The 60,948-nt window shown below is 44.2% G+C and overlaps 3 protein-coding genes, 1 non-coding gene and 1 pseudogene across 8 annotated transcripts; 2 read left to right on the forward strand and 3 right to left on the reverse strand.

Annotated features, from left to right (window-relative positions):
- The first annotated feature begins 10,634 nt into the window (after positions 1-10,634).
- LOC139418631 (cell division cycle protein 23 homolog) lies at positions 10,635-17,076 on the forward strand. The gene is made up of 16 exons (XM_071168237.1): positions 10,635-10,760; positions 11,581-11,653; positions 11,807-11,944; positions 12,109-12,151; positions 12,257-12,362; positions 12,471-12,603; positions 12,750-12,927; positions 13,058-13,155; positions 13,246-13,327; positions 13,522-13,675; positions 13,963-14,082; positions 14,214-14,289; positions 14,404-14,465; positions 14,569-14,647; positions 16,382-16,501; positions 16,659-17,076. The coding sequence occupies exons 1-16, from the start codon at positions 10,654-10,656 to the stop codon at positions 16,809-16,811; spliced, it is 1,722 nt and encodes a 573-aa protein (XP_071024338.1). The 5' UTR covers positions 10,635-10,653; the 3' UTR covers positions 16,812-17,076.
- Positions 17,077-17,165: 89 nt separating this feature from the next.
- LOC139418629 (kinesin-like protein KIF20A) lies at positions 17,166-26,825 on the reverse strand. 4 transcript variants are annotated; one of them, XM_071168235.1, is made up of 17 exons: positions 26,650-26,795; positions 25,753-25,937; positions 24,960-25,085; positions 24,755-24,874; positions 24,529-24,667; positions 24,219-24,394; positions 24,010-24,109; positions 23,572-23,784; positions 23,252-23,438; positions 23,015-23,158; positions 20,463-20,631; positions 19,595-19,744; positions 19,237-19,479; positions 18,881-19,109; positions 18,677-18,768; positions 18,425-18,562; positions 17,166-18,133 (listed from the first exon to the last, which is right to left on the reverse strand). In XM_071168235.1, the coding sequence occupies exons 2-17, from the start codon at positions 25,918-25,920 to the stop codon at positions 18,128-18,130; spliced, it is 2,400 nt and encodes a 799-aa protein (XP_071024336.1). In that variant the 5' UTR covers positions 25,921-25,937; positions 26,650-26,795; the 3' UTR covers positions 17,166-18,127. The 4 variants fall into 4 exon arrangements, with proteins under 4 accessions (XP_071024336.1, XP_071024337.1, XP_071024334.1 ...); XM_071168236.1 differs by having other exon boundaries at positions 17,174-18,133; positions 25,753-25,926; positions 26,650-26,800; XM_071168233.1 differs by having other exon boundaries at positions 17,255-18,012; positions 26,650-26,825.
- A 677-nt stretch (positions 26,826-27,502) lies between these two features.
- On the reverse strand, positions 27,503-27,575 carry trnaa-agc (transfer RNA alanine (anticodon AGC)). Its single transcript has one exon. It is a non-coding gene; the product is annotated as a tRNA-Ala (tRNA).
- Positions 27,576-27,806: 231 nt separating this feature from the next.
- LOC139419597 (bromodomain-containing protein 8-like) lies at positions 27,807-41,893 on the forward strand (annotated as a pseudogene).
- Positions 41,894-45,800: 3,907 nt separating this feature from the next.
- Positions 45,801-56,919, reverse strand: LOC139418632 (dnaJ homolog subfamily C member 18-like). Of its 2 annotated transcripts, none has more exons than XM_071168238.1 (9): positions 56,184-56,919; positions 51,434-51,608; positions 51,136-51,281; positions 50,654-50,860; positions 49,019-49,131; positions 48,410-48,522; positions 47,850-48,022; positions 46,986-47,695; positions 45,801-46,766 (listed from the first exon to the last, which is right to left on the reverse strand). In XM_071168238.1, the coding sequence occupies exons 1-8, from the start codon at positions 56,308-56,310 to the stop codon at positions 47,571-47,573; spliced, it is 1,179 nt and encodes a 392-aa protein (XP_071024339.1). In that variant the 5' UTR covers positions 56,311-56,919; the 3' UTR covers positions 45,801-46,766; positions 46,986-47,570. The 2 variants fall into 2 exon arrangements, with proteins under 2 accessions (XP_071024339.1, XP_071024340.1); XM_071168239.1 differs by having other exon boundaries at positions 45,973-46,766; positions 48,410-48,519.
- Positions 56,920-60,948: the final 4,029 nt, after the last annotated feature.

The following is a 60,948-nucleotide window of genomic DNA, read 5'->3' on the forward strand; positions in this document are numbered from 1 at the left end:
CTGCAGCGTTTCAGAGCGGCGACGAATCGACACCGGATTTCTCTCCCACTCCTGCCCCAACGCCCCAATCGCCCTTTTACATGCAAACACATGCACACAACCTGCCGAACCTTACACCACGAAGTCATCAGCTGTTGCCTCCGCCGACAAGACTTGCCATCTCAAGTCACGGCTTGCCATCTCAACACTCAGCGCTAAACCTGAGAGTCCCGATGAATGAAAGGTGCATGCGTGCAGAGCATGCTTTCTGGTTCAATTTAGTGCACTCATGTTGTTACAGGTGTAGGGGAGCAGAGAAGGCTGTTGCTGAGATCTGCTTTCAGCCTTCCACTTATGGTCCCGATATCAGGGTGCTAAAATAAATGGAGGGGGACTGCAAGTTTTCTCTTCTGCCAGCAGCAGCAAGCTCCTATCTACAGCAATTAGGAGGAGATGAGGTTGACAGTAATGGATCATATCGGCTGGAACTGGGGGAGGGGGCCAGATTTAGAGATGGGACAGGGAGGCAGGTAGCAGCAGCACACGCTCCAGTGCAATAGAGTTAATGCTCCTAATGCACTGTCCGGGAGATAGCGTTCCAGATTAGCCAGGGGACGGTATCTCTGCTAATTCAATCAGCCAGCTCCGCCTGGCCAGTCTTTTATTAGTGCTCTCTTCTTACTAATTCACTCCACTGAGGCAGAAGGGACCCACTGGGCAAAAAACTGGTTGAGTCAATGTTGTTTGCACGTCATTTCAACCAAGCTATTCGACGTGATGACGTTGAATCGCCGTGGGAAACTGATTGGATTTGCAAAAAGTCATCACCGGAAGAGAATTGTGTCTTTTGTTTTCAGCCAACTTTCAACTTAATCCAATGGCAGGGTGATTGGGTGATTTCACATTGAATTCACGTTAGTTGACAACTCAACCTGATGGGCATCAAAACTAGACGTTGAACTGACATTTGAGCAAAGTGGGGAAGAATCCCAGGAAAAGACAAGAGAGGGAGGAGAGTGACGCAGACGGAAAAGGCATTTGGCAATCTCCTTAAGAACTGCCTGTGGTCATCCTGAAATATTTTTAAGGATGAAAAATAGATCCTCATATCCATTGGATCAAGGATCGACTCTTTCATGCCGCTTAGGCTGCAGACAAGAGCCACATAATAAATGGGCCACTGAATTTTTTCTGGAGCATTTTGACATATTGCGCCCTATTCATTTGTCACGTCAGGAGTCTCAGAGCTTCATTTGTCACCCCAGAAGGTCTCCCAGGATTCTATCACTTCCCATCTCTCCTTCTCCTTTACGTTTCACCAGCTTGGTTTAAATTGAGGCTTCCACGGCCTGGTGCATTGACCAGGCACAAACACATCCTCTTCAATATCAAACCGACAACTAAAGAGCTTTTGATTTGTGTTCATTGTTGAGCTATATTAGACTGTTAATTTGAAAAGCTACTGTTTCCATCTTGATTCCATTTCTCTTGACTCAACTGAACTCAATTCTCCTTGCCTCTCTGTCTCATTGACAGCAATTGCCAGTATGTATCATTGTCTTCTCTGACGTGTCTGCTGACCTGTTTTCATCACTCAGGAACATTTACTTGCTTCTTGATGTTTTTTGCAATCAGCTCCCATTGTGCTCTGTCATATAAATGTTTTTGTGGCTATTATGTTGTTTGAGGCCACAGTAAATGTGTTGTTATTTATTTTTCTCTTTTACAGAAAAACAGCCAAGACTTTCAAAGGAGATAATGATGTTTACTTGCAAAGCGAAAAACCTCAAAGCTGTCAGAAGATTGTATATAGGCAGTCATCTTTTGAAAGCTTTTCACATGCCTTTGTTTCCCACATTGATCTCAGGACTTTGGTAAATTCGTTTTTTCCACCGTTACAAACAGCTTGGAAATGTCAGAATTAGTTCATGCTCGTGTAAGATGTGAAAAAAAAATAGCAGTTCGTTCACTTAATTGAAGCATAACATTGAAGGGAAATCATATCCCTAAAGGAGGAGCAGTTGAATATCATGTTTTATAGGATTTTATTCCAAATTAAATGTATTTTAAACAAATCAAAATATATTTTATATTTGAGATTCTTCGAAGTAGCCACCCTTTGCCTTGATGAGAGCTTTGCACACTCTTGGCATTCTCTCAACCAGCTTCACCTGGAATGCTTTTCCAACAGTCTTGAAGGAGTTCCCATGTATGCTTGTTGGCTGCTTTTTCTTCACTCTGCGGTCCAACTCATCCCAAATCATCTCAATTGGGTTGAGGTCAGGTGATTGTGGAGGCCAGGTCATTTGATGCAACACTCCATCACTATTATTCTACAATGTAGAAAATAGTACAAATAAAGAAAAACCCTTGGATGAGTAGGTGTGGCCAAACTTTTGACTGGTACTGTATTTGTAAGAAATATATTTTTTAAATAAAAATGTATGGCAAATGTAAAAAATGTGCTAAATCATACTGTAACGAAATGGTGACTGTCAACAATTAAACTTTAGTGGGCTCTTTGGTATGACATGCATTTATGTCAATCTCACTAACATTTATGTCAGTCTGCACTAACAACAAGCTCACATTTGAAACACATGAAAGCCAATGAGAGCATTGGGAAAAACTGAGAGTTTTCTTAAATGTTTTTATTGTTTGGCTAAATAATTTAACAGTGTACCAGGGTACTTGCTACGGTGATTCCTGAAATGCAGAACCTATTGAGTATTTTTAATATACTTTTGTTACATTGTTCGCTAGCTCAGGTGGTTAGCTAGCTCTCAGTCTCATTGACCACCAAACATCGCAAACTCTAGCTAGATAGCTAGCTACTTAATATATCTTGTTTTCTGAAAATGTACATTAGTTAGCTAAATTAGCCAAACTCCTATTTGCTGTTGACATCGGGATATGATTTGAGCGCACCAGTGTGCTCCAAAAGTTGTTGTTGCTTTGACTGTATGCTCACAGTGAATTCAGAGCCATTCAGTGGGTTAGTAAGTATGATACTACAAACATAGCTAATTTTACCAGGTTCCTGAGAAGCAATTGTAATGACAGTCCACCACAAAATGCTTTCCTGATTAGCAACGTGTAGTCTGTGTTTAATTTCATTGTGCACCTCTATGGGATTGGTGTCCCTAAACCAGGACGGTTGTTGCTAACGTGCGCTAATGTGACTATAATGACATTGTAAGTAATAGCCAACTTCCCAGGATATAGACATGTCTTATATGGGCAGAAATCTGAAATTATTCTTAATCTAACTGCAATGTCCAATTTACAGTAGCTATTACAGTGAAAACATACCATACTATTTTTTGAGGAGAGTGCACAACAACAAAACACTTTTATCACGGCAACTGGTTTGATACATTCATCTCTGAAGGTAAATAATGTACTTACATTCAGGAATCTTGCTCTGATTTGTCATCCTGAGGGTCCCAGAGACTAAAAGTAGCATAGTTTTGTTTGATAAAATACAATTTTTTAAATTCAATTGTAGGAACTGGGTTCTACAGTTTGAATCCTTGCTATCTCTGGACCCACACCCACCCCGCCTGGCCATCTAAATGTGTAAAGGTAAGTGTTTTTTCTGTAGGGAAGATAATTATCCATCATCATGTATGACATTCCTGGATGAGTGTAAACTTGAATTTTTTATTACCATAGCATTTTTGTATGTTCTCTATAGTTGCGTACTTGAAAATGTATCAATTGACCAATTCGGCACTTTTGGGCAAACTCCTGGCAGACTTGATACAAAATGTAGTGTAGTAATGTAATGCTTCACTGGATCAGTCTGAATCGGTATAAAGAATATGCATATCCTTGCTTCAGGTCCTGAGCTACAGGCAGTTAGATTTGGGTATGTCCTTTTAGGCAGAATGTTTTTTTTTTTTAAGTGTCCGATCCTTAAAAGGTTAACACTTTTTTTGATTACTACATGATTCCATATGTTATTTCATAGTTTTGATGTCTTCAGTACAAATATATTTTCAAAAATATGTACCAGATATATTGATGAACACATGTGAAGATATATTATAAAATATGTCTGAATGTATTTTGAAATACATTTTGTTAATGCATTTAACATGTATACTGATGTACATTTGACATGTATTTACATACACATTTTAAATACATTCTGTAATATATGTTGGAATGTATTTCAAATGTATTACACCGATTGTTATTAAGTACATTATTTTTCAAATGTTTGCTATTTCACGTGCATCCACAATTTTTTTCAACAAAAAATATACAGTGCATTCGGAAAGTATTCAGTGTTACATTGCAGCCTTATTCTAAAATGGATTGCAATAATTTTTTCCCTCGTCAGTCTACACACAATACCCCATAATGACAAAGCGACAACAGGTTTTTAGAAATGTTAAACCATTTATTAAAAAGAAAAACAGAAATACCTTACTTACATAAGTATTCAGACCCTTTGCTATGAGACGCGGAATTGAGCTCAAGTGCATCCTGTTTCCATTGATCATTCTTGAGATGTTTCTACAACATGATTGGAGTCGACATGGGGTAAATTCAACTGATTAGACATGATTTGGAAAGGCACACTGTCTATATAAGGCCCCGCAGTTGACAGTGCATGTCAGAGCAAAAACCAAGCCATAAGGTCAAATTAATTGTAGGTAGAACTCAGAGACAGGATTGTGTTGAGCCACATATCTGTGGAATGATACTAAAACATTTCTGCAGCATTGAAGGTCCCCAAGAACACTCTGCCCTCATTCCTAAATGGAAGAAGTTTGGAACCACCAAGATCCTTCCTAGAGCTGGCCGCCCGGGCCAGACTGAGCAATCGGGGGAGAAGGGCCTTGGTCAAGGAGGTGACCAAGAACCCAATGGTCACTGACAGAGCTCCAGAGTTCCTCTATGGAGATGGAGAACCTTCCAGAAGGACAACCATCTCTGCAGCACTCCACCAATCAGGCCTTTATGGTAGAGTGGCCAGACGGAAGCTACTCCTCAGTAAAAGGCATATGAAAGCTCGCTAAGAGTTTGCCAAAAGGAACCTTAAGGGCTCTCAGACCATGAGAAACAAGATTCTCTGTTCTGATGAAACCAAGACTGAACTCTTTGGCCTGAATACCAAGTGTCACATCTGGAGGAAACCTGGCACCATCCCTACGGTGAAGCATGGTGGTGGCAGCATCATGCTGTGGGGATGTTTATCTGCGGCAGGGACTGAGAGACTAGTCAGGATCAAGGGAAAGATGAAAAAAGATTAACATAGAAAAGTACAGAGAGATCCTTGATGAAAACCTGCTCCAGAGCGGTCAGGTTCACCTTCCAACAGGACATCAACCCTAAGCACACAGCCAAGACAACACAGGAGTGGCTTCGGGACAAGTCTCTGAATGTCCTTGAGGGGCCCAGTCAGAGACCGGACTTGAACCCGATCTACCATCTCTGGAGAGACCTGAAAATAGCTGTGCAGCAACACTATCCAACCTGACAGAGCTTGAGAGGATCTGCATAGAAGAATGGGAGAAACTCCCCAAATACAGGTCTGCCAAGCTTATCATACCAAATAAGAGTTGAGGATGTAATCGCTGCCAAAGTTTCTTTAACAAAGTACTCAGTAAAGGGTCTGAATACTTATGTAAATTAGATATTTTAATAAATGTGTAAAAATGTCTAAAAACCTGTTTTTGCTTTATCATGCAATATTGTGTGTAGATTGATGAGGATGAAAAAAGAAAATCAATTTTAGAACAAGGCTGTAAAGTAACAAAATGTGAAAAAAGTCAAGGGGGCTGAATATTTCCGAATGTAACTCTTTCTGCTGAGCTGTGAATAAGCGGCTCTGCTGGATTTTGGTAATGCTAGGTCAGGGTTCTTTAAATGAGGAGAAATCCTAAGACTTGCTCCGGAAAACTATTAGCATACATTATGGATGTTGACACAGCCTTTAATGTCCTAGATGATTCAACAATCGTTGTGATTCGGTAACATGAGCATTTTGTGCCAAACCTCCACCTGTTTCAGTGGAACATACAGACAGCCATCCAATAATCTCTTTCTATCTCCCCTTTTCTCTCTCTCCCCTCAATTTTTTTCCTTCTCGTCCCCCCCTCGCCCCCCCCTCCCCCCTCTCTTTCTAGATCTATGTTCATGCTGACATAATGGAGGAGGGGACAGAGCTAAATAACGGCAGGACAGGGGGACAGAAGTTCAAGGATGATGACTCCTCTCTCACCCTGCTCTGCTGTCTCTCTCTCTCTCTCTCTCTCTCTCTGCTCTCTCTCTCTTTGTCTCGCTCTCTCTCTTTCTCTCGCTGTGCGGCTTGCCTCCTTGGACTCCTCGGTACACCCGATGGTTTACATCTGTCGGGAATTAAGTAAAAGTGGGCTGTCCAAACTGCTAGACTTTCACACACTCATACACACAAGACACCCAGTGAGTTACGTACAATATGAAATAACCAAAGGCTGGGTTTAATCAAATCTGAGGGGAAAAGTTTCACGTAAATTGTGACGAGCTGACTGATTTAATGTGATGTATAGCCAGGAATGTCTTCCTTGGTTCCTTATTTTCACCACCAGACAACCTCTAAGCTGCACGGCCATCTGGGAGCAGCATTTCCTAGCTCCGTAACCAAAACCCACAGTCCTCAACAAGGGACCAAAACAAGGGAGTGTATCACATTACAATAAATAATAACCTTGGGGTCAAACAGGGTGTTGACTGAGCTATTGCGTATGAATGAGATGCAGCTCTTCATATTTACAGGACTGTCAGTGACATACTTCATCGATAGCTGACCCCCATCAGATGCTCATGTTAGGCTTGCCGTTATGATTTCCCCCTGTTAACTGAGGTTACCACTCAAACACACTTCTCCTCCAACTCCACCCCCACCCCCAACTGTCCCAGGGGGCATATTAATCACAAGCCCTAAATACGGCCCCCTTCCCTCTCTGGTTGCTTCGATGCACAGACTTTAGACTTCTGTCTCAATCATTATCCACAGCCTGACACCTCTCTGGAAGACACCATACAGCACCTTGTTATAAAGGATGTGTCCACTACCTCTCACCGTGTGTGTGTGTGTGTGTGTGTGCGTGCGTGCGTGCGTGCGTGCGGGCGTGCGCGGGCGTGTGGGCGTGCGTGCGTACGTATGTGTGCAGTTTACTATACTTGTGAATACCAAAAGTCCTCACAATGATAGTAAACCAACAAATATTCAGAGAAGTTAGGACATTTGCATTTCCTCACTTGTAAAAAGGCATAGGCATAGGTTTTAGGTTTATAATTAGGGCGAGGGTTAGAATTAGGGTTAGGAGTTAAGGTTAGGGTTAGGGTAAGGATTAGAGTTGTGTTAGGGGTTAAGGAGTAGTATAGCAAGACATGTTTCAGTTGATATCTGAAATGTATGTCGTTCACATTTTTTGTATGTTAAATATAAAATGTGACCATAAGTACAGTAGAACCCATCTCTGGGCTGCAGTCAGGAAGTCAGTATGCTGGCCAGACTCTGGCTGTGTCTGTGGTGTAGCCAGGGGCTCAGGTGGTGGCTGCCCTAATGAGGCCGAGCTGCTGGCTGCTGTCCTCAATCCAATGTGACGGCATCATCACAACCTCATCACAGAGTCTCTGTGATGGCCTCCGAGTACTGAGGTCTGGCTTAGACGGACTGTGCCAGTACAGCAGGAACACATTCACAACGCTCAGAGATGAGATGGCATAGAATATACTGCATACATTGTGCCCTCAGCCCACACACACAACCCAAAGAGAAGAAGGGGTGAGGATACAGAGCTGCATGAGATGAAGACAAATTTGATCTGACGCGAAAGAGAATAGGGATGTGTCATGAAAGAGAGTGTGACTGAGAGAGGTGGAGGTGGCAGGGGAGGCTATCTCTGTGTACACGGCTTTGGGTCCCATGGTGTAGTGCTCTGTGGAGCACAGAAATAGAGCCAGGCACACCAGTGGGATATTGTCCCTTTTAATTACACAGCATTCTCAAAAGTCTCCGAGCAACTTCCTCACGCAGTTCACTGCTCTACCTGCAGGGTGTGTGTGTGTGTGTGTGTGTGTGTGTGTGTGTGTGTGTGTGTGTGTGTGTGTGTGTGTGTGTGTGTGTGTGTGTGTGTGTGTGTGTGTGTGTGTGTGTGTGTGTGTGTGTATGTGTGTGTGTGTGTGTGTGTGTGAGATAGAAGCAGAGATAGAGATAGAAATAGAGAAAGAAAGAGAGAGAGAGGAGGAGGAGGATGGGGAGCGGGTGTATAACCTGTCTTATTGTGAATCTTTCAACCTGCTCAGTGAGCCATGTGTTTGCAGTTGTAAACTCTCTGACAATACTTTATTACCTTGTCAGTCTATTCAAGCGGCTTCTACACAAGAGGAGATATAGGGAAATGGAGAGAGAGAGAGAGAGAGAGGAGATATAGGGAAATGGAGAGAAAGAGAGAGAGAGAGAGAGAGAGAGAGAGAGAGAGAGAGAGAGAGAGAGGGGAGCAACTGAGGGGAGGTGGACTTAGAGGAGGCAGGGAAAATAAATTGCCCACGCTGAAGGTCTATATCGGTCCGCTAATACAGGACTAGTAAAGGCCCTGTGCACTACTTTTGTGAAAAATATTAAACTAAATGTATTCGAGTGTTTACCGGCATTTGTAAATTGAGTCTGATAATTATCTGTACAAAACAGTTAATCTGATAATACTTGTGGAATATAAAAATGCTTGATGCGTTTTCCAGTTTCTTGAAATGCAACGTATCTCTATGTGAAAACTGAAATGGTCTATTCAGTCCTTTTTAGTAGACACTTTTATCCAGAGGAACTTACTGAGTGAGTGCACACATTTTCATACTGGTCCCCAGTGGGAATCAATCCCCCAACCCTAGCATTGCAAGCTCCATGCTCTACCAACTGAGCCACATCATCACATCACATCATCACAAACCACTTGATGTCTCAATGTACTCAGTTACTGTATTGTGCATTGTTTTTCTTCATGGTGATAGAAAGTCTGCAGGTACAAACCTGTCATGTACATTTACAAATACAGTCATGTACATTTACATTAAGTGGTTTGTAAGGATGGTAAATTAATACTGCACTACAAAATGTGGTTGTTTTCCATGTTATTTGATCAAGAAAAATATTTAATTTGATGTGGATGTTTTGTGTCTTTTCCCATAACTTTGTGCATTTTGATGTAAATGTTTGAGGACAGGATTTAGTTATTTCTGGATTCCATTCTAATGACAAGAAAGGGACAGGGCAACAACTCTTACAATTCCAACTTTTGAATCCTGCAAGAAACTGTTCTTAATGACACAACTACCTTTTTTTGCCAAAGCCGGAGACACTGACAATTTTTTTTTGCCTGTGCCACAGGGGTCTATATTGGTCAGCTAATACTAGTAAAGGCCCAGTGCACTACTTTTGTCAAAACATACATTTTTCTATATATTTTTTGTATTATTATTTTCAGCGCCCCTACTTCCCTCGGCTATGGTTGCAGATATAAATATTACAAATAGAGCTTACATTCCTTATTCTACATGTCAGAGATGCATGTTTGTTCCACCTAGCATATTTATGTCTGAATGTTCCAAAACCATGCGTCCTGCTAAAAGCGCTTAAGGTCTTCCAGAGGAGGCTTCTAGGGAGAATCATGTCGCTGTAGCATGCCACAAACCCAAGACTGTGCTCCACATAGCAAACTACAGATTAGCAGCATCAAACAGTGTTATCAAAGCAACATTCTGTTCAGAAAGCAACAACGGCAAAGATGCTTTGCGTCGTGTTTAAACATGAAATGCATTAGGATCTTGCTTTCAACCTGTCAGCCATGTTTGTGAAGGGCCAATTCATATGTAAAGTTCAGAGGGCACAGCATGAGCAGACACAACAGGGGTGCATTCAGTAAGACAAAACTGTGTGTTCAACATTTAATTAAACGGAAACGGTACTGTACTGAACGACCAGTTGATGAATGTTGTGATTATGGTGGCCCAGAGGGACTCGTGTGCTGCACGAGTTTTGCAATTTCAAATGGTCACACCCATATTGATCAGGCCACATCTTACCAACACATCAAACGGGAGTAAACGGACCTCAAAGGTTGTGGAAGAACTGTGCGCACCGTTTAGGGGAAACGTGTCGTTTAAATCGTCACGCAACGTAGCAAATTGAACGCACCAAAAATTTACCTTGATTGGATTTTAAACTCACTGTCCTCAATGCAAGAGCCAATCAATGTGCCAGGTTCTGGCACAGGTACGGGCACATTGATTGTACCTTGAATCGAGGACAGTAAGTATTTAGAGGGGGAATTGGGATTTTGTGATTGCTTGCTTTCTCTCATTTTATCACAAGGGTACACAGTTTAGCTGTCTTTCAAAGCAGCATTCTGTAAACGTTAAATGTGTTCTGTGGTATATGCTGCCACCCCCTGAATAAATTCTGAACTGCATTGTAGTTGATTTCCATCTTATTATTTAGGTAGCCTACTCTTAAAATACTTCCAGCAAATGTCTAAAACTGTTTTACATTGTTAAAAATAAAAACGATGTAAAGAATCCCTTCAGATAAAATGCAGAAAAGCTAGAGCTAAAATGTGATTGGTCAAAACGCTGTCCAATCACAACTTGTGTTTTCATGACGTACCAATCATGGTATGAAAAATGGCGGCCTTGTGTAGTGAGTTTGGTGATTTAGTTCAAATAAAAAAACAACTGATATCTGTAATATCGCTTTGTAAAGAAAGAGGACTTGTACATAGCGTGAAATGGTAAGTAAGCGCTCTTCGTTACGTTATTATGATCACTGTTCCTTTCAGTATACAATAGCTAGATTTGGTGATTTCACAGTTGTTAGCCAGCTAGCCAAAATGATTCAACATTCTCGTTAATGTTATCGCTTGTCTCGTCTTAATTCATCGGAACGGTGCTGTCTGAATGTGGACAGCCAGAGCTGTAAATTATATGGCTGTGAAAACGTACCTCAATCCAGGGAAGGAATATGTTTTTCTACTCCTAATCATCTTGAAATTATGAAAGGTGAATCGAGAATATTGAAGTACTGCTAGTTTTGAATTAAACTGCCGTTTTCGTAAGCATACTAGGCTAGTTAATGCTAAGCAACCCAGTGGATTTAACAACACTTCTGGAACCTACTCACTCCGACACTACGCGTCACATTCTCATTGAATCCAATGGGCTGTTCTAGCATTAGCTACCCTAGCATGCTAGTGAAAACGGCAGTTTAATTAAAAACTAACCGTATTTCAGTCTTCTCAATGAACTTTTAATCATTTAGGGATGATTATGATGAGTATAACGACATTCCATCCCTGGATTGAGGTGCGTTTTTTTCCCAGCCATATACCACTCCGGGCTCTGACTGTCCACATTCCGGTATAGCACCATTCCGACTAAAAAAAAGAGAAGGGGAAATAGTCTGATCCTTTTTTCATGATAGCTTGCAAGTTTAGTCAAATCTGTTGGTTTTTTTCAGTCAAACATGAAGCCTTTATATTTTCTGAATACAGTAGGTAACACATAGAATGAACCACGTCAGTGATACCACCGATGTTTGTGTGACTATTTCAGGGCATCAGAGTTGGCATTTTCCCTGGACCCCCTGCCCAAGAATGAACTACCCCCACCCACATTTTTTACTGAGGTTTGTGTCCAGTAATGGCTAGTTCACGATAATATTGTCCTCAAAAATGCATGAACAAGCTGCTGATCTTTTTGAATTGATGGCCTTTGAATTGAAGGTCATTTGAATGTTTGTTACTGTCTCTCTTTATTCTGTCTGACCTCCTGGTTGTAGGAGGATGCTCAGGACCTGGATGCTCTCGGCCTGGCCAAGTCCTACTTTGACCTGAAAGAGTATGACCGAGCTGCCTACTTCCTTCGGGGCTGCTGCAGTCAGAAAGCATACTTCCTGTACATGTACTCCCGCTATCTGGTGAGATGAGGTTTCAGCATTCACAGTAACATCGTCTCTAGACATCTACTTACAAAAAATGAGAATAGAGATTTTTGCCTGAATCCTTGCAACTCCTCCATGATGGCCATCCTGTGTGTAGCCTGTCAATTCTGACAGGCTCTTATTTTTCCTTTGTTTTCCAGTCTGGGGAAAAGAAAAAAGACGATGAGACAGTGGACAGCCTGGGTGAGGAGCTAAGCTTTCTCTGCCGCCTCAATCAAAGCTTTGTCTCTAGGCAGAGTTCAATGTCTTGATTGGTTCTATTTGTTTTGGTCTGTGATTGCCTTGCAGGGCCTCTGGAAAAAGGTCAGGTGCGGAACGAGGCTCTGCGGGAGCTGAGGGTGGAGCTGAGTAAGAAACACAATGCTGGAGAGCTGGACGGATTCGCTCTGTACCTGTAAGACCCTCCCACAATATCACACGCGCCCACTCAGTGGACTTGGACACGCCTAGTGAGTCTTTAACCTCTTAAAACTGTACTGTCTTTGCACGTGTGTGTTTACAGGTATGGGGTGGTGCTGCGGAAGCTGGATCTGCTGAAGGAGGCGGTGGATGTGTTTGTGGAGGCGACCCATGCCTTACCTCTACACTGGGGAGCGTGGCTGGAGCTCTGTAACCTCGTCACCAACATTGAAATGGTAGCGCACACGTACTCACAACTTGAACAGATTCTCTTTTGTACCCAACTACAGTAGTTCCCAGATCTACTAGACTACAAAACATGTCCATGGGCTTCTATGGAATATTCCACTGATATACTTGTGCCTCCTCTCCATTTCGTCAGTTGAAGTCCCTGTCTCTGCCAGACTGTTGGATCAGAGACTTCTTCATGGCCCACATGTACACAGAGCTGCAGATGATCAAAGAGGCGCTGCAGAAATACCAGAGCCTGATAGAGGCAGGTTTCTCCAAGAGCACGTATATCATGTCACAGATCGCTGTGGCCTACCACAACATCCGCGGTGGGTTTATTTCACGCTTTGCTTTATCAATTTAAATGAGCACTATGAACAAACTTATTATTAACCTTGTCAAGCAGTTCCCGACGCATTTGATCCATCTTCGAGTCTGTGCTTTTCTTTTGTCATTTAGATATTGACCAGGCTCTGGCTCTGTTCAATGAGTTGCGGGAGCAGGATCCCTTTCGCGTTGAGAACATGGACACATTCTCCAACCTGCTCTATGTCAGGGTGAGACCCCACTGCTGCACCACAGTAATGCCTGTCTCCATCTGGAAGTCTCTCTGTCTTTTTATTAACCTGTGTCTGTTGTTTCCACAGAGCATGAAGCCAGAGCTCAGCTACCTGGCCCACAACCTGGTGGAGATAGACAAGTACAGGGTAGAGACCTGCTGTGTCATCGGTAAGGGTCCCGTCACCACACAGCGGACCGAAAGCCACACCTCAACTCCAGACATGAACCCATATCAAAACTCTTACTACATTCAGTGCAAGACCCAGACCAAACAATGAGACTGAAACGAGACCTTCCAACAGTCTTAAGAGTGCAAGTGTTGTCTCTAACCAGCGCTCAAGTGTTGTCTGTCCTGTGTGTAGGGAACTACTACAGCCTGCGGTCGCAGCACGAAAAGGCAGCCCTGTACTTCCAGAGGGCTCTGAAGCTGAACCCTCGCTGCCTGGGGGCCTGGACTCTGATGGGCCACGAGTACATGGAGATGAAGAACACCTCCGCTGCCATCCAGGCCTACAGGTCAGACTGACACTCCACTATGGCCCGCTGCCATCCAGGCCTACAGGTCAGACTGACACTCCACTATGGCCCGCTGCCATCCAGGCCTACAGGTCAGGCTGACAGTCCACTATGGCCCACTGCCACCCAGGCCTACAGGTCAGACTGACAGTCCATTATGGCCTGCTGCCATCCAGGCCTACAGGTCAGACTGACAGTCCACTATGGCATGGCTCATCCTATGGGTCCCGGGGGAGTTGATCCCCATGGGGTTTTTAATAGTTCTGTGTATGTTTTTCTTTGTTCAGGCACGCTATAGAAGTGAACAAGCGAGACTACCGTGCCTGGTATGGCCTGGGACAGACTTATGAGATCCTCAAGATGCCCTTCTACTGCCTGTACTACTATCGAAAGGCCCACCAGCTCAGGTGTGCATTTGTGTAAAAAAAAAAAACCAAGGGAGAGGGTTTTTCTTGTTGGTGCTTTTTATCATGTAGTTAAGTGTATTGCCAAATGGTCACATACTGTAGTGTGAATGACGTGTCACTGTGGCCCTCAGGCCCAATGACTCTCGTATGCTGGTTGCTCTGGGAGAGAGCTACGAGAAACTCTCACAGCACGTCGAGGCCAAGAAGGTTAGCAACAGCACCATCTCCGTCACTAGTTTTCCTTTTCCTGTATATTTCAATGTTCTCTTTTTGTCATTCCTGTAAGTTGTCATTTAAGTTCTATTCTTCCTTTTTGGCCAGTGTTACTGGAGGGCGTACTCTGTGGGGGACGTGGAGAGGATGGCCCTACTGAAGCTGGCAAAGTAAGGATCTTGGCGTGTACTTGTGTGTACCCGCTTAATGATGTGTTTTTGAGACTTGGTGCCGGGATTCAATCCAGTTGTGCTTGTTTATTTTTGTTGACAGACTTCACGAGCAGCTTAACGAATCTGACGACGCGGCCCAGTGTTATATCATATACATCCAAGACATCTTCTCCTGTGGGGTGAGCAACCTAACTGTCCTCTGTGTGTGCATATACAGTCAGGTCCTTAATTCCTGACACCCTTGATAAAGAAGAGGGGGAAAATACTGTAGGAATACAAATACTGAGCAAAATTTGATGCATGTTTTTTCCCTGAAATATGGCCCCCTGAAATGTTATAGTAATACAAATGCTCAGAGAAAGAGACTTTGTTTTACAGGTAATAAAACAAATCTATTTTCTGTGTAGGGACGGCCAACTTTGAGGGTGGGGGCCATATAAAATCTGAACTCCTCATGAGGGGCTGCAGTTGCTCATGCATCTGCGTACCCACATCGCGAGCAAAACATTTTAGTGGTCCCCCTCTCGACAGCAAAGATAACGTTTTGGAGTTTATTTTGTGCAGCTCTACACATTTTTTGCCATGGTTGTAGAGAATGTTGCAGTTTTAAAGCAAGTATATTCTACTATGCCAACTCACAACAGTAAATTGAGACCCCCTCCCCTTTCGAGGATAACGACACTGCGCCTTTTTCTAAAATGGAAAGAAGGTATACCCAAATGCGCTTCAGCCCAGCTTAAACAAAAAGATGGGCTGTTGTAGTACAATACATGCTCAAATGCCCATGTGGGCTTGTTTACATTGGTCAGCCGAAACGCGCGCACAAATGAGCAATAGCTGAAGACGACCTCTATCCGCACCAAAATATGGACCACGTCATCGCGTGACATTACGTTAATTAATGCTAATCATGCCTAAGCCTCAACTTTGAAATTCTGGTGAATTGAGAAAGTTGTTTCAGAGAGGCACTTTGGATCGACTGCTTAGATTGGGTCGAGCCAAAGTTGTCTGAATGAACAGCTCTCTTTCTCATCTTTTTTTTGTAATGACTTTGTTTATTTCTGTCTTTTTTTTTTTTTTTTGCTATTCAAGTGGAATGGATGTGTAGGAATCTTGAATGATGGTCATTACTCTTGCTTGAATAACCTGTGTAGTTGCTACTAGCGACTGTGTTGACATGAGTGGGACAGTCCCCTGCGAGGGTATGTACTGTAGGTGCTTCCTTTTTCCCCCTACTTAAAGCTCTGATGAAGGCGATTCATGACGAAACGTAAGATGACTTTTGTGTCCCGTCCAATAAACCTGTCAAATTTACACAGCATTTGAGTGCACCTTTATTTTCTCTTCTTTGTTCTCCCGGATGGTCACCAAGGTTAAATGTCCTTGGGTAAGGAATAGATTTTGGGATTTCCTTTTTCTAAAATGTTTTATGAGATTGGAGAACACTTTGGGAGGGATCTTAGACCATTCCTCCGTACAGAATCTTTCCAGATCCTTGATATCCTTTGTCTGTTTTACAGACTGCCCTCTTTGATTCAAACCACAGGTTTTCAATGGGCTTCAAGGCCAGAGACTGAGATGGCCATTGCAAAATGTTGATTTTTGAATAGTGCTTGGGGTTGTCTTGCTGGAAGATCCACTTGCGTTTTTGTCTAAAATGTCCTGATACTTGGTAGAGTTCATGTTGACCTTAACAATGCCACCTTTTTTAGAGATTACTTGTTTAATAAAATCTTCCTCTGAGCAATTGTATAAAATCAATCATGTTTTGCTCATCTTTATCAAGGGTGCCAATAATTGACCTGACTGTATATAGGTATGTTTTGACCATCGAGTCAGTCTCTATGGCGAGCCCCCCCACCCCCTGTGTTTGCACAGTTGGAGTTGGTGTGAAAGAGGTTTTGTGCCAACAGGAGCAGCTGGAGCATGCGGAGGTGAGCACGGCCCTGCGTTACCTGGGCCAGTACTACTTCAAAAACAAGCTCTATGACGAGGCGTCACTCTGTGCACAACGCTGCTGTGACTACAACGACGTAAGCGCTCCCTCTACAACCTCTCTTCAAATTGAACCGGCAGTGTTCGTTACCTGTAACGTATTTTAGTTTTGATATAATTAGATACACGCATACTGCTTGCCCTGTATAGGTAAAGTGTCAGTCTTGTCTGAGGTACGGTGCGTTCTTCCACCAGGCTCGTGAGGAAGGCAAGGCTCTGCTCCGACAGATCTCCCAGGTCAGAGACCAGACGGAGTCCTCAACCACAGACCTGTTTGGACCGCTCTCCTCCAACAACACTCCCATCAGGAGGGTGTCCCCTCTCGACTTGTCCTCCTTCACCCCCTGAGACGACACCTTCTCTATCCCACTGGCTAGCAAAAAGCCCCGCTTCACTTTGACTCAATGGGGACAACCTCATCTCTGCATTGTCATTGAAGAGATTGTTTGTAAATGACTACCCCTTTTATCTCTCAAAATAAATGTACATATTATCTGTGTAAGTTTACGTAGTGAAGTGCAGGAGTGGCCACTTTTGAATATGAAAATGTGATGAACTAACGGTCTGAAGTGTCAGTGGAAACGGCGTGGAGAATAAATTCATTTCTTTCCAAGATTGGTGCAGTAGTAACTAGATTATACCCCCAACAAAATAACTTGTTGACTGAGGAACAAAGACATTTTTGAAAATGGACAAAAGACATTGAGAAGTGAGAATGTGATTTAAAATTGATTGTGTAACGTGCAAAAAGACCAGTTGTATGCAATCAATCATACAACTAGAAGCTCCAATGTTATCCTGCATTTTGACAAACATTGCTCATTTATTCAGACCGTAAATGTGTTTACTCAAACAAGATATTTGAAGTCCTCTACAACCTCTCTTCGGGGAGCCCCAGCTGTTCCATGTATATGATCTATACCAGAGTTAACACACCTGATTCCACTTGTCAACTAATCATTAAGAGACACTTGAAGCAGGTGTGCTAGTTCAGGTTTGAACTGTCTAGGGGTCCACGACGAGAGTTGAAGCTCTACAAAAACACGTTCTATAGGAAGACACCTTTGTGTGTATATACAGTAACATTTGGAATAAAGTGACATTTGAAACGTGCCATTACAAGTAAACAAAACAGTACACATTTAAAATTTGGTTTGCATAATGGTATAAGAATATAAATACAGACTCTTGATTTTCAGCTCTCAAGTTAGCACTTTGTGACCCTGTACCTGCCAGAGGGGCAGGGACTAGAGGGAGGAGTCAGGTGGGAGCGCAGAACCCGTGAGTAGCGTGTGGTTTGATCCTCACGGCGTCCCTGTTTGTTTCGTGACGGGGTGCGTTGTGGGAAAAGGGAGAGGAAGAAGGGTCTTTTCTCTGGGGGCTGGTTCTCCGCGTTGCCTGCTGCTGCCCCTGCCCCACAGCCCCTCTTCTTACAGGAGCCGGGCGTAGCAGAGGGGGGCATCTGCATCTGGGCCAGGCACTCTGCCTTCCTCCTCAGGTCAGCCTTGACCAGCAGCAGGCCGTTCTGCAGCTCCACCAAGGTCTGGTCCTGAGGGGAGGGACAGGAGGGGACGGACAGGAGTGGACAGGGTTAGAGGATGGCGGGACGGGTGAGTGGAAGGAGAAACGCCACCTGGTGCAGTTGTTAAGTCTTTAGTTTAGTGTTAAACCTGACAGTGGGTTGAGTAACAGGTAGTAAGAGGAAAGAAGAGGGGGAGAAACAATGAAAAGGTATTGGTCTAGGGAAGTGTCCACAGATTGAAACATCTCTTCACACTGTGGGAAATCATAGAACTGGTAGGGGAAACTAATAAACAAGATATTTTTCAGAGTAACAGAAACGTCCGATGCAAAGACACACAAACTAGCAGCAGCCCCGCCCAACCCTAGTTCCCTACCTCAATGCCGAGCAACAAAGTCCAACCCTGGTTCGAGGGAGAATTCTATGCTTTGACGTGTACCTGTTTGGCCAGTGTGCCGTCTGCAGCTGCGAGCGCATGGCGCAGCCTCTCCCCGTCTGTGTTGCGGCAGCATGCCCTCTCTCCAGACTGCAGGTTCAAACCCAGCTTCTGCAGATCCAGACGCAACCGACGCAGGTTCTGCAGGAGAAGCACAAACATGTTCCAACCCCAGTAACCGGTTATAGTGTTTTGTGCAGAATGTCAGAGGGGAACGTGTGAGAGAAGACCAGGACTCTGGGCTGGAGTGCTGACCTTTTGGCCCTCAACTAGCTTGCGGTTGGCAGTGTTGGTCAGGGCGTCTGAGGGCTCTGGTGGTGTGCACTGCCCCTGGATACGCCTCAGCTCTGGGAGACAAAAAGAGAATACTAGTTAGAAAGATCCAACTCCAATCAACACGTCAACGGTTTAGACTTCCCTCTTGTTCCCACACTCCTTATCCTGTCCCTTTCTTCTAACCTTGTTTTTTCTCCAACAGCTCGGCGCGACACTGGTCCAGCTCAGCCCTCACTCTGCTCAACTCTCCTGTGGTTGTGGAGGCCAGGCGCTGGGAGCGACGGGGGGCGGGCCCCTCCGAGACTCCTCCCAGGGCCATGGGTGGGAAGAGGGGAAGGGGGGCTGGCTCTGCTAGGGCTACCCCTCCCTTCTCCAAGGCAGCAGTCAGAGCCACTATCTGTTCATCACGCTCCTGGGATGGGTGGGAATGTGGAGAAAAAAAAAAAAATCAACCTTCCGTAGCATGAGAATGCCACCATTTTAAAACCAACTGAAATAGCTGATAACGCATCACCGAAAGACTGTCCTATCCCGCTCACCTCGATTTCCTGGTTGTAGTATCTCCGGAGGCTTTTCTGCAGGTTGTTGATCTTGTCCTCAAACCTCTCCTCCAACAGAGCCCTCTCTGTCTCCAGGGTCTGGCTGAAGTCCTTCTCCATACCACAGATCACCTCCATCATCTCAGAGAACACCTGCTCCCTGATCGTGGCCTCCAGCACCTCCTTCTCCTCACGCTGCCGCTGCACCTCCCTCTTCAGTACCTCGATGGCCCGCAGCAGAGCCTGAACACAGCACAGACGTGACTCAGTCATGCACACTGGTTGAGCTACAGGTCTTCACATGCCTACCAGTTGACCATTTCTTCACAAGGGGGGGGGGGGGGAAGAGAGGACATACATCTGAATCGAACATGGTGATGTCCCCCTCTTCACCATCACTGTCCTCGTCTTCCTCCATCAGAGTGCTGTCATTGGAGTGAGGCTGGGGCTCCCGCAGCAGGGACAGGATGTAGGCCACCCGGGTCTTAGTGGACGGCCCATGGACCAGCTGAGAGAGGAGACAGACCACACCGACGTAGATCAAAACAATCCGCGTTTTATATTGAAAGTGTTTTTTTATTTTTTCTTCGAGAGATGAGGGGTGTGCGTGCCCACCTAGAGTTTTTCCTTCACACAATATATATTAGTGCAACACATTCGGCAGGAAATCGTTGAAAGAAGTGCAACGCTATTTGACTAGCAGCCACACAAGTAAATTAGATTACAATGAAAATGCAAGGTATTTTTTGCAAAAAAACATGCATGGCCATTATTTCTAATGCTTATCACAGTAAGAATGTAGCCAGCTAAATTTCCACATTTTTGATTGAAGTTAATCTTGCATTTTAACTTGCTACTGTAGAAAAACTACACTGGAGGAAGGTACCGGAGAAATGTAGCCTACACATCAGTCAGAGCCCTGTCTGGTGATCCAATGACAAGAACAAAGATATTTTATCCAAGAGGAGAGATGCAACTGAAGCACAAAAATCAGTCCTTTTCCATTCATGATTTGGAGCAACCAGATTGAAGCCGAGCAGAATTGTAGATCTGCGTTTACAAAACGCAGCAAGATATTTTTTCTGCTTTTTACCTTTCCTGCGTGAAAAATGCTAAATTCTGCATTAACGACCCCTGCAAACGTCACAACTACACCCACTGACCGGCGCTCTCTGATGCCAGGGCTGTGTAACTGCAAAGTAAGGCATGGTGAGATGGGTTTGTACCTGTGTGGCGATGGCAGAGAACTTGAGGGCCTGGAGGGTCTCGTCGTAGGTCGAAGCACAGGGGTTGATGTTGACCACCATACTGGACCGCCCGCGGCCGCAGAAGAAGCCCTGAAGCACTCGGGTCAGTTTACAGTCTCTGAACGGCACCACCTGAGGGGCTCGTGGCCTGTAGGGACAGGAGAATGGGTTCAACAGGAGACCATCTGGACAGCACATTTTATACTAGAGGTCGGCCGATTTCAAGTTCTCATAACATTCGGAAATCGGTATTTTTGGATGCCGTTTTTTTACAGCTTTATTTCATCTTTATTTAACTCGGCAAGTCAGTTAAGAACACGTTCTTATTTTCAATGACGGCCTAGGAATGGTGGGTTAACTGCCTTGTTCAGGGGCAGAACGACAGATTTTTGCCTTGTCAGCACAGTATTCAATATTGCAACCTTACAGTTAACTAGTCCAACGCTCTAACCACCTGATTACATTGCACTCCACGAGGAGACTGCCTGTTACGCGAATGCAGTAAGCCAAGGTAAGTTGCTAGCTAGCATTAAACTTATCTTATAAAAAACAATCAATCAATCATAATCACTAGTGAACTACACATGGTTGATGATATTACTAGTTTATCTAGCGTGTCCTGCTTTGCATATAATCGATGTGGTGCGTATTCGCAAAAAAGGTCTTGCTCCAACGTGTACCTAACCATAAACACCAATGCCTTAAAATCAACCTGCATATTTTGCTAAAAGAAATCCAGGTTAGCAGGCAATATTAACTAGGTGAAATTGTGTCACTTCTCTTGCGTTCATTGCACGCAGAGTCAGGGTATATGCAACAGTTTGGGCTGCCTAATTTACCAGAATTTTAAGTAATTATGACAAAACATTGACGGTTGTGCAATGTAACAAGAATATTTAGACTTATGGATGCCACCCGTTAGATAAAATACAGAACGGTTCCGTATTTCACTGAAAGAATAAACGTCTTGTATTCGACATGATAGTTTCCGGATTCCATATTAATAACCTACGGCTTGTATTTCTGGGTGTTATTATGTTATAACTAAGTCTATGATTTGATAGAGCAGCACCAGCAGGCTCGTAAGCATTCATTCAAACAGCACTTTTGTGCATTTTGTCAGCAGCTCTTCGCAATGCTTCAAGCATTGAGCTGTTTATGACTTCAAGCCTATCAACTCCCGAGACTAGGCTGGTGTAACCGATGTGAAATGGCTAGCTAGTTAGCAGGGTGCTCGCTAATAGTGTTTCAAACATCACTCGCTCTGAGACTTGCAGAGCAAGGGGAACAACCACTCCATGGGTAACGCTGCTTCAAGGGTGGCTGTTGTCGACGTGTTCCTGGTTTGAGCACAGGTAGGGGCGAGGAGAGGGACGGAAGCTATACTGTTACACTGGCAATACTAACGTGCCTATAAGAACATCCAACAGTCAAAGGTTAATGAAATACAAATGGTATAGAGAGAGAGATAGTCCAACTTAAACATAAGCTTTCTTACATGGCACATATTGCACTTTTACTCTCTCCAACACTTTGTTTTTGCATTATTTAAACCAAATTGAACATGTTTCATTATTTATTTGAGGCTAAAATGATTTTATTGATGTATTATATGAAGTTAAAATAAGTGTTAATTCAGTATTGTTGTCATTGTCATTATTACATCATTATTTTTTAAATTTTTTTTATAAATCGGCGTCGGCTTTTTTTGGTCCTCCAATTTAATTTTTTTTTTTACAAAAAAAATCAATCGGTCGACCTCTATTTTATACCCCCCTCCGTCTCAGCCTCCAGTATATGAAACAGTTGATATTCTGGGGGCTAGGGTCAGTCTTATATCTGGTGTAATTATCCTGTCTTATCCAGTGTCCTGTGTGAATGTAAGTATACTCCCTCTAATCTAATTCTCTCCAGGGGGGCTGTCAGGCCCGAGGATCATGCCTCAGGACGACCTGGCCTGATGACTCCTTGCTGTCCCCAGTCAACTTGGTTGTGCTGCTGCTCCAGTTTCAACTGTTCTGCCTGCGGCTATGGAATCCTGACCTGTTCACCAGACGTGCTACCTTGTCCCAGACCTGCTGTTTTCAACTAACTCTACCGCACCTGCTGTTGTTTCAACATCTGAATGCCTTGCTATGAAAAGCCAAGTGACATTTACTCCTGATGTACTGACCCGTTGCAACCTCTGTGATTATTATTTGACCCTGCTGTTCATCTATGAACGTTTTAATATCTCGGAGAACAACCTGGCCTTAATGGACATGTACTGTTATAATCTCCACCCGGCCAGAAGAGCACTGGCCACTCCTCAGAGCCTGGTTCCTCTCTGGGTTTCTTCCCAGGTTCCTGCCTTTTTAGGGAGTTTTTCCTAGCCACTGTGCTTCTACATCGGCATTGTTTGGGGTTTTAGGCTGGGTTTCTGTACAAGCACTTAGTGACATCTGCTGATGTCAAAAGGGCTTTCTAAATTTCATTTGATTGATGCATTTGATGAATTCCTGTTGTTCTGGCATAGAGTGTGTGTAGCCTACTTGTTGTTCTGGTTGTGCCTCAGAGCAGCGATACAGCGACCCAGGGTGTGGAGGGAGGTGTTGATGTTGTTGGCCTCCTTCATCCGCTCCCCGTTGCGCTGCTCTTTACAACGCTCTGAGCCAGCCAGGTCACAGACAGACAGCCTAGTGGGACAGAATCACTATTACTAATGCCAGGCCATGGACACTCAGGATAAGACAGTGGGCCGGAGAATGAGAAGCCTGGATGGGACGTACTCGCTGACGCGTGTGGCCTGGCCCCGGTCAGCCTCTGGGTGGACGTGCAGGATCCGGGTGGAGAAGATGCTGTGGCTGCGGCTGGAGTTGTGGTTGAGGTGAGTGCTGGCAAAGCTCTGGTTCCTCCGGCCAGCCCTGAGCACTCGCCAAGCCTCCTCTGCACTGCGGACCTGCACCCAGGTGAGGTCTGCAAAACAAACAGCAGCAAAACGGTCAGTAATGTGAGCAAACTACAATGAAAAGGTCTCCAGGATGATCTGCATAATATGAATCACGATTAGAAACCATTCTCTTTGTGAATATAGGTGTGTGCGTGTTACCTTTCACGTAAGGGTTCCCTTGCTTGTCGTCACTCAGCCGCAGAGTGGCCCTCTTCTTGGGCTGCAGGGAGGGCGGAGTCTCCAGCAGGTCGTACAGGAATTCGTTGTAGATCTCGTAGAAGGCTACCCACACAGAGAACTGCACTCCCTCCTCCAGGTCCTCCCCTCCACTGTGGGACAGGCTGTCGGGCTCCAGCAGCACACTGTCTGAGTCTGCCGGGAGCGAGAGGCAAGGGCATGTTGAGCAGTGGATAGGCAACCACCAGGATTATACAAAAAGGAAAACACATATTTCCAATGACTATATAATAATAATAATAATAATAATAATAATAATAAGCAGCTTTGTAAAGCTGTGTACATAGGCTTAACTCTAGACTCTGCTTTAGGGCCCACTGGGCGTCAGAGACCCGAGCAATGTGACATCCAGAACATTACCTTCTAGCTGGGTGGCGATGTGGCTGGTTATGGAGAGTCCACCAATGCCGCTGTCCCAGGTACTGGTGCCGTCACGCATCCGAGAAGTCATGCCACCCTCCTGAGATAGAAAATGCACGTGTCACAATGTGACTTGCAGCAACCTGGCTGTAAAATAACCACTAATCTAATGCGCCCACACTTCACTTCCTGACCCATTCTCCCCTCACCTCTTTGAGCAGAGAGTCTCTGCGGATCTCCTCAGCCCGGACCTCACCGGCATCCAGCTGGCATACCTCCTGGTAGAGGGCAGGCTTGAGGTCCATGGCCCCGTAGAGGCGGCCCTGCAGCTTCCTGAACACAGACACCAGGGCTCTGGGAAGGAGGCCTGCCTCTCGACCCACTCCTACAGGGAGAAAGGTCACGTCAGCGCTCGGTGAGATCTCCACTGTTAATATGGTCATATACTTACCAAACAGATAAACACACTGCAGTAGAAACGCTTGCCTTTCTGTGGTTACATCAACAATCCAATCTCACCCTGAACGGTGTAGGTCTTGCCAGAGTTGGTGACGCCGTATGTGTAGAGGAGACGGCTCTCGCCACGAAGCACGTCTCTCACCATCTCCTTCATTGTGCTCTCATAGAAGTCCTGTTGTGTGGTCTCCGGGCCAAAGATCTGCAGAGGTACATATGAAAAGATACCAGTGAAGTATTATGTGTAAAGTCTCATCTCTCAGGTTGTTTATGAACGGGAATCGGTTACCCGCGAGAAGCTGAATTTGTGCACGCTCTGGGCGACTCCCCTCTCTGCACACTTCATGTTCTGGGAGTCTTTGGGGGCTTTGAGCATCAGGCTCTCTTCGTTTTGCACACACACACAGCCCTGAAATGAGAGGAAGGAAAATGACACGTCTTGACGTGGAGAATGTCATAATGAGCGAGACGCAATGATTAAGTGCAGATCGTACCTGTTCCTCTCCTCTTTCCTTCTCTCCCTCAGTCAGAGGGCGGATACGCAGAAACACCCTCACTCTGTCAGTGCTCCCCTCGTCACCGTTGCCTTGTCTGGCCACTCCAGGCTTCCCCAACGTTTTCTAAATATCGGACAGATATGTGCGACAGTAATGTACTTCTGCGATGAGCAATGGAGTCGTATGTATCGCTGAACATTTTCATACTATAGGCCTATCACAGATCCCCTTTTGTGTAAATCAGCTACACACTTAGAAAGTATCAATGGAAAGTGGTGTTTGAGGTGCAAAATGTTTGTGAATTAATAAATGACAAGGAGAAGAAGAAAAAAAAAACAGACAGGATTGATAGGTCAGACAGACGGTCAGAATGGCTCTGAGCATTTCTGAGAAAATGGTCACTAAGCAAATGGTTTGTAACTTTTGACCAGAGGATAAAGGATTATAGTGTTTGTGTGTTATAAAGTTCTTATTGTGAAAAGATGGCCTCTCTCGTTGCTGTGTGACAAGTTGTTGGAGGGCATCACGCCCAATAAATAACTGTCCAGCGTCTACCCTAAAGCCTTTTGCAAAGAAAAGGGACACAGTCTGGGAAAACTCAAACACTCACAAAGAGTCTCCAACTTATAAAACAGCGGTAGCAGAAGAGTCAGTGACAAAAGCGTTCACCAAAAACAGGCACTCATCACAATGCTGTGTTACTTTCGCTGATGTACCGGTAAGGCCTGTAATAAAGGAACCTTTGGTATCTTTTGAGCACAGTGTTATTACTTCAGTTAAGGCCTCCCACCTCTCTGATGGATGGCCGATGTTCTAGCCCCGGGGAGATGATGGAGAGCTCAGGCAGAGTGACCCCGTTCAGTCGGCCTCCGATGTCAGCTGCCGTGGACTCAAACACAGCCATGCCATCTTCCTCGTTAGACAGGACTCCACACGGAGATGCCAGAGATAATGCCATAACAACCTGTTGGGTGACTGAATTAAGATTCTGGGATCACAGAGCTGTCAAGGGTAAGTGAAATCTACATCAACAGGTTTACCAGGTTTACTTAGTTAGTTGGTGCAAAGGGTCCACTTTCATATATACACACACAAGGCAATCTGTTAGAAAGGGACCTTACATAAATTGAGTGCCAAAAGTAAAGTTTGCAGGTCTGCAAAAGACAAGACCTGTGTTTATTCTATAGGTATGTTATCCCAGTTTGTTTTCCGAGCTCAAAAGTGGTTTAATGTCCAACCTCATCTGTTGAGTAGAGCCAGTTAACGTTATTTTTATGCCTCAATCCGAAATGGAATGACGGCATTGTTACTTTTAGACATAAAAGTAGCTACAGGACTGTTGCTGCAGCACTGAAAACGCAGCCAAGATTTTTGAACACACATAAAAGCAATCCATTGGCTGTCTGTTATTGGCAGGCACACGCAAGCAGACGCGCTGGTTTGTTGAGCTAGCTAACATTAAATAGTTACCGTCCATCCATAGTTCATCGTTTCTTAATAATAATTAAACTACTTAGCTATGTGTTGAGGCTTCTTTTTTTTCATTCTTCATTTGTCTAGCTGGCGGATTAGCAAAAACAAGCTATCCTAGTAGTTGCTACCGTAGACAGTTACTGTTAACGTTAGTTAGCAAAGCCAAGGTCCTTCGCTTCAGGCTTCTTTATCAAGTCAAAGCTGAATTATTTACCTCGCCAGTCAAGGGGGTGTACCGGTTTGAGTGGCGTCTGTGAGTTATCCTGGTAATTGCCCCAAAAAATCGAACTTTTGAAACCGAAACAATATACTCGATCTAGCCATGAAAAGTCCACCTGGCAATGTCCCCTTGTTAGCCTTAGCGCACAGCCACTTCCCCCAACGCGACTACTGATTCAACCAATTCAAACATCGCGCTTCATGTGCACAACGAATCACAGGAAAAAGGTTACACGGATGCTGACCAATACGAAGTTCGTGGCTACAGACACAGTGTTCTATTGGTCCACTAAAATGACTAAAGAATGCGAATTTAGAAAGTGTTTCTTTTATCACTTGAATGTTTTTGTTATTTGTGGGTTATTTTATATATACAAATGTTCAAAATACTGTCTGTTATTTAGGAAAATGCCATTTGCATTAACCCTTGTCCTGGATTTTTTTTTAATTAATCCGGACCGGTTGTAGTCCAAGACTATGACTAGATTTTGTCTGGTCAGGGTGAAAAACTAGCCCTATCAAATCTAAGGGGAACTGCTGAAAGAGGGAAAGGGTGATTTTGTGGTTAGAGAGCAATAACACTATATGCTGTGAGTACAGGGATGGGATTTCTGTCACCAATGTAGCAATGAGGGTTTGAAAAGAAAACTTGAACCAGGCAGCATCGCTGGAGGCAAAGAATGAGCACACAGCCACACACTACCTGTACCAAATGTCCCGAATCCCGACCTCTTCCTTACAGAGAGGAATAGCAATTTTAAAAATTAACTGTACACGGGCCAGGGTATTTATCTTATTAAGATGCGACATCAATACAAGGTGGGCATTTTTTAATTCACAAAAAAATGTGGAGGATGCGGGCATCGATCCCGCTACCTCTCGCATGCTAAGCGAGCGCTCTACCATTTGAGCTAATCCCCCGATGTGACAGTACGGGACCACATGAGTTTATAAACGAATAGTTATCAAAAACATCACTATGGTGCTGGCGATTGTTCAGTTAATGTACTTATTACTTCTATACAGCGGCAGCCACAGTGAGTCTACGCAAAACTAACATTTCCCTTATTCCCTTTTTCATCTGAATGATCTAATTTGGCTTATACTGTACTGAGTCATATTGGGTGGGTGGAGTAATTGTATGACCAGAAGATGGCGAGCGGGGTTGGAAGTGAGTAAATGAGCCTGCTGTCAAATTAGATACTGTATATGCTTTTTTTAATGCATGGCATCCAAGTGTTCATGAACCGTTTCCACACAATAGTCATGCAATTGATCTAAAGTTGGACGGCATTGCAGATCGGTCAATTCTTACAAGCCTACCCCTGCTAGCACGGGCGTTTGAATGAATGGCTCACTCTTCTCTTCGTTAGCTGACCAGTTAGCAGAAGCTCGCTAGTTAGCTATAGTAAGTCACCAGCAAAACATTGCTGGTATGTGCTTGTGCGTATTTGTACAGAAGTTAATCGTTTCATATGTCCGCTTAGAAAGGTGTTGCTATGGGTGCTTCATGACTTTTGAAATATTCGTAGGGCATTTCGTAACACTGCTCTCAAGGTGGTGGCTAGCTCTGGCTAGTGCAACATTTATTTTCACCCGTCCGTACATGGGGTAGTCTTGGTATTCAGTGTGGCCTAACCTTCTTTAGTTATTTATCTGAGATCTTCTTTCATAATTGTTAGTTAACACAATGGGATTTGTTTTGCAGGATCTTGGGACATCCTGACCTGTAAAATATAATGTGATATAATGTGATTAAAAACATATATTACCTGTCCTGACTAATAAGTGGGCGTCCCCCCCTATCCACTCCTTATCTGCAGAACACAAGTTGCTTGCCATGGGTCCAACGGAGCCATGGTCGGTGAGGGAGAAGCTGTGCTTGGCCACCTCTGTCATGAAGAGTGGGGACCAGAACTGGTAATGCAGCACGCTTGTCGACCTACATCATGTTACTCTAATAATTGATTTGGACAGACCAGTCGAATCTTAGCCAGCCACCAACTTTCACTGAGTAAGACTTCCATTAATGGAAACAAGCAATAGGGTAATTGTCAGGCAATTGATTATGTGAGGAAAGATTTTCGAATAGAACTGGTGAGTCGAATAGGAATTGTGATGATGTAAATATAGGATATCCATACCCACAGGGTGTCTGTCAGTCGAGCCATCAAACCATTTGCAGACGCAGGACGACCCCCTGACTGGTTCTCACAAAAGGTAGGCTATGCTTCAATAGATGAACACCATGAACAAACAAGAACCTGATGATAGCATCTAAAATATATTAGCCTTGGTGCCCACAATGCAGTAACCCTATGGACTCTTGCCGAAAGGGTTGATTGAGTGAGATTGGTGGCATGCGTCCTTCAACGGTTCGCCTATATGCATTTAACAACAGCACACCGCTGTTTTCATTTTTTATTTGTTATTTTATTTTAGATAATCATTTTTGGGATGGTTACATGTTTTCAGTGTAAAGTTAAACAACTAAAGCCAGATATAAAGTGTATAGAAAATGTAATTGACCAATATGTTTTTAAACAAGATCATCTTTGAGAACTAACAATTATCAAAATAAAACTAGGCAGTTGAGGAGAATCTAAAATGGAAAAAAAAATGCCTATGGCATGGGACCCCCATTGATTTAATTATAATGTTTGAGTCACTCAGATAGCATAAAAACATGACATAAGCCATGGAAGAATATGTAGAATTGTAGGAAATTAGCTTTAAAACAGCAACATTTTGTCTCTGCTGCCAAGAGGAGGGCCTCTAAAACGGTGCTGATGGTCACGCCCACAGCCCCGCCCCCCTCACACTAACTTTTCCACTGCTGCTGAAAAGAATCCTCGGGGAAACACTGGTACTTTGCATATTAACTGTACTTTCCCGAGCCCTGTTCATTTTCCATCATTGTCCTCTTCCACTGCCCTGGACTGTCAATAAACTGAGTGTACAAAACATTATGAACACCTGCTCTTTCCATGACATAGACTGACTGAAAGCTAGGATCCCTTATTAATGTCACTTGTTAAATCCACTTCAATCAATGTAGATGAATGGGAGGAGACCTGTTCAAGAAGGGTTTTTAAGCCCAAAGGCAATTGAGACATGGATTGTGTGTGTGCCTTTCAGAGGGTGAATGGGCAAGACAAAATATTTAAGTGCCTTTGAACGGGGTATGGTAGTTGGTACCAGTTTGTGTCAAGAACTGCAACGCTGCTGGGTGTTTCACTCTCAACAGTTTCCCTTGTGCATCAAGAATGGTCCACCACCCAAAGGACATCGAGCCAACATTGGAGTCAACATGGGCCATCGTCCCTGTGGAACGCTTTCAACACCTTGTAGAGTCCATGCCCCGACAAATTGAGTCTGTTCTGAGGGCAAAAGGGGGTGCAACTCAATATTAGGAAGGTGTTCTTAATGTTTTGTACACTCAGTGTATATGCAGCCAGTTGAATTCAAGGAAATAACTGGCTTACTCTTCTCTCTCCCTATCGCTCTCTTTTTCATCTAGCACTGTGCCTCCCAGTACTCAGAGCTCCTGGAGACGACAGAGACTCCAAAGTGAGCACAGCAGTCATCGTTTATGTCGATGTCTTTTCCCGTGTGCGACTGGAACTGTGATGGTCCTGCTGTTGCATTTCCTACGACCAGAGGGGGTCGGAGAACACGGATAGTGTGGCTAGCGTGTTAGTCTGAAGGAGGCAGCTAATGGTTTATGGATGACATGATCTTGTCTTGGTTATGTTCATGACGCGGGTATCTCTCGCCAGACGGAAGCGGGGTGAGAAAGGCGAGGTGGTGGAGACGGTGGAGGATGTGATCGTGCGCAGGCTCACGGCAGAGAGGATTGAGGAGCTGAAGCGCTTGATCAGAGACACACAGGAGAAGCACAGGTACACGGGCTTTGTGCTATCTCTGATCGAGGTGGGACTATCTATTCAAGAAACTCACGGCCTTCGGTAGATCTTTGCTGCTACTTTATTGACCCAACACTGATGTCAACTGTTGGTCTGCTGCATTCACAGGAAGCTGAAGAAAGAGGCAGAGCTGATCCAAGCCGGGCACCTGGACTCCAAACTTGAGGAGCTATGGGGAGAGATTGTGCAGTATGAGACTTTCTGTTACTATTTCTGTATCTCATTACCTGTATCTATTTGTGTTTTTCTGGGGGGGAAAATGACTTTCTGTGCCTGTCAGGAAGAAGAAACAGGAAGAGGAGGAGGCAGAGGTGAAAAGAAAGGCTGTATCTATGGCCTATCTAGGTGAAAGATAACCCACTTCATGCACACCACAAGCTACTTTTGCCTGTAGCTTTCCTTTACCTGCTCAGTAAACATAACACTATTTCCTTCTATTGCTCCTTGGTCACCCCTTTGTATCAGTCTTATTCCAGACCTTGTAGAACTCAATATACCAGGAAGTATACAGGTTGATTCAGATGCGTTTTATGTTTGTTGAATGATTCAATAAACCCACAGGGGATGTTGAAATAAATATCATGCCAAGGGGTTTGGATGAGGAGCTCCATCAGAAAGTATGTCTAAGGCTGAGATGGATGTGTACACAGCCACAAACGCGGGTCAAAGTCATTAGTGGCTCAACTGTAGTGTGATTGGTCAAACTAAGAACAGTCTCACCCCGACGCCCCACCCCCCTTCCAGCCAGACAGGCGGTGAAGAACACCCCTAAACGAGTGCCCAGTGTGACCGTGCGCTCTCCCCCGGGGTGCGGCTCGCCAAGCCTCGAGTTCTGCCAAGGGGACATACCCCAGAGCACACCCGAGGACCCCAGCACCTCAGTGACTGTGAGTCCCTGTCAGCTACAGGGGAACGGGGCAGGGGCAGGTAGAGAGATTATTGGAGTTCAGTAAAAACATTCTGTTTTTGTCAATTTGTCATTGTCAATTTGATGTGCTGCCACATGCTACACGAAATGCCTTTTCTTCGGTCTGCCGGCCCTACCCCCTTGCATGTTATATCCCTCCTTTTCCCTTTTCCCAACTTCATTTTCCCCTTCCTCTCCGTAGACCCCAGAAGCAGCAGGGTTCATGCCCCTGACTGAGGCCTGTGGGATGGTTGGTGCAGAGTCAGGCCTCGGCACTCTTCTGGATGACTCCCCACAAAAGAAGCTCTTGGGCCAGAAAGCCACGCCACCACCATCCCCTCTCCTCTCTGAGCTACTGAAGAAAGGCAGTTTCATACCCACAAGCCCCAGACTGGTATGTCTGAGAGGAAACACTATATTATGCCATAGGGATTGTTCACTTCCATACTATTGAAAAACATCCACATGTAACGACCCATAGAGCCGTTTCAACATCTCAGACTCATCGTCAGATGATTCCTGTTGCAGTTACAGAGGTGCTGTGTTTGCCTTATAGGTTGGAGATGGTGACCTGCCTGGTAATATGACAATAGCACATGACCTACAGCTCACAGGCTCCATTCTCCCTGGCTGTCTAGCAACAGGTACACACACACACACACACACACACTTGTGCCATTGCATAAACACCCAGCAGAAAGCTTGCTTCTAGAATGTTTGCAGATGTGTACCTGTCCATGTATGCGTTTGCTAAACTTAGGTAGTCAAATAGTAAACATTTTGTATTGCTTAGCGTGGCATTTGTGATTATTGATCAAGGCTCTGTGCGCTTTGCGTGTTTGTGTGTGTGTGTGTGTCCGTGTGCGCTAGGTGCCCCTACACTCTCTCGTCTGCTGAAGGCCGGGCCTCAGTTCTCAGCTCCGCTGGGCTCCTTGGCCAGCAGCACCGACTCCTCCAGTGCCCTTCTCACTGCTGCTGCACCCCCCCACTATGGACTCTCCCGCCTCACTACACACAGGTCTCTCCCATTCCCCCCCCCCTTCCCCTCACTCCCTCTGCTTTTATACAGGTCCCCCTCTTTCTTTTCTCGTCGTCACTTCCCCTCCAGCATCTTTTCTGTGTCTTTTCAACTGACCGCCACACTACTGTACATGGCATCTCATTCCATCTCCTCCGACATGAACGTAAAGCCTGTCACCATGATCATGTCCTCCGTCTGTTGTCTTTACGCAGAGATTGAATATGAATCATATTATTAAGGCTGTTAATACTACATATATATATATATATATATATATATATATATATATATATATATATATATATATATATATATATATATATATATATATATATGTATATATGTATATGTATATATGTATATATGTATATATGTATATATATATATATATATATATATATATATATATATATATATATATGTATATATATATATATATATATGTGTGTGTCTGTATATAGGCAGGGCTGAGGTGAGGGCCTCCCCGTGACGGTGCCCTACATGGGAGATGAATTGGACCTGGAGACAGTGGGGGACATCATCGCCATCATTGAGGATAAGGTGCTCGTCCTCCGCCTCGCGCACCTAAAAACGTTGATGGATACCTGTTCTGCCTATAAAGCCATAGTTACATCAGCCTTCTCTCTAATAATAACTACATAATACAGTGGGGCAAAAAAGTATTTAGTCAGCCACCAATTGTGCAAGTTCTCCCACTTAAAAAGATGAGAGGCCTGTAATTTTCATCATAGGTACACTTCAACTATGACAGACAAAATGAGAAAAAAATCCAGAAAATCACATTGTAAGATTTTTAATGAATTTATTTGCAAATTACGGTGGAAAATAAGTATTTGGTCACCTACAAACAAGCAAGATTTCTGGCTCTCACAGACCTGTAACTTCTTCTTTAAGAGGCTCCTCTGTCTTCCACTCGTTACCTGTATTAATGGCACCTGTTTGAACTTGTTATCAGTATAAAAGACACCTGTCCACAATCTCAAACAGTCACACTCCAAACTCCACTATGGCCAAGACCAAAGAGCTGTCAAAGGACACCAGAAACAAAATTGTAGACCTGCACCAGGCTGGGAAGACTGAATCTGCAATAGGTAAGCAGCTTGGTTTGAAGAAATCAACTGTGGGAGCAATTATTAGGAAATTGAAGACATACAAGACCACTGATAATCTCCCTCGATCTGGGGCTCCACGCAAGATCTCACCCCGTGGGGTCAAAATGATCACAAGAACGGTGAGCAAAAATCCCAGAACCACACGGGGGGACCTAGTGAATGACCTGCAGAGAGCTGGGACCAAAGTAACAAAGCCTACCATCAGTAACACACTACGCCGCCAGGACTCAAATCCTGCAGTGCCAGACGTGTCTCCCTGCTTAAGCCAGTACATGTCCAGGCCCGTCTGAGGTTTGCTAGAGAGCATTTGGATGATCCAGAAGAAGATTGGGAGAATGTCATATGGTCAGATGAAACCAAAATATAACTTTTTGGTAAAAACTAAACTCGGCGTGTTTGGAGGACAAAGAATGCTGAGTTGCATCCAAAGAACACCATACCTACTGTGAAGCATGAGGGTGGAAACATCATGCTTTGGGGCTGTTTTTCTACAAAGGGACCAGGACGACTGACCCGTGTAAAGGAAAGAATGAATGGGGCCATGTATTGTGAGATTTTGAGTGAAAACCTCTTTCCATCAGCAAGGGCATTGAAGATGAAACGTGGCTGGGTCTTTCAGCATGACAATGATCCCAAACACACCGCCTGGGCAACAAAGGAGTGGCTTCGTAAGAAGCATTTCAAGGTCCTGGAGTGGCCTAGCCAGTCTCCAGATCTCAACTCCATAGAAAATCTTTGGAGGGAGTTGAAAGTCTGTGTTGCCCAGCAACAGCCCCAAAACATCACTGCTCTGGAGGAGATCTGCATGGAGGAATGGGCCAAAATACCAGCAACAGTGTGAAAACCTTGTGAAGACTTACAGAAAACATTTGACCTCTGTCATTGCCAACAAAGGGTATATAACAAAGTATTGAGATAAACTTTTGTTATTGACCAAATACTTATTTTCCACCATAATTTGCAAATAAATTCATAAAAAATCCTACAATGTGATTTTCTGGATTTTTTTTCTCATTTTGCCTGTCATAGTTGAAGTGTACCTATGATGAACATTACAGGCCTCTCATCTTTTTAAGTGGGAGAACTTGCACAATTGGTGGCTGACTAAATACTTTTTTGCCCCACTGTAGGTCTTTCTGAGGTGTTTTGAAATGGTGCAGGTAGCCTAGCGTTTTAAGTGCATTAGGCCAGTAACCGAAAGGTCGCTGGTTCGAATCCCAGAGCAGACTTGGTGAAAAATCTGTTCCCTTGAGCAAAGCACTTAACCCTAATTGCTCCTGGAAGTCACTCTGGATTAGAGTGTCCTGCTTAATGACAAAAAAATGTAAAAATGAAGTGACAGGCTCTAATCTCTCACACTATAGGGTGATGAGAATGCAGAGGCTCTGGATGCGGCTGCAGTGGAGGCCGCTCTGTCCCTGTGTGAGGAGACTCCCTGTCTGGCCCCCCCTGGGAGCCCGGGCCCTTCAAGCCTCCTGAGTCTAACCCTGCCACCCCCACACAGGCCCCACAAGCCTCCTCCTACTCCTCCCCCCTCCACGGCAGTCTGGAGGTGAAGAGGGAGAGCCTGGAGATACGGGGTGGGGCCTCTGCATGTGACAGCCAGAATAGCTGTACCTCAGGGTACACACACCCCCTGGGCATCAGTGGCCTTCCTCCCTCCTGCTCGTCTATGATGCTGGAGCACAGCCAGCCTATTGGCGCTCGTCTGCAGCATGGGGTCATGGGCGGGGCCGATGGGGAGGGAAGCCCTGTCTCTCCCCATGCCACCATCAAGTGTGAGAGTGAAGAGTGGACGCAGCAAGGAGCTGACACACCACACGCAGGTATACACACACTCCTAGCCCTGGCACAATAAACTTACAGCCATACAAGATGCCAAAATCAACCTGTTGTGTTCTTAGCATGACTGCCTGTTTCTCTCTCTCTCTCTTTTCCCTTTTTCCCTCAGACTCTGAGGGTGGCCCCATGACAAGAGGACACTCCAAGGTACACGTCCCACTGAAGAGAGAACAGACTTGTGCTGAGACCTGTTTTCCTTTTGTTAGAACAGGGCTCTTCAACCTTTTCTTGCCAAGGGACCCCCGCCCAGGCGACCCAGGGAACCCCATCATAAGTTAACAACAAAAAAGTCCTGTCTTATTATCAATCACATTCATTTATGAAGCGCTTTTTACATCAGCAGATGCCACTAAGTGCTTGTACAGAAACCCAGCCTAAAACCCCAAACAGCAAGCAATGCCGATGTAGAAGCACGGTGGCTAGGAAAAACTCCCTAGAAAGGCAGGAACCTGGGAAGAAACCCAGAGGGGAACCAGGCTCTGAGGGGTGGCCAGTCCTCTTCTGGCTGTGCTGGGTGGAGATTATAAATGTACATGGCCATTAAGGCCAGCTTGTTCCCCAAGATGTTCAAACGTTCATAGATGAGCAGCAGGATCAAATAATAATCACAGTGGTTGTAGAGGGTGCAACAGGTCAGCACCTCAGCAGTAAATGGTGAATCGTCAGGTGAATGGTAATGACAAGAAGAAGTAATCAACATTTTCAAATGAATTGATTTGGTAGATAGTTTTTTGTTAATTTGACCTCCCACACATTATAATTGGAAGAGGAAGTATACACTAGCAGGTCCTTTTTCAATCCTGTGCGAGATACTCCGATGAGCGGAATTTGCTCAGTATTAGGAGGACAAAGGATTCTCCTCTTTTCTACTGTAGGTATCTAACTCAGTCTCTGTACCCGTGTTGCGTGTGATGGAGGAAGAGGAGGGGGGGAGCGAAGGAGAGGAGAGGAGTGCCTCAGAGACTAAAGAGGGCCCGGATTGGGGGGTGAAGAGGCCTACCTGTCGGAGGCAGAAGGGGAGACGGAGCTGGAGCCGCCAGCCAGTGAGAGTGAGGACAGCTATAGTCTGCACACAGCCTCCTCTCTGCAGCTCCACACCACCGCAGACTCTATCCCCAGCAGCTCTGCCTCCTCCCAGTTGTGAGTCTCACACACTCACACACACACACACACCACCAAGCATGTCTATATCACGTCAAAATATGCCTTCTTCCCTTTCTTGGTCTATGCAGTTCGATGTGCAGTGAGGACCAGGAGGCCAGACAGGCTCAGAAGATCTGGAGGAAAGCCATCATGCTGGTATGGCGAGCAGTCGCCAATCACAGGTAACAAGCTCGCTCATGGAACCCAGGTCTACAGCAGGACCATGCAGCCTGCCTCTCATTTTAGCTTTTGAAAGTGATGCCCTTGCTGTTTTCCTGGCGCAGGTATGGTAATGTGTTCCTGCAGCCTGTGACTGATGACATTGCCCCGGGGTATCATAGTATTGTGCACAGGTAAGCACTGACCACTGACACAGACGACAGGCGCTTTCTCTGCTGGCTTGGTCGCCATGGACCTATTGGACACTCTGACCATCTCCGTTCTCCTCCGCCCCAGGCCCATGGACCTGTTGGACACTCTGACCATCTCCGTTCTCCTCCGCCCCAGGCCCATGGACCTGTTGGACACTCTGACCATCTTCGTTCTCCTCCGCCCCAGGCCCATGGACCTGTTGGGCACTCTGACCATCTCCGTTCTCCTCCGCCCCAGGCCCATGGACCTGTTGGACACTCTGACCTTCTCCGTTCTCCTCCGCCCCAGGCCCATGGACCTGTTGGACACTCTGACCATCTCCGTTCTCCTCCGCCCCAGGACCATGTACCTGTCCACTATTAAGAAGAGCATTGAGACCGCTCTGATCCGCACCACGGCAGAGTTCCAGCGGGACATCATGCTGATGTTCCAGAACGCGGTAATGTACAACAGCTGTGACCACAACGTGTTCCACATGGCCCTGGAGATTCAGAGGGACGTTCTGGAGCAGATCCAGCAGTTCCTGGCTACACAGCTCATCATGCAGACCTCCGAGTCGGGCGTCAGCGCCAAGAGCCTGAGGGGCTGGGAGAGCACCCGCAAGCAGGACCCCTGGACAAGGTGCTCCTCTCAGTGGGACCGCACGGGACTGATGGTCTTTAGATAGGGGGTGGGAGGAGAGGAGAGAGTATTGGGAATGGAGAGTCTAGGAGAGGAAAGGAAAGTGAGGATTTGGGGATGCAAGAAGCGACAGATTAGGGATCTGTTTAACTGCAGAGGAAAGGAGAGGACACGAGTCTCTTACCTTTTGGAAGGCAACTAAACACACTCCTAGATCTTATAGGAGGGGCGCCATGTATGCCAGTCACGGTCGTTTTCCTAATTCATGATCATGTGCTTCGGTGTTCATTTGATCAATTTCCCCACTGACATCCTTCTCTAGTCTCCATTCTGAGTTGCACTCGATGGATACCATACAGTTGGTGGGCTTCATGGGCTTAGATGGTGATGAACTCATGATAGTAGATAGGAACCTGACTCCCTCCGATAATACTGCTAATGCTGTTGAATTGCATTACAGACACAAAACACAAAATAGTCAAACGCACGCACTGCACCCATACCTGTGCAGATATAGGGACAACGCGAGACAAAGATCCCTTGCGAGTCCACGCCGTTGAAATCATATCAAAGTTGATTTGTCATGTGCACAGGATACAGCAGGTGTTAACAGGTGTGTGAAATGCTTGCCTTGCAAGCTCTTCCTCAACATGCAGTAATACTAAGTCATATAAAATAAATACACACCAGAAACTACACTGTATACAAGGTCAGAACCAGTACAGTACCAATCAATGTCAGGGATACTGGTGAAAGTGTAGGTAAGGCTATGCATATGTAATCTGGTTAAATTTCTCTCAACTCTCTCAACTGTCAATTTGATACACACACACACACACTGATATTTTCTTTCTCATCCTTCATTCTTCATATTTTCTTTGCCTCTGTGTCTACGCTTGTGTGTGTGTTAGTTTTTTGTTAGCTTCATTGATCTGTGTTTGTATCTGTGTCGTGTGTGTGTGTGTGTGTGTCTGTCGTGTGTGTGTGTACCCCACTTCACTGCATCAATGTGTGTAAAGACATAGCCATATCAGCGCTCCAACCTTGTGTTCCTCTCCAGTGTCTCTGGCTGGTAGATAGTCTCAAAGCAGGAGAGAGGCTCAAGATTTAGGGGTGGGGGGGTTTAGAATGAGTTGTTTTGGATTTAGGGGGGCAGATTCAATTTGTATTATAGTATTTTTTGGATCAGCTTTAATATTGCACGTAGATTGTGGCTTCTATCAGTGTAATTGTCTGCATCATTTCCAATCCCCCTTTATGTTTAAACACACACCTACTCATTCAAAGGTTTTTCTTTATTTTTAATAAAGACTAATAGTGAAGACATCAAAACTATGAAATAAGACATATGGAATAATGTGTTAACAGAAAAGGTGTTAAACAAAAAAATATATTTATATTCGAGATTCTTCAAAGTAGCCACCCTTTGCCTTGATGACAGCTTTGCACACTCTTGGCATTCTCTCAACCAGCTTCACCTGGAATGCTTTTCCAACAGTCTTGAAGGAGTTCCCACATATGCTGAGCACTTGTTGGCTGCTCTTCCTTTACTCTGCGGTCTAACTCATCCCAACCATCTCAATTGGGTTGAGGTCTGGTGATTGTGGAGACTAGGTCATCTGATGCAGCACTCATCACTCTCATTGGTCAAATAGCCCTAACACAGCCTGGAGATGTGTTTTGGGTCATTGTCCTGTTGAGAAACAAATGATAGTCCCACTAAGCACAAACCAGATGGGATGGCGTATCGCTGCAGAATGCTGTGGTAGCCATGCTGGTTAAGTGTGCCTTGAATTCTAAATAAATCACAGTGTCACCAGCAAAGCACCATCACACCTCCTCATCCATGCTTCACGGTAGGAAGCACACATGCAGAGATCATCACTCTGCGTCTCACAAAGACTCGGTGGTTGGAACCAAAAATCTCAAATTTGGACTCGTCAGACCAAAGGCCAGATTTTCACAGTTCTAATGTCCATTGCTCGTGTTTCTTGGCCCAAGCAAGTCTCTTCTTTTCATTGATGTCCTTTAGTAGTGGTTTCTTTGAAGCAATTCGACCATGAAGGCCTGGTTCACGCAGTCTCCTCTGAACAGTTGATGTTGAGATGTCTGTTACTTGAACTCTGTGAAGCATTTATTTGGGCTCCAATCTGAGGTTGGTAACTCAAATGAACTTATCCTTTGCAGCAGAGGGAACTCTGGGTCTTCCTTTCCTAGGGCGGTCCTCATGAGAGCCAGTTTCATCATAGAGCTTGATGGTTTTTACAACTGCACTTGAAGAAACTTTCAAAGTTCTTGAAATTTTCCACATTGACTGGCCTTCATGTCTTAAAGTAATGATGGACTGTCATTTATCTTTGCTTATTTGAGCTGTTCTTGCCATAATATGGACTTGGTCTTAGACCTATTTGGTAAATCTTCTGTATGCCAACCCTACCTTGTCACAACACAACTGATTGGTTCAAACACATTAAGAAGGAAAAAAATTATCCAAATTAACTTTTAACAAGGCACACCTGTTAATTGAAATGCATTCCAGGTGACTACCTCATGAAGCTGGTTGGTTGAGAGAATGCCAAAGAGTGTCCAAAGTTGTCATCAAGGCAAAGGTTGGCTGCTTTGAAGAATTGCAAATATAACATATATTTTGATTTGTTAAACACTTTTTTTGATTGCATGATTCCATATGTGTTATATATTTGGAGTAAACTAATGGATAGCAATACTTAGTCTTCTACTTCCAGTTCCTACAGACGGTATATTTTACAATAGTTATCGTTTGTTTGTTTTTAGGCCCAGGCTTCAGCTACCCTCAACCCCTCCCATCTTTCTCTATCTCGTCCAGTTTTGATTTCTAGCCGACGCATATTTTTCCACTGTGATGTTTCACGAAAGTTCTGAACCTCTCTATTCTCGTCGTTTCTACAGATTGTAAATGAAAGATACATATTTTTGCTATTTTTGCAGGCTGAGTATTATATTATAGTATTTGAAACTAAAGTTATTTGCAGTGCTACAGAATATTCATATTTGGCCAAAAGTCACATGGTACATGTTGTTGCATTTTGGAGCTCAAGTTTTAAGATGGAATGCTTATATTTAGTTCATCACAACACAAAAATAAGGCTCCAACGATATCTTTACAATCCAAGTCAGGAATTGGTTACCCACCTGCGTTTAAGTAAAGGAGTTGGGTCAGTTCTTGGACCACTCCTGTGAGAAGATGGATCCTGCTTCAGTATGTGTTCCCACAGGTTTATATTCTATACAGTATTTATAGTGTCCGTGACCGGTGGTGTTCACTTATTTTATACCCTCCATGTTTTTCTGTATAGGATGCACCTCATTTCTCAATCTTTTTGGAGGGGGTCTGTCTTTTTGTAGTTATTTTTATGCAGTTCTCATTTCTTTTGGAGTGTGTTGTCAGCGTGTCGTCACTGTGTGTGCTCCACGACTCCTCTTCTTTCCTTGTTCTGTGTGTCTTTGTTCCCTCTCTCTGACTATCCTCTGTCCTCTCACAGGACAGTGTCCCCATGGCCTCTCCTGCCTTCCTTCTCTCTGTAAGTACCCAGTCTGCAGGTTACGAGCTGCAAGACGACAGCTGGGGTATTTGCATTCTGGCCCCAAGTCAGATTGAATACTTGCCTGACGACTCATCCTGAATTTGATTTTCGTTGCTCTTATCGATCGCTCCATGCTGAACCTGCTATCTGGGAAGTTGTTTGTGCTGTCGTCAGAAATGACGTGATTCGTGTAGGCCGGCTCTGGCCCAGCCCATTGGTTTCTGGGGACCAATCAGAGCGGTCTGAATGGGTTCGCATTCGAGAAGCAAGTCCAGACTCATCATGGAGAAGAAATGTTAGCGGGAGTGGCGTTTGGCCAGAACGATGTGGATGGGTAGACAGGCAAATTGAATACCCCTGCTCTATAGTATTCTTTCTTAAATTTCCTCTCTTTCTCTCCCTCTTCCTCTCTCTCACACACATACGCTCCTAAAAACACACGCAGGCAAAGAAACACAAATTGTCTCGCTAACTTTCATGCACACAAGCTAATTGACCCATGCGTTTGCAAGTTGCATTGAGTCTAAATGTTGAACCATGTTTCCTATCATGTTCAAACAAACACTAAATATGAGGGCCAGTCTCTCCGGTGTTGTCTAGGGTGATGGCTTTGGACCAGAATTAACCCATCTCCTCTCTGTGCTTCTACAGGATGGGGGCACCAGGGGGCGCCGTTGTGCCATAGAAGCTGACCTGAAGATGAAGAAATGAGTCGCAGGGAGCACCTGCGGATGACTCTGGATGGAGTACAACTGATTGGTACCCCCTATCCATGGTCATGTCCCAGTTGATTAAGGTAACGAAGGACACCACAGTCTGGGTCAATGTCGTTTCATGTCCTCTCACTTCAACTGGACACGGTATGTCTGGCTGAGAGAGCAATGCAGTTCCCAAATTGCAGTTTAGAGTAAACGCAACCCCAGCACTGAGAAACACATACTCCAACTCCTGAATCGAGTCCCCCTCTTAAACTGAGCAAGATAGATAAACAGAGTGAGGAACAGTTGACTGAATGAGATGGCCAGGGTCGTACTGTATGTGTCTGTCAACACAAAACTGAAATACCTTGCATTGTGTATGTGTTTCATGAGTTTAAGTCCTTTGTATAGCATTGTACAGACGTATACATATGGTGCCTTTTTTAAAGGCAATGAATGTTTCAAAATAATACATATTTGTTGCAAGATTGTGGTCCCCCAACTTAGCAAACCAGTTAGTGTGTGATTTTTGTTTTGTTTTGTTTTAAGGAAATCCCACAAAAAGGACTAAGGCTGGGACTCTAAGGCAATCCGTTTGAGCATTGTCGACAATGCGCTATTTAAAGGCAATGTTCCCAAGTTCGTGGAGACGGCATTTATGGTAAATGCTGCATGTCGGCTCAATCAGAAATGGGCACATTGTCGACAGTGTGTGATTTAACTGAATCCCGCCATAAGCTTGGGTGTAACGCCAGTATATACAGTGCATTCGGAAACTATTCAGACCCCAGAGTTGCTGCACAGCTATTTTCAGGTCTCCAGAGATGTTCGATTGAGTTTAAGTCCGGGCTCTGGCTGGGCCTCTCAAGGACATTCAGAGACTTGTCCTAATGCCACTCGAGCATTATCTTGGCTGTGTGCTTAGGGTCGTTATCCTGTTGGAATGTGAACCTTCGCCCCAGTCTGAGGTCCTGAGCACTCTGGAGCAGGTTTTCATCAAGACTCTCTCTGTACTTTGCTTCGTTCATCTTTCCCTCGATCCTGACTAGTCTCCCAGTCCCTGCCGCTGAAAAACATCCCAACAGCATGATTCTGCCACCACCATGCTTCACCGTAGGGGTGGTGCCTGGTTTCCTCCATACGTGACGCTTGGCATTCAGGCCAAAGAGTTCAATCTTGGTTTCATCAGACCAGAGAATCTTGTTCTCATGGTCTGAGAGTCCTTTAGGTGCCTTATGGCAAACTCCAACTGGGCTGTCATGTGCCTTTTTATTAAGGAGTAGCTTCCTTCTGGCCACTCTTATCATAAAGGCCTGATTGGTGGAGTGCTGCAGAGATGGTTGTCCTTCTGAAAGGTTGTCCCATCTCCACAGAGGAACTCTGGAGCTCTGTCAGAGTGACCATTGGGTTCTTAGTCACCTCCCTGACTAAGGCCCTTCTTCTCCGATTGTTCAGTTTGGCCAGGCTGGCCAGCTCTAGGGAGAGGCTTGGTGGTTCCAAACCTCTTCCATTTAAGAATGATGGAGGCCACTGTGTTCTTTATGGACAATTCCTTCGACCTCATGGCTTGGTTGTTTCTCTGACTTGCACTGTCAACTGTGGGACCTTTTTATATAGTCCAATCAAATGAATTTACCACAGGTGGACTCCAAGTTGTAGAAACATCTTAAGAATGATCAATGGAAACAGGATGCACCTGAGCTCAGTTTTGAGTCTCATAGGAAAGGGTCTAAATACGTATGTAAATAAGGTATTTGTTTTTTATTTTAAATAAATTTGCCAAAATCTCTAAACCTGTTTTCGCTTTGTCATTATGGGGTATTGTGGGTAGTTTAATACGTTTTTAGAATAAGTTTAACGTAACATTTGTAAAAAGGCAAGGGGTCTGAATACTTTCCAAATGGAGTGTGTGTGTGTGTGTGTGTGTGTGTGTATAACTCAGCAAAAACATAAACGTCCCTTTTTCAGGACCCTGTCCTTCAAAGATAATTTGTAAAAATCCAAATAACTTTACAGATCTTCATTGCAAAGGGTTTAAACACAGTTTCCCATGCTTGTTCAATGAACCATAAACAATTAATGAACATGCACCTGTGCAACGGGCGTTAAGACACAAACAACTTACAGACGGTAGGCAATTAAGGTCACGGTTATGAAAACTTAGAGAACACTAAAGAGGCCTTTCTACTGACTCTGGAAAAACACCAAAAGAAAGATGCACAGGGTCCCTGCTTATCTGCGTGAACGTGCATTAGGCATGCTGCAAGGGAGTTAACCCACTGTTCCTAGACCGTTGTTGTAAATAAGAATTTGTTCTTAACTGACTTGCCTAATCAAAAATAAAGGTGTATATATATAACAAGAGACCACTGCAAAATGATCAGTTTGACTATTTATAGGTATGTGTTTGGGTAAAATGAAATGTTTTGTTTTATTCTGTAACCCGACATTTCTCCCAAATTCCAAATAAAATATTGTAATTTAGAGCATTTATTTGCATAAAATAACTGGTCAAAATAACAAAAAAGATAGTTGTCAGACCTCTAATAATGCAAAGAAAATAAGTTCATATTCATTTTTAAACAACACAATACTGTTTTAACTTAGGAAGAGTTCAGAAATCAATATTTGGTGGAATAACCCTGATTTTCAATCACAGCTTTCATGCGTCTTAGCATGCTCTCCACCAGTCTTTCAAGTTGATGTTGTGTGATGTTTATGCCACTCCTGGCGCAAAAAGCAGCTCGGCTTTGTTTGATGCCTTTTGACCATCTTCCTCTTGATCACATTCCAGAGGTTTTCAATGGGGTTCAGGTCTGGAGATCGGGCTGGCCATGACAGGGTCTTGATCTGGTGGTCCTCCATTCACACCTTGTGACCTTAATTGCCTACCGTCTGTAAGCTGTTAGTGTCTTAACGACCGTTCCACAGGTGCATGTTCATTGAACAAGCATGGGAAACAGTGTTTGAACCCTTTACAATGAAGATCTGTGGATTTTTATGAATTATCTTTGAAAGACAGGGTCCTGAAAAGGGATGTTTATTTTTTTTGCTGGGTGTGTGTGTGTATGTATATATAAGATCGTACGTTTTGGAGAAATGTCCTCTGGTCTAATGAAACAAAAATAGAACTGTTTGGCCATAATGACCATCGTTATGTTTGGAGGAAAAGGGGGGAGGCTTGCAAACCGAAGAACACCATCCCAACCGTGAAGCACGGGGGTGGCAGCGTCATGTTGTGGGGGTGCTTTGCTGCAGGAGGGACTGGTGCACTTCACAAAATAGATGGCATCATGAGGAATCAAAATTACGTGGATATATTGAAGCAACATCTCAAGACATCAGTCAGGAAGTTTAAAGCTTCGTCGCAAATGGGTCTTACAAATGGACAATGACCCCAAGCATACTTCCAAAGTTGTGGCAAAATGGCTTAAGGACAACAAAGTCAAGGTATGAGTGGCCATCACAAAGCCCTGACCTCAACCCTATAGAACATTTGTGGGCAGAACTGAAAAAGCATGTGCGAGCAAGGAGGCCTACAAACCTGACTCTTACACCAGCTCTGTCAGGAGGAACAGGCCAAAATTCACCCAACTTATTGTGCGACGCTTGTGGAAGGTTACCCGAAACGTTTGACCCAAGTTAAACAATTTAAAGACAATGCTACCAAATACTAATTGAGTGTATGTAAACTTCTGACCCACTGGGAATGTGATGAAAGAAATAAAAGCTGAAATAAAATATTCTCAACTATTATTGACGTTTCACATTCTTAAAATAAAGTGGTGATCCTAACTGACTTAAGACAATTTTTACTAGTATTAAATGTCAGGAATTGTGAAAAACTGAGATTAAATGTATTTGGCTAAGGTGCATGCAAACTTCCAACTTCAACTGTATATGAGAGAGAGAGAGTTGTATTTCTATTTTATTTCACTGCATGTTGAAGCTCAAAGCTGAAGATTTTCACTGTACCCTACAATCACACCTGTAACCCTGTACACGTGACTATTAAACATTCTGAATCTGAATCAGTTGGAAAATGGGAGTATAGCATCAGGAAACAAAACAAAAGCTCCCCAGAGACACCAATAGATTGTTTTAAGATTTTATTCAACCAGCTTGAAAACCTGCTCTGGCAGCACAAATCAACGGGACACCAGAGTTTAGCCAAGGGACCACTAGGTTTCCAGTTAACATCAGGTCTAATCTGTAATCCGTTTACCGCCCCCCCCCCAGCCCCATCCTGTCGGTCTGCCACTAGTTTGGCCGTTAACCCTCCGTCTGCTGGATTTATGATCTGACTAAAATGAAAGGTCAAGCATTAGAAGATTGAAACTATTACTGAAACAACTGTTCCTTTTGGAGAAACCCAAACTAAAGCATGTTTAAAAGCTCTTTAGTAAAGTTAGTCGATTACATGAAATGGGCAGGATGTGTGGATTGCTCTTAATAATAGTCCTTCACAGAGAGTTGCGGTGTAGCGGCCGACTGAGCACCTGATGTGTAACACAAAAACCTGGATCAACTATGCATGCATCAGGGAATAGGGACATCGGGCTCAGAATTAAACAGCATCAAAAATGTGCTCGAGAAGGAAATGACCAAATAACGGACAATAAATACAACTAACAGCAACGCTGTCTGGCAAAGTCTTAATGCACGGCAAATGAAAAGGAGAAAAAAAAAGGGATCAACGCATCGGTCTTCACATAAAACAGAGATCCGCAGTTAAATTGTACGTGGATCTAATACGCTAGAGATGTATAGCTCTTGCCTTGCTTTGTTTCTCTAACGAGCAGGCGTGACAAATCTACACATTTTTCCTTCACAGTTTAAGACCCTATAGAGCGGTCTTTTCAAATAGAATCTCTCACATCGTTTGCCTGGGGCGGCAGCGTAGCCTAGTGGTTAGAGCGTTGGACTAGTAACCGGAAGGTTGCGAGTTCAAACCCCCGAGCTGACAAGGTACAAATCTGTCGTTCTGCCCCTGAACAGGCAGTTAATCCACTGTTCCCAGGCCGTCATTGAAAATAAGAATTTGTTCTTAACTGACTTGTCTGGTTAAAAAAAAAAAAAAAAAAAAAAAAAAAAACGTCGTTTGCCTCTGTATCTGAACCTTGCCTGCCTTCGCAATTAAAACGTTCTTCCCAGTTCAAAACTAAGTCACGGCTCTAGCTATGCTCTTTCCCAATACCTACTCAATATACTCAAATGTAACCCACGCCACAGAAATCCAGATAAAAATGAGTAACCCACCAGTACTAAACATGCTTCAAACAGGTGACTAACAGAAAGTGTACGTATGAACAGAACCATATTCTCAAACCTTGTAAGCAAGCCCATATTCCTTAATGTAAGGAAGTAGAAACAAGGCTCCTGTACATCAATACAACAATCCCCGAGCCAGCCAGGCAGGGCTTCATGTTATCTACAAAGAGCCAGGCTTGGCAGCTTACAGTACATGCTCCTCCACTTTCTTCCATCCGAGAGGAGAGAAGGCACAATGTTTCAATTCAAAATGGCTTTGGCTGCCACGGTGCTCTAACCAGAGAGAAGAGACAATTCTTCTTCTTAAAAAAAAAAAAAAAGTGACCCGATTTTGAATAAATAAATTAAAATTTTAAAACGAGTAGTGTCAATTTCCCAGCTGCAAAGAGATGCCTCCCTCTCCTCCTGTCTTAAGCCCCTCATTCTCCTCTCTGTCGGCCCACAAAACGGTACAGCTTGTCACAGTTGTCCAGCTTTAGAGACTCAGCCTTCGCCTTCAGCCTGTCATCACGGTACAGTTGGGCAAGGTTCGCCAAGTCCGACTCTGGAACGAGGATGGAGAGAAAAACATATCAGCTTATATATGGATCAAATTCATACTCTGCAACATGGATAAACCATGCGTGGCTGCCTCAGTCAACATGTCTCCAAATGGGGACCGTGCCAAGCTGCCAGGATCTGACTGCAGCTGGACGTACTCTGCTGTTTCTCCTTCCAGCAGCTGCTCTGCAGGTGTTCAATGTAGTCACTCTCTATGGTTTTCTCCAGCTCCTCCAGGGACTCCCCACGGTACTCCTTCTGGAAGCCCTTGTCCACGTAGTAGGGCACACCCATATTCTGGGTCTCCCGGGAGACCACCAGACCCATGGCCCTGAAAGACAAATATACAGTCAGTCCCACTACAGGCAGACTTAAGGGGGAAATACACCTCACCCGCAAACGCAGGGGTGGGCAACTCCAGTCCTCGAGGTCCTGATTGGTGTCACAGTTTTGCCCCAGCTCTAATCACCTAATCATGATCTTCAGTTTAGAATGCAATTTGATTAAAATCAGCTGTGTTTGCTAGGGATGGAGAAGAAGTGTGACGTCAATCAGGCCCTCGAGGACTGGAGTTGCCCACCCCTGCTCTTAAAGGGTCCTCATGCACTCTGCACCCAGTTGTTACCATGGAACTAGTCTGAATGAGGCTCATACACATGCAGTCTACTTTAGAGGCAAACGTGTCATCAAGAAGCTTGGTTGATTGTGGTTGACTCACGGTTTGTAGAAGAGACTGTAGGGAGGGTTGGTGGCCATCAGTTGGGTCACAACAGATATGAGGATCAGCACCAGCACAGGAAGAAGCTGCAGGAAGGCAGTGAAGGTGTTCTGCTGAGGAAAGGCAACGCCAGAAAGATATGTTAAAGCAAAGGTTTACACCAAACCATATACCTGTAAATACATGTAAAAATCAATCTGCAGTAATGTTTCTAGGACACTATTGCAACAACAACAAAAAGAAAAAGAAAAGCTTGTTTACTCATTTTCACAGCTGGTCCGTTTCATTGGTCAACCTTTAACTGACCCTCTTGGAGCAGCATAAGGTTCTCATTTTTATTGCCTATTGTAGCACTGCATAAAGGGAAATAATATCCAAAATGGCAGAAACAGGATCAAAAACCCAATCTTAAAGATATCTAAATGTAAGGCCCAGCATTAATTGTGAACACATAGGAAATACATACGCTGTAGCCATGCGAGTTAAACTGTGCGCCCATAGAAAAATCAGCTGTAGCTCTGTTGGGTTAATCACACAGCTACAGAACATCTATGATGTGAACTGGCGGGAGTTTCTAGGAGATTCCTCCTGATGTGGGCACTGACTGACCGGACTGCGGTTCTCCTCCACTTCCTCATCGCGCCTCTCATATGCACGTCGCCGACGAGGCTGGTAGAAGTTAGAGTAGGTGGCGCCTCTGTTTGTGTACACATGGATGTTGCCTGAGGGAGCAGAACACACGCGTAACTACTACGCAACAACCGACAAGGTGACTAATCCAAAATGAAAGGAACAAGAGAGAGAACGCACACGCCATCTCTCTTTCAGACACATGCATGCACACAGTTCCACCAAGGTTATTATCGGTTTTTATTTCTATTAGTTTTTTCTATGTTTATTTGAAATGTGAGTTTAAGTTTGTTTTCTGACTTGATTTACTAGTTTTAGTTTTCATATTATTTAGTTTCAGTTTTAATGTTAAGGACAAAGTAGACTAGGCGTGGGAGGCTAAGAGACATTTCAGTTTTGTAGGCCTATAATTTTGGGGGATTTGACTTCTTGCCACAGGGGCAGTAATACATAAATTGATAGGTTTAAATTGTGAAGTCAACCTCATTGTGACTTGGATTTAAAACAATTAGTGCCTAGACTGGTTGCAGAAATATGGAAGAAAACTTGCCCATTTTTATACTAATATTTTTACATCTTTTTCAGCTTTAGTAGTACATGTAAGAAACAAGTACCTATATCTGAAAGAGAGGAAAAAACAACAACAAATAAAGTCATGGCACATTTGTTAGCTACAGTGATAGTGATGCGCACTCGTCTCGGAAATCCCAGACCTAGGCAGCGCTAGGTCTGGGGAGGATGTCTCTTGGACATTTCGAAAGGGGGGGGGGGGGGGGATTTGTTCCAGAGAGGGTCGTCTTAAGACGCACAACTCTCTACAATTCATGAGTATGGGTAGGCGGGCCAGAACATCACGATTAGAAACTAAAGTTTGCAGGCAAAGCCTTTGCACTTGGTTTTTAGTGAAGGTAGATGCAAACTAGCCACTTGCGAAAAGCACTCATTACAAATAACCATTCTCCGTCTTGCTAGCTAGATACTACGTTGTGTCCGGCGGGAATGTTTTACACTTGGGCAACAAGCAGATACGGCGGTGAGACGCATCCCATTTGCGACTCCCCTCTGTTCCCAACTGACGCAGACACTTCTACAGACGTGTATGCAGGAACATCGGTACATTGTGGGAGGCAACCGGTCAAGTCTTGAGAGACTAGTGATGCACACGCTAGGCTTATTTCAACCATTGTCATCTCCTGGTGGCATTTACCTGCCAGATAAAGCAAGCATGAAAACCCCATTGGGGGGAAAAAAAAGCTTGAAAACCCAATTTCATTTTTGCCCAAAGTTTAGAAGAAAACAAACTAAAACTGAATATTATTTGATGTTTTTCATATTTGAGTTAGTTTCAGTTTTTCAAATGGGTTTCTTCACTTTATTTCCGTTTACAAAAGTCTTCATGGTTTGTTTTAGGGCTCCATTCAATCTACCGCTGAAGCGTTACAGATTACGCAATAGAAATGTAAAGGTCATTCCCGATTGAGCCGAACATATGCAGCGTTTCCCGTGAATGCCGTTTCCGCTAACGCGGTAACGTTTCCTTTCAATTTCAATCACGCTGTAACCTTTTCAATTTACTCCTAATAACCTCGACTTCTACACACACGCAAATCTTACCTGTGGGAAATCTTCCTCCAAAGAAGATATTGAAAAGCTCTTCAGGGGAGATGTCAGCCTCAAAGTTCCTGTTGAAGTTGCGGTAGTGTCCATGGCGAGCTTGGGCTGAGGAGTGGGTGGTGCTCTCAGAGGGAGCCTGCTCTCCGTACTGGTCATACTTATGACGCTGCTCAGCATTGCTCAGCACTGCATACGCATTGCCTATGGCTGTAGAGGGGGAAAAAACAAACACTTATCAGGCCTATGATTGATGCTCTTGGTGTGTCGTTGTCTGACTCGATGCATATGCCGGGCCACAATAGCATGATAATTAAGGAGCTAATTATCTGCACCAGCAGTCCCACAATATACAGAGGCCCTATTTATTAATCTATTTTGTTGTTAGAATTTTTTTTAAATTGCTCACAGAGGAGAAAGATGTGATTCAGATGAGTCCTAGATCAGGTCAGGGAAACACAGCACTAACAGAGGCATCCCTTTACCTTTAAATGCATCTGTGGCTCCCGGGGCACAGTTCTTGTCAGGGTGGAACTTCAGTGCCAGCTTCCTGTATGCCTTCTTCAGATCTTCATCGCTAGAGTCTTTAGGAACGCCCAGGATCTCATAGAAGTCCTTGCATTTCTTTATCCTGCAATGGATCAAACCCCACAAAGATTAGTACGAAATCTGATACCAAAACAGGACAATGTGCATTTGCCCTGTCACTGGGCGGACATCTTGACAAAATGTAGCGAAGGTCTGTAAGTGCTCAAAATGAACGTAGGCCTATCACTCAGGTACCTGAGAACACCCTGGCGCTGATCCTCTGTGTAGGTCTTCTTCTCCTCGTTGGCCCCTTTGCGCGCTTCCTCTCGATCCCCGTCCTCTTCATTGGATCGAAAGCCACGCGGCGGGGGTATGTGGGGCTCCTCTGGAGCAGCAGAGCTTCCATTCCTCACTATGGCATCAATCAGCACTGATGGAGAGATCAGGCATGGGTGCAAATATTAATAGAAGAAAACAGCCAGTCTGGACAGGTGTGTACCTGAAACATGTATCCCCCTAACCTAGTCCCTTCTTGTCAACAGAAGATGATGAGTTACTTATACTGTGTGTACAAAACATTAGGAACACCTTCCTAATATTGAGTTGCACCCACTTTTGCCCTTAGAACAGCCTCAATTCGTCAGGGCATGGACTCTACAAGGTGTCAAAAGCGTTCCACTGGGATGCTAGCCCATGTTGACTCTCGCAGTTGTGTCAAGTTAGCCGAATGTCCTTTGGGTGGTGGAACATTCTTGATACACACAGGAAGCTGTTGAGCATGAAAAACCCTGCAGCGTTGCAGTTTGACACACTCACACCGGTGCACCTGGTATCTACTACCATACCTCATTCAAAGGCAATTTGTCTTGCCCATTCACCCTCAATGGCACACACACCATCATTGTCTCAAGGCTTAAAAATCCTTCTTTAATCTGTCTCCTCCCCTTCATCTACACCAGTGGTCACCAACTGGTAGATCTCTAAGGGATTCCTAGTTGATCACCAAACATTTCTGTAAAAACCCAACGAAAAAGCCTTGGGCTCCTATTTTATTTCTCGTACTGTTGCCGGTAGGTGCACTTGATTCAGCCCTAGCGCCGGCAAGGCAAAGTGTTCCCATTTTGAACCATTTCATGTGTCCTACCCGGCAGGCCCAGAGAGCAAATCAAGTGCACCAGAAGGCCTACCGCTGGCCAGTCAAATAGCTCAGATCACCATGTCTGCACAGTTTGCGCCTTAGACTGTAAAAAAACAAAAGCCTTGAACGCACAGCAAAGTTGATACTGTGAGATTTCAAAACCATCACTAGAGAGACAATGAATACAGCAGAGAGCCGGCTGCTGTTTTTATGAGTTAATTCATGTTCAAGTTGTTACTCAGCACCACCAACACCTTGTTCAACACATAAAATGCTACAACCAGCTAAATTGTAATGAGTATAGCCAAGAGACAATTTATGCTTGATCCGAAAATGTGTTCGGAGGCACCGTGTGGATGGTGTAACGCAATTGCGAAGCCTCCAGAGACACGCAGAGGTCAAACGGAGCTCCTGTACCGCATGCTCTGCTCCGCTCAAATGTTTAAACAATGCGGAGGGCTCCGTATAGACATGATTGGTTGTTGGTAGGTGAGAGCGGATGGGTCCTGAATAAAACACAAACTCACCTCCTTGACAACAGCGCAGCGCTGCTCGGCAAAACACAAGTAGTACGAATGCCCAGAGTTCTGCAGAGGCCATACCACCATAAATGCTGCACGGCCAATGCGGATGTCAGAATGACCATGCAGAGCCTGTAAGTGTTCCGATAACCTTGCGTTATCATTAGCAGCTTGTGTCTTTTTTAATATTGAGGACTATTTCATTTTTTGGGGGGGTCATAGGAGTAACATGAATTGGTGCATGAGGGTATTTGGAGCTCTCAGCAATGTTACAAAATTTGGGAGGCGCACAGCGATGCTGGAGCTCAGTTTGGCCTCTGCATGCATCTGGAGGCCCCGCGATTGCGTCACACCATCCACACGGCGCCTCCGACCACATTTTCAGATCAAGCTTAAATTGGCTCTTAAGTTTCGCCATCAGCTGGAAGACTTGTGTCCCCCTTTTCTCAGCAGAAGGAGGGAGAGAGAGACGGTGAGAGGCAGTCTCACCACTGCTCCCTCCCCTCAGATGCAGGCCATCAGCCCAGCTCACTTAGCTGTACCTCACAAGTAATACAACAAATGAACTATGAACAGTGTGATCATATACAAAATATTTTTAAATATAATTTCAAAATGGTCTGAGAAGAACAGCATTGGCAGGGCAATTCCGGCATAGCCAATATGTAGTGATAATGTATTGGGCTTATAGCCTACTGCACAAATCTCATTGCTACAGAACGGTTTTTAAATGGTTAATGTTAAATAGGCTTACGTTTTTATTATATGACTGATCATGGCCTGGTTTAGATCTTATCTGTCGGAAAGATATCAGTTTGTCTCTGTGAATGGTTTGTCCTCTGACAAATCAACTGTAAATTTCGGTGTTCCTCAAGGTTCTGTTTTAGGACCACTATTGTTTTCACTATATATTTTACCTCTTGGGGATGTCATTCAAAAACATAATGTTAACTTTCACTGCTATGCGGGTGACACACAGCTGTACATTTCAATGAAACATGGTGAAGCCCCAAAATTGCCCTCGCTAGAAGCATGTGTTTCAGACATAAGGAAGTGGATGGCTGCAAACGTTCTACTTTTAAACTCGGACAAAACAGAGATGCTTGTTCTAGGTCCCAAGAAACAAAGAGATCTTCTGTTGAATCTGACAATTAATCTTAATTGTTGTACAGTCGTCTCAAATAAAACTGAAGGACCTCGGTGTTACTCTGGACCCTGATCTCTCTTTTGAAGAACATATCAAGACCATTTCAAGGACAGCTTTTTTCCATCTACGTAACATCGCAAAAATCAGAAACTTTCTGTCCAAAAATGATGCAGAAAAATGAATCCATGCTTTTGTCACTTCTAGGTTAGACTACTGCAATACTCTACTTTCCGGCTACCCGGATAAAACACTAAATAAACTTAAGTTAGTGCTAAATACGGCTGCTAGAATCCTGACTAGAACCAAAAAACTTGATCATATTACTCCAGTGCTAGCCTCCCTACACTGGCTTCCTGTCAAAGCAAGGGCTGATTAAGGTTTTACTGCTAACCTACAAAGCATTACATGGGCTTGCTCCTACCTATCTCTCTGATTTGGTCCCGCCGTACATACCTACACGTACGCTACGGTCACAAGACGCAGGCCTCCTAATTGTCCCTAGAATTTCTAAGCAAACAGCTGGAGACAGGGCTTTCTCCTATAGAGCTCCATTTTTATGGAACGGTCTGCCTACCCATGTGAGAGACGCAAACTCGGTCTCAACCTTTAAGTCTTTACTGAAGACTCATCTCTTCAGTGGGTCATATGATTGAGTGTAGTCTGGCTCATGAGTGTGAAGGTGAACGGAAAGGCTCTGGAGCAACGAACCGCCCTTGCTGTCTCTGCCTGGCCGGTTCCCCTCTTTCCACTGGGATTCTCTGCCTCTAACCCTATTACAGGGGCTGAGTCACTGGCTTACTGGGCCTCTCTCATACCGTCCCTGGGAGGGGTGCGTCACCTGAGTGGGTTGAGTCACTGATGTGATCGTCTTGTCTGGGTTGGCGCCCCCCCCCCCTTGGGTTGTGCCGTGGCGGAAATCTTTGTGGGCTATACTCGGCCTTGTCTCAGGATAGTAAGTTGGTGGTTGAAGATATCCCTCTAGTGGTGTGGGGGCTGTGCTTTGGCAAAGTGGGTGGGGTTATATCCTTCCTGTTTGGCCCTGTCCGGGGGTGTCCTCGGATGGGGCCACAGTGTCTCCTGACCCCTCCTGTCTCAGCCTCCAGTATTTATGCTGCAGTAGTTTGTGTCGGGGGGCTAGGGTCAGTTTGTTATATCTGGAGTACTTCTCCTGTCCTATTCGGTGTCCTGTGTGAATTTAAGTGTGCTCTATCTAATTCTCTCTTTCTCTCTCTCAGAGGACCTGAGCCCTAGGACCATGCCTCAGGACTACCTGACATGATGACTCCTTGCTGTCCCCAGTCCACCTGGCCGTGCTGCTGCTCCAGTTTCAACTGTTCTGCCTTATTATTATTGGACCATGCTGGTCATTTATGAACATTTGAACATCTTGGCCATGTTCTGTTATAATCTCCACCCGGCACAGCCAGAAGAGGACTGGCCACCCCACATAGGAAGAAACCTAGAGAGGAACCAGGCCATGTTTTGGCCTTTCTAGGGAGTTTTTCCTAGCCACCGTGCTTCTACACCTGCATTGCTTGCTGTTTAGGGTTTTAGGCTGGGTTTCTGTACAGCACTTTGAGATATCAGTTGATGTACGAAGGGCTATATAAATACATTTGATTTGATCTTCACTCAAAAGGTTGGTGACCAATGATCTACACTGATTGAAGTGGATTTAACATTCGACATCAATAAGGGATCCTTATTGGTCAAGTCTGTCATGAAAAGAGCAGGTGTTTTGAAGAAAAAAATAACATTTATTTTTAAATTTAACCTTTATTTAACTAGGCAAGACAGTTAAGAACAAATTCTTATTTTACAATGACGGCCTACAGGGGAACTGCCTTGTTCAACGATAACAACCAATTTGGCTGGCTGACAGCTGCACCTCCAGGTTGAGTAATAGCACGGCAAGTAAAGTCAAATAAACATTACTAGTTACAGTAACTATACATTGTAGTGTGGCCTACAGGTTATAAAAAGTAAATCCACTTACAGGCACAAACATGCTATCTAAAAATATTGTTTATATTATAAGCCTGACCATGTTGTAAATATTCAGATGACATGCATAACACATTCGCTGATTCGAGCATACATTATGCAATTCACATTCACAAGATGCAGACGTTGCACTTTCTATTTTAACATTCAAGTTGGCAAGCAAGGCTAACAAGACGGCCATTACTGGACACTTACCTCTGGCCCGAGTGCTGGGAAATATTTTCTGGGCTTCATACAACAGTTGAAGGGCCTTTTCTCTCCGCCCTGACCGCAAGCACAGCTTTGCTTTCTCTATCAACCGATCTGATTCCGCTCTATCCATTTTGACAGCTGTTCGATAGCTAGCTACTGTAGCTAGCTTTTTACCGTTAGCTTGTTCTCACAGAGGCCTGCAACCCCAATTAGCTACAGTACGCTAGCAACACAAATGCGGTTGACTGCCTGAAATTGTAAGATTTTAGTTAAGCTAGCAATCTTATGTTCAGAATTACCTGGACGTTGTATGTCAACTCAATTAACGGTAACGAACTAGCTTTGTTTACATCCAGATAACAAGCTAACGTTAGCTAAGCTAGCCAGCAATCGGTTAGCTACGATATTTCGCCGTAACTATCAGGTATCATAGCGATGATGACGACTGCCACAATTCAGACACGAACACGGGTGCAAGCGCGCCTATTCAAGTCGACATACAAAACTGAAGTAGTACAAATCCGTGCATGACTGAGAAATGTAATACCGACATTATAGAACTGGTGTGATTTGTTTCAGGTTACCACAACACTAACCAATCACTTCCGGGGTACGGAATCTTTTAAACGTTCTAAAAAAAACTCCCCGAGATGAAAGTAGAAAAGTGCCAATAACCTGTATTTAATAATTGTCTAAACAGTCAATCACATTTGATCATATGCAAGTGAAATTTACTGGGGGAGGTGGAGACTGGTCCAACTCAACATATCATTAAAAAAATGCACCCCCCTCCCCAACGTAAAACCTACTGTATAAACACAAATCGTTTAAAAAGTGATCGGGATTGTGCAATACAGTTGAGATCTTATTTCCACTGTGGTCCCTAATTTTGCAGCAGCATATGCTACAGTAATATAAGGACTGAATGCACGTTTAATGTACACATCTCCACCTGGCTTTCCAGGGTCATCTTGTTTTTTAACATAGCTACATCTATGGGTTTTTCTGTCGTGCGAAATTTGCGGTAGCCTATAACATAGTATTGGATAAGGGCACAATCATTTATTTTTTATTTTTTACTTGGGCTCATAAAATGTACTTAATGTATAGCTCATCAGGCTCAGGTAGCATCAGATTTGAATTATCATGCCGATCAAAGCTCTAATCAAATCAAGACATATGTTTTAGAATTACATTGGGATAATGTTCAACCCTAGTCTGTAGTTTATTCTTTAGATGTTTGGGGCTGCTGGTGAACCATGATGTGCAGGCATAATGAAAGTGACACTGGACTCGCGCATTTATAGTTTTTAGTGTGTCTATAGGTTTCCATGCAGTTGTCGACAGATATTAATGCGAATATTCTAAAATATGCATAAAAACAATAGGCACATTTAAGGAGTTCCTTCGGGGAGATTTTACATTGGACAACGTGACCGGGAATATTTTAATTTAACAGACATTTGGTAAACGATGGATATTGTCCAAATTAACCACATTTATGTGACATTAAAAACGGATCATAAGACATGAAAAAACACTATTCATTGTTATTCGATGTGTAGCTAACTTTATAGCCTATTTTTTGGTTCAGCTGTCGGAGATTTGAGTGCTAAATGCATCAGGGCATTGCATGCATAGGCCTATAGGCCTATAGGTCTACTTCTCATTCTTGGTACTTCATATTACCAAAACATTACCTCATCCAAGGGCATATATCAATTGTCAATTCTAGATACTCCCATCTCAAATACAACCCACCCCTGGACAAGCTCCCTGAGAGGAGAGTGAGCCTCTCGGTCATATACTAGGTCAAGATAAGTTTCAACATCAGAGGGGACATACAATGGTTCCAGACACTGCCATACTCCTCCCCCCAATGGGAACAGACATTGTGGAGCCCCTCACATGGTTTAACAGATACCCTCACATATGAAGACAAGCCTGACCTCTCCCCTCTCTGGGGCCCAAGTGACTTTTCCCACATAAGCATATTTATGAAAGTAGATAAAACATCTTATATATCAATGTTACCTAACTAATTCTGATTCTGCAACGACAAGCCACACCACACCAAACATTCACAAAAGTTTCTATACTTTATTAGGGTAATATTAAAAGTAAGTCAAGCCATTGTTTATATGGAATATATCTGCAGGCTATTATATTGCAGAAAACACAACATTAAACTTAATTTGGACACAGAAAATGGTTCAACTGAATGAAATAAAACAATTGCGAACAGGTTTAAACCTTCACAAAAGTTTTTAACTGGCTATATTGCAGTAATTACCATCAAAAGCAAGGGCCTACCATACCCAACAAATGACAGAAATAGGCTAATGTTATTTATTTTACAACAGACCTACTTAAAATCTATCTTAAACTAAATATGGAGCACAAAAGCCTGATCAAATTTATTTTAGCCAATGAAAATGTCTCAACAGAATTAAACCTTTTACCTCAGTGGGCTAAATCAGAGTCACACAGTGTTTCTTGGTAGTCTTTAAAAAAATCTACTTTGAAACCAAAGTATACACCTCACACACATGGTTATGGGCTTTAAAAAAAGAAGACACACTTAATGAGTTTGCAACCAAATATTACACTTTATATACATCAGAGAAGACTGAAACATAACAAAACTGTTTGACATAGAAACACCAGATTTCCAGCTGTTTAAAAAAAAAAGTGTATTAATCAAATCAAATTGTATTTGTCACATGCATCGAATACAACAGTGAAATGCTTACTTACATGCCCTTAACCAACAATGCTATAAGAAGTTAAGAAAAACTTGTTATTTTATATATATAATTTACAAATAATTAAACAGCAGCAGTAAAATAACAATAGCGTGGCTATAAACAGGGGGTACCAATACAGAGTCGATGTAGGTAGAGTTAAAGTGACCTGCATAGATTATAAACAGAGAGTAGCAGCAGTGTAAAATAGGGGTCTGGGTAGCCCTTAGCTGTTCATGAGTCGTATGGCTTGGGGGTAGAAGCTGTTAAGCCTTTTGGACCTAGACTTGGTGCTCCGGAACCACTTGCCGTGCGGTAGAAGAGAGAACCGTCTATAACCGGGGTGACTGGAGTCTTTGACAATTTTTAGGGCCTTCCTCTGACACCGCCTGGTGTAGAGGTCCTGGATGGCGGGAAGCTTGGCCCCAGTGATGTACTGGGCCGTACACACTACCCTCTGTAGTGCCTTGTGGTCGGAGGCCGAGCAGTTGCCATACCAGACAGTGATTCAACCATGGTGCAGCTGTAGAACCTTTTGAGGATCTGAGGACCCATGCCAAATCTTTTCAGTCTCCTGAGGGGGGAATAGGCTTTGTCATTTAACGAATGTCTTAGTGTGTTTGGACCATGTCAGTTTTCCCATCAGGCAGTCCAGGATCCAGTTGCAGAGGGAGGTGTTTAGTCCCAGGGTCCTTAGCTTAGTGATGAGCTTTGAGGGCACTATGGTGTTGAACACTGAGCTGTAGTCAATGAATAGCCTTTCTAGGGCAGGCGTTCTGCTAACGAACCCCTCGACAACATTCCGCTGAAAAGGCAGCTCGCGAAATTCAAAAATGTTTTTTTGAAATATGTAACTTTCACACATTAACAAGTCCAATACAGTAAATGAAAGAAAAACTTATTGTTAATCGTGTCCGATTTCAAAAATGCTTTACAGCGAAAGCACAACATATGATTGTTAGGTCACTGCCAAACACACAGCCATTTTTCCAGCCAAAGATAGGAGTCACAAAAAGCAGAAATATAGATAAAATGAATCACTAACCTTTGATAATCTTCATCAGATGACACTCATAGGACATCATGTTACACAATATATGTATGTTCAGCCCAGTAATCCATCTTCATGAGGCGCGAGCACTTCGTCCAGACAAAAACTTGAAAAGTTCCGTTACAGGTCGTAGAAACAAGTGAAACGATGTATGGAATCAATCTTTAGGTTGTTTGTAACATAAATCATCAATAAGGTTCCAACCGGAGAATTCCTATGTCTGAAGAAAAGCACTGGAACAAGAGCTAAGTCTCTTGTGACCATGCGTCATGAGACCAAGGCACTCTGCCAGACCACTGACTCAAACAGGTCTCATGAGCCTCCTTTATAGTAGAATCCTAAGACAAGTTTCTAAAGACGGTTGACATCTAGTGGAAGCCGTAGGCAGTGCAACTTGACTCCATAGACACTGTGTATTCGGTCGGCCAAGCTTTGAAAAACTACAAACCTTTCCCACTTCCTGGTTGGATTTTTCTCAGCTTTTCACCTGCCATATAAGTTCTGTTATACTCACAGACATCATTCAAACAGTTTTAGAAACTTTCGAGTGTCTTCTATCCAATACTAATAGTAATATGCATATATTAGCATCTGGGACAGAGTAGGAGGCAGTTCACTCTGGGCACGCTATTCATCCAAAAGTGAAAATGCTGCCCCCTATCCCAAAAAGGATAGCATTCTCACATAGGTTTTCCTTTTGTCCAGGTGGGAAAGGCAGTGTGCAATAGAGATTTCATCATCTGTAGATCTGTTGGGGAGGAATGCAAATTGGAGTGGGTCTAGGGTTTCTGGGATAATGGTGTTGATTTGAGCCATGACCAGCCTTTCAAAGCACTTCATGGCTACAGACGTGAGTGCTACGGGTCGATAGTCATTTAGGCACATTACCTTAGTGCTCCTGGGCACAGGGACTATGGTGGTCTGTTTGAAACATGTTGGTATTACAGACTCAGGTAGAAAATGTCACTTGCCA

This window comes from Oncorhynchus clarkii, chromosome 10 (assembly GCF_045791955.1).
Source record: "Oncorhynchus clarkii lewisi isolate Uvic-CL-2024 chromosome 10, UVic_Ocla_1.0, whole genome shotgun sequence".
NCBI lineage: Eukaryota > Metazoa > Chordata > Actinopteri > Salmoniformes > Salmonidae > Oncorhynchus > Oncorhynchus clarkii.

Bases quoted from the DNA above. Each gene is read 5' to 3' on its own strand.
- LOC139418632 (XM_071168238.1), bottom strand. From the start codon at position 56,310: ATGGATAGAGCGGAATCAGATCGGTTGATAGAGAAAGCAAAGCTGTGC. The intron at 51,609-56,183 runs GTAAGTGTCCAG...TCTCTCCATCAG, and splicing joins TCCCAGCACTCGGGCCAGAG to TGCTGATTGATGCCATAGTG. The intron at 51,282-51,433 runs GTACCTGAGTGA...GATCCATTGCAG, and splicing joins CAGCGCCAGGGTGTTCTCAG to GATAAAGAAATGCAAGGACT.
- LOC139418629 (XM_071168233.1), bottom strand. From the start codon at position 25,920: ATGGCATTATCTCTGGCATCTCCGTGTGGAGTCCTGTCTAACGAGGAA. The intron at 23,785-24,009 runs GTAATGTTCTGG...CGCTCCCGGCAG, and splicing joins CATCGCCACCCAGCTAGAAG to ACTCAGACAGTGTGCTGCTG. The intron at 19,110-19,236 runs GTGAGCGGGATA...CACCCATCCCAG, and splicing joins ACTACAACCAGGAAATCGAG to GAGCGTGATGAACAGATAGT.
- LOC139418631 (XM_071168237.1), top strand. From the start codon at position 10,654: ATGGCGGCCTTGTGTAGTGAGTTTGGTGATTTAGTTCAAATAAAAAAA. The intron at 12,604-12,749 runs GTAGCGCACACG...CCATTTCGTCAG, and splicing joins TCGTCACCAACATTGAAATG to TTGAAGTCCCTGTCTCTGCC. The intron at 14,290-14,403 runs GTTAGCAACAGC...CTTTTTGGCCAG, and splicing joins AGCACGTCGAGGCCAAGAAG to TGTTACTGGAGGGCGTACTC.